The 72,089-nt window shown below is 37.6% G+C and overlaps 5 protein-coding genes across 12 annotated transcripts; 2 read left to right on the top strand and 3 right to left on the bottom strand.

The window, feature by feature from the left end:
- The first annotated feature begins 12,926 nt into the window (after positions 1 to 12,926).
- LOC140815042 (aspartate--tRNA ligase 2, cytoplasmic-like) lies at positions 12,927 to 22,963 on the top strand. Its single transcript, XM_073174147.1, has 7 exons — positions 12,927 to 13,088; positions 13,193 to 13,306; positions 13,745 to 14,035; positions 14,127 to 14,237; positions 14,486 to 14,539; positions 21,597 to 21,718; positions 21,949 to 22,963. The coding sequence occupies exons 2-7, from the start codon at positions 13,253 to 13,255 to the stop codon at positions 22,079 to 22,081; spliced, it is 765 nt and encodes a 254-aa protein (XP_073030248.1). The 5' UTR covers positions 12,927 to 13,088; positions 13,193 to 13,252; the 3' UTR covers positions 22,082 to 22,963.
- Positions 22,964 to 29,814: 6,851 nt separating this feature from the next.
- On the bottom strand, positions 29,815 to 30,267 carry LOC140814304 (uncharacterized). Its single transcript, XM_073173246.1, has one exon. It carries the CDS (start codon positions 30,265 to 30,267, stop codon positions 29,815 to 29,817), a length of 453 nt encoding a protein of 150 aa, XP_073029347.1.
- A 7,433-nt stretch (positions 30,268 to 37,700) lies between these two features.
- Positions 37,701 to 38,153, bottom strand: LOC140814298 (uncharacterized). The gene has a single exon (XM_073173239.1). The coding sequence runs from the start codon at positions 38,151 to 38,153 to the stop codon at positions 37,701 to 37,703; it is 453 nt and encodes a 150-aa protein (XP_073029340.1).
- Positions 38,154 to 43,131: 4,978 nt separating this feature from the next.
- LOC140814001 (putative disease resistance protein At1g50180) lies at positions 43,132 to 71,646 on the bottom strand. 3 transcript variants are annotated; one of them, XM_073172845.1, is made up of 3 exons: positions 71,251 to 71,646; positions 45,578 to 46,654; positions 43,132 to 45,033 (listed from the first exon to the last, which is right to left on the bottom strand). In XM_073172845.1, exons 2-3 carry the CDS (start codon positions 46,581 to 46,583, stop codon positions 43,352 to 43,354), a joined length of 2,688 nt encoding a protein of 895 aa, XP_073028946.1. In that variant the 5' UTR covers positions 46,584 to 46,654; positions 71,251 to 71,646; the 3' UTR covers positions 43,132 to 43,351. The 3 variants fall into 3 exon arrangements, with proteins under 3 accessions (XP_073028946.1, XP_073028947.1, XP_073028945.1); XM_073172846.1 differs by lacking the exon at positions 71,251 to 71,646 and having other exon boundaries at positions 43,132 to 44,533; positions 44,606 to 45,033; positions 45,578 to 46,765; XM_073172844.1 differs by lacking the exon at positions 71,251 to 71,646 and having other exon boundaries at positions 45,578 to 46,764.
- LOC140813901 (uncharacterized) lies at positions 57,447 to 67,923 on the top strand. Of its 6 annotated transcripts, none has more exons than XR_012114035.1 (5): positions 65,959 to 66,262; positions 66,356 to 66,458; positions 66,596 to 66,619; positions 66,822 to 66,869; positions 67,587 to 67,923. XR_012114035.1 is itself a non-coding variant. In XM_073172700.1 (2 exons), the coding sequence occupies exons 1-2, from the start codon at positions 58,237 to 58,239 to the stop codon at positions 67,643 to 67,645; spliced, it is 1,182 nt and encodes a 393-aa protein (XP_073028801.1). In that variant the 5' UTR covers positions 57,447 to 58,236; the 3' UTR covers positions 67,646 to 67,923. The 6 variants fall into 6 exon arrangements, 1 of the variants encoding a protein (XP_073028801.1); XR_012114036.1 differs by having other exon boundaries at positions 67,553 to 67,923; XR_012114038.1 differs by having other exon boundaries at positions 66,356 to 66,513.
- Positions 71,647 to 72,089: the final 443 nt, after the last annotated feature.

Raw genomic sequence — 72,089 nt, 5'->3', positions numbered from 1 at the left:
ACAAAATCATCCTAATACTCCAGCAATTATTTTCAAAATTGTTTGATATAAGGTAAGTGAAGTCACAAAAAATCGTGAAGAAAATAAATCAATTGAGAAGCATAAAAAAAAGGGCATAAGATCAGTCAAATTAACTCAATCCAAAAAAAAAAACTCATAATCAATAAAATCATTATAGTGACCACTACAAACTGTGACTAAATTTTTTGTGATTACTCGAAAATCCAGTATTTTCATACATTTTGAGTATTTAAAGAACAAAAGCAAGTATCTGAAAACTCAAATTATGTGTTTTGTAGGTCAAATAAGTATTTACTCGAAACAAACTCATAACGATAAAGCACATATTGGTTTATTTGCTTGTTACAACTAAAACAAATTATCAAACACATAAAATGCATGACATGTGACCACCAATAGACTCGTATTATTGAAAATATAACTCTTCTATTTTCTTGAGAAGGCTTATAAATAAGTAGGAAAGTTCAACAACAACAACCTCACATTCATGAATCACATATAAAAATGATAAATGTGGGAAAAAAAATCAGAATTTCATTTTTCTATAAATTGAAATTTCATATACATTTAAACTTCACTTTCAAAATTACTAAAACATATGGGCAACAATTGACTTACACTACTGAGCTTGATCTTGAATCGTCTTTTTTAAAGCCAAAAGGGAGGATGATAGGTCAGGCAGATGGATTTGTTTGGGAGAGGGGCTGATGAATTTGGTTGATGAGAAGAGAAAATTATTTGGACAAATGGATTTCGTTGAAGGGAAATAAATTTATATATTTATGTAAATACTTTTAAATGGTAAAAATGTAAATTTTATTTTTTTGGGAGTTAAAACTGTTAGGTGAGGTGTGGGGCCCACAATATTAAATAAAATAATATGAATCTCTTATCCCACATCGAAAGTTTTTTAAAGTTGAAGGAAGGAATTTGTTATAAATTGAGCCTTCATTGTTTGCTTTTAGTATCCCAAAATCAAAAGCTTTTCAGCTTTGATAAAAAAGAGAGTGCATAGAAAAAAAAAGTGTATTTTTTCTTGAGTGCGGGAATTCTCTTGTGTGAGTTAAAGAAAATATTTTTCTCGGTATACTCGGGTTGGGATCGTGAGATATTGAGTATATTGGTGTATACACTTGTTGTAATATTTCTTCCGGTTATAAAAGTTGCAGTGCTCCGTGGACCTAGCCTATATTGGGTGAACCACGTAAATCTTTGTGTTCTTGTTGATTATTTTATTCCGCAAGTTTGGGTACTATTATCATCGTGGTAGGCATCGCTTCGGGGTAATTTCCCCAACAACTGGTATCAGAGCCTTGTTGTGAAAATTCTTTCAAATTCTGAGTATGCTCTGTGGTTGCAGCTCTGTCTGATCTTTCACATCAGAAAAGATTTTTTAGATTTTTTGTTAAGGCTAGAGAAGTGATAGCCGGAGATGATGGATCGGGACCGGGAATCAACAAGTTCGACGGTACAGATTATACGTTCTGGCGACTACAGATTATTGATTATCTGTACAGTAAGAAGTTGCATCAACCTCTATCTGGAAAAAAGCCTGAAAAGATGGAGGATGATGACTGGAAGCTTCTTGATCGACAAGTGTTAGGTGTAATACGATTGACCCTAACGAAGAACGTGGCACATAACGTGGCGGAGGCAAAAACAACGGAGGAAATGATGTCCATTTTGTCGGACATGTACGAAAAGCCATCGGCAAATAACAAAGTACATCTCATGAAGAAGTTATTCAACTTGAAGATGGGAGAAGGTGCTTTGGTGGCTAAACACATCAATGAATTCAACACGATTGTTTCACAGATAACATCGGTTGAAATTAAATTTGATGATGAGATTCGGGCACTTATTCTTTTGGCGTCTTTACCAGACATTTGGGAACCGATGCGGGCAGCGGTTAGCAACTCTGTTGGAAAAAGAAAGCTACAATTCAATGATGTCAGAGATCAAATTCTTGCTGAAGAAGTTCGCAGGATGGATTCGGGTGAAGAAACATCATTGAGATCTGCTCTAAATCTCGAGAACAGAGGAAGGGGCAGGAGTGGCGAAAGGAGTTTTAACCAATGGCATGGTAGATCCAAGTCAAGAAATGAAAAAGACAATAACACATTTGAAAAGAATGTAAAGTGCTGGAGCTGTGGTGAGACTGGTCACTTGAAAAGGAATTGCAAATCAACAAAGAACAACACTAATGTTGTTACTGAGGAAGTACATGATTGTAAGGACCGTGTATCGTATTATCGTAAATCCTATGTGATTATCGATAATTAATGAATTTGATATGTGATTATGTATATGATGTGCATTTTGACCATGAGTATTGGATATGAATTGACGTTGTAAGAGCTCGATTGGAAAGGCCGGACGCCAAATTAGTACAAATTTTATATTTTGTACAGAATGTGCGGCGCCCGGGCGGTAGAAAATGACCGCCCGAGCGCCAGGGTTGAGTTCGAGAGTATTCGGGCAGAATACTTCGCGCCCGAGCGGTAGTTTGTTACCGCCCGAGCGCGATGTAAATCATGTTCTCGGACAGAACATGCCGCGCCCGAGCGGTAATTTCCTACCGCCCGAGCGCGGTGCAATTGTACTCGGGGGCAGAGTGTCTCGCGCTCGGGCGCGAGAATTCTACCGCCCGAGCGTGAGAGGCGGTGAGATAAGCTTAAATTCTTCTGTTTCGTTTCTTTCTTCATTTCTCACCATAGCTTCGAGAAAGCACGAGAGATTTCGAAATTCTTTCTTCCGATTTGACTTCGAGACGTTGTCTAAACGCGAGACAAATTATATATTTGTGATCGTCGCGTCGAGGGCTTCAGACTGAGGTAATTTTCTTCTAGTTTCAGCAGCTTTAAATATCAAGGTGCTGGAATAGCATGTATTTGAAGTTGAATTTCTGATATGTAGTAGAATATCCGACAATAAACTCGTAATCGAAGTCGGAATTGAATTATGATATGATTATGATTTGATATGAATTTTTGAAGTTTCAAATGATATTTGAAACTCATATTAATGATTTTGGAGTATGTTATTGATGTAGATCAAGTATTATATCAGTATCTTCAGGCTACATCAATTGGAACGAAGAATTGAGGTATGTTGCGACCGGGTAACATACGACAGGTATCTGTATTATATGATATATGATTGGATTGGATTGATTGGATTGGAATACGTGTCTATGTGCCTACTTGATGATTTGATGTGGCATACATGACATTGAGATTTGAGTATCGATGTATAAAATAAATGTTTTGTTAACACACATCATTTTATGCATACATCGATACATGACATGCACGTTGAGCTATGATCCTTGGATACCCTGATATGATTTGATTGGATTCCGGGGTTTGTGAACACAATCGCTATGCCGGTATTATATGACCCGTAAAGCATAGACAATTGTGGCCCCATATGATTGGATATGAGATGTGGGATTGATGGCGCTTCGTCGACGCTATCATATGTGTATTCTCATATCGGCCGGTGTGCCAGCTCGAGCATTGATTTGATTTGATAGCGATTCGATTGATTCTGACATGTGCTCAGTGGATGGGCATTTGACCCTATACCTCCACGACATACATGCATTGCATACCATGTATCATTGTTTAGATACTTGTGGTATATATTGTGGTTGTTCCATACGGAGCTTTGCTCACCCCCAAGAGGGGCTGTTGTTGTCTTTGTGTGTGGACAATGGCAGACACTCCAGGATATCAGGAGACCAGAGAGGGTACTTCTGGTGGGAGCCACAGCTTGGGCTGAGGTTTATGTTTATGTCTTGTTCCCAGTATATATATATATATATATATATATATATATATATATATATATATATATATATATATATATATATATATATATCTATATACCGGGGTATGTCCCGAGGATATGAGATGTTTGTATGTGATTGATTACGTGTGGGCGTGTTTATGATTTGAATTTAGATACTATTTTTAGTATTTAAATATCAGAAGAGATATTTTGGGCTCATTGTAAAGAAATTTTAAACCCGTTTTCCGCTGTGATTAATTAAACCCTAATCAGATTGCATTGTAATAACGATTAGGAGTTAAGGGCCCCACACTAGATGGTATCAGAGCCTAGCTGGGAATGCTCTATTGAGTCTTGTGTACACTTGAATAGGCACAAATGAATTGTGCGTATGTGTTTGATTTATTTGTATTACTTGATCTTATGTGATTTGATTTGAGTAAGTATCTGATGAGATTGATGATATGAGATGATGAGATTATGAATTGATATGAAATTGTGATATTCATCTTTTGATTTGTAGATGGATCACACAAATGAAACTGCGAGTAGCAGTACTGAGAGGATTGTTGGGCAATTTGAAGGATTGTCCATGGATGTTGTGATGGCTCGATTCCAGGATCTGAAACCACCGAAGTTCTTTGGCACTGAGAGTGCTGAAAGAGCTGAGGCCTGGCTGAAGGATATCGAGCACTTGTTTAATATTGTTGAGTATTCCAAGGCTCGGAGACTGAAACTTGCTTTATATCAGTTGAAAGACCGAGCTAAATCTTGGTGGGAAGCCGCTGAGATTGGATTGAAAGAGGCCGGGACTGAAGTCACATGGGATGTCTTCAAGGCCCAGTTTTTGGAGCAGTATTCCCCTCCTTCTTATTATACTGCTCAGGAGAATGAATTTAATAATCTGCAGCAAGGAACGATGTCTGTTGCAGAGTATGCTTCGAAATTTTCTACGTTATTGAAGTATGCACCTCACGTGGCTGGGAATGCGAGGGCAAAATATAACAGGTTTGTAAATGGTTTACATCCTGTCTTGTATACCTATGTTGTTTCTGGATTGCCTACCAGCTACGCAGAGGCAGTTGAACGAGCCAAAGCAGCCGAGGCTGGACTTAGGCGGGGAGGTCCACAGTATACTCCTCCACCACCGGTGTCAGCTCAGCAGCCTACTTTGCGACCGAGGGGTAAGAAGTTCAAGAAGACTGGATCTGCTTCTTCGTCTTCTTCGAGCTCTAGTGGATCACAGCGAGGGAGTCCTGTGATAGCTCCCTATTGTAGTCATTGTGGAGGCAAACATACTATCGAGCAGTGTCGAGGTATGTTTGGTACTTGTTATCAATGTGGGCAGGAAGGCCATTTCTCTCGAGTATGTCCGAACAGGGGTACGACTTCTGCTCAACCCCAGCCAGGATTTAGAGGTGGCCCTAGTATGATGAGACCTGCTGTTCCTGTTCCATCTTTTCAGCAGTCGAGTGTCCCACGATATCGAGGACCGTGTGGTCAGAGTGCCCAAGTTCCTCCTCAAGTGAGAGTGTACGCCATGACTGAGGATCAGGCAAGAGAAGCTCCTGGAGGTGTGATTGCAGGTATTTGCACACTTTGTGATTATCCTGCACGTGTTTTATTTGATACAGGAGCATCTCATTCATTCATATCTCATGCATTTGTTGCATCTCACGATATTGAGTGTACCCCGTTGTATGATACCTTGTCGATAGCCACGCCAGCAGGGAAGATTATTTTGTCTGAGAAAGTTGTGCATAATTTTGTATTGATATATGAGGATAATGTGATATTTCTGAATCTGATTGTCCTCCCTATGCACGACTTTGATTGTATTGTTGGCATGGATATCTTGAGGACGAATCGAGCTACTGTTGATTGTTGTCATGGAGTAGTTCGATTTCGACCGATTGATGGACCCAAGTGGAATTTTTATGGCAAGGGTTCCCAAGCCAAAATTCCATTGGTATCTTCCTTGGAGATGTCTCGATTGTTGAATAGCGGAGATGAGGGTTATCTTATCTACGCTATTGATATTTCGAAGAAGGAGTCTTCTTTATCTGAGATTCCTGTTGCGAAAGAGTTTCCAGATGTATTTCCCGATGAGATTCCTGATTTTCCTCCTCATCGAGAAGTTGAGTTTAGTATTGATCTTGTGCCGGGGACTGCGCCTATTTCTAAAGCTCCCTATCGCATGTCACTATTGGAACTGAAAGAATTGAAAGAACAATTATAGGATCTTCTCGATAAGGGATATATTCGACCGAGTGTATCACCTTGGGGAGCTCCAGTTTTATTTGTTCGGAAGAAAGATGGTACGATGCGAATGTGTATCGACTATAGGCAGCTGAATCGGGCTACTGTGAAAAATAAGTACCCACTTCCTCGTATTGATGACTTGTTTGATCAGCTTCAGGGTACTTCTGTATACTCGAAGATTGATCTTCGTTCTGGGTATCATCAAGTACGAGTTCGAGACGAAGATGTACCCAAGACTGCTTTTCGTACGAGGTATGGCCACTATGAATTCTTGGTTATGCCTTTTGGTCTTACGAATACTCCTGCTATCTTTATGGATTTAATGAATCGTGTCTTTCGAGATTATCTTGACCGATTCGTTATTGTGTTTATCGATGATATTCTTGTGTACTCAAAATCGAAAAAGGAGCATGCTGAACATCTGAGACTGGTACTTCAAACTCTTCGCACTAGTCATTTGTATGCCAAATTGTCCAAATGCGAATTCTGGATGGACAAAGTGGTATTTCTGGGCCACGTCATTTCGGGACATGGCATATCTGTTGATCCTGCGAAGGTCGAAGCTGTATTGAATTGGCCGAGACCTACGAATGTTCCTGAGATCCGTAGCTTCATGGGTTTAGCTGGATATTATCGCCGTTTTATTGAAGGATTTTCGCAAATAGCTAAACCGATTACTCAACTGACACAGAAGAATCAGCGATTCATTTGGTCAGATGAATGTGAAGCTAGTTTTCTTGAATTGAAGACGAGATTAACCACAGCACCTGTGCTTACTATTCCCTCAGGTACCGGAGGATTTGTGGTGTGTACAGATGCGTCTGGTAAAGGTTTGGGCTGTGTTCTGATGCAACATGGCAAGGTGGTTGCTTATGCGTCTCGTCAATTGAAATCTCATGAAACTCGTTATCCTGTTCATGATCTCGAATTGGCCGCCATTGTGTTCGCTTTGAAGATTTGGCGCCATTACTTGTATGGAGAAAAGTTTGTTATCTATTCGGACCATAAGAGTCTGAAATATCTCTTTTCTCAATCTGATTTGAATATGAGGCAACGCAGGTGGATGGATCTCCTGAAAGATTTTGATTGTGAGATTCAATATCACCCTGGATCGGTGAATGTTACTGCGGATGCCCTGAGCCGGAAAGTTCATGATTCTGTTCTAGCTTCTGTCAGTGTCGCCAAGGTACATGAAGATATATGTACTTCTGGTTGGACTTTTCACTCGAATTGGAATTCTGTCACTGTCTCAGCATTGCAAATTGAGCCGAGTTTGATATCGAAGATACGAAAGGCCCAACGAAGCGATGCTCAGATTCAAAAGTCGAAAGAACTTATATCTGCTGGACATCAGTCTGGATTTCAGATTTCTTCTGATGGTTCTTTACGACTTAATGATCGGCTGGTAGTTCCTGATGACTCTGATTTGAGATCTACCCTTCTTCGAGAAGCACATTGTAGCAAATATAGTATTCACCCTGGAGGTCGGAAGATGTATTTGACATTGAGACCTCAATTTTGGTGGAAACGTATGAAGAAGGACATTGCTGAATTTATTTCTAAATGTCTTGTCTGCCAGCAAGTGAAAGCCGAGAGAATGAAACCTGGAGGACTACTCCATAGTCTTGAAATCCCGAAATGGAATTGGGAGCATATCGCTATGGATTTTGTAACTCATTTACCTCGTTCGCCCAAGGGCTGTGATGCTATTTGGGTGATTATTGATCGGCTTTCGAAATCTTCACATTTTATTCCGTATGAACGGACTTATTCTTATAAGAGAATGGCCCGTTTATACATTGAGAATGTTGTGAGACTGCACGGGGTGCCAGTCTCAATTGTATCTGATCGTGATCCCAGGTTTGCTTCTAAATTCTGGGGTAGTTTCCAGGAAGCGATGGGTACGCGTTTGGCTATGAGTACTGCTTATCATCCTCAAACTGATGGCCAAACCGAGCGTACGATTCAAACGTTAGAAGATATGTTGCGTGCTGTGGTGATGGACTTTAGAATGGGATGGCAAGATGCCTTACCATTGGTTGAATTTTCTTATAACAATAGCTTTCAGACGAGTATCGGTATGGCTCCGTTTGAAGCTCTATATGGGAGACGATGTAGATCACCGTTATTCTGGGATGAGATTGGTGAGAAACAATTGACTGGACCTGAAATGATACAGGAAATGAACGATAAGGTTCAGTTAATTCGGCAGCGGATGAAAGCTGCTCAGGATCGTCAAACGAGTTATGCGAATAAACGAAGACGACCCTTGGAATTCCAGAAAGGTGACAGAGTGTTTTTGAAGATATCTCCCTTTAGAGGCACTGTTCGATTCGGCATGCGAGGGAAGTTATCTCCTCGATATGTTGGTCCATACGAGATTCTAGATCGAGTTGGTGATCTTGCGTATCGATTGGCATTGCCACCAGCTCTATCTGCTATTCACGATGTGTTTCATGTTTCTATGTTGAGGAAATATGAACCTGATCCATCACATGTACTTGCACCTGATGAGGTTGAGCTGGATCCTTCTCTTTCCTATGTTGAACAACCTGTTCGCATTATGGATCGAAAGGAAAAGATATTGAGAAATAAATCGATTCCTCTGGTACGAGTGCAATGGACACGACATGGTGTTGAAGAATCAACGTGGGAATTGGAGAGCAAAATGCGAGAATCATATCCGCATTTATTTGATGCTGATCCATCGGTTCCATTGTATTCGATGTATTCTGATCCTTATTCTGATTTTAGTTTTGATATGTACTATAACTGGTGACATATGTATGTTTACCAATGTTATGTATATAGTGATGTTTGAGATTTCGAGGACGAAATCTTTTAAGAGGGGGAGAAATGTAAGGACCGTGTATCGTATTATCGTAAATCCTATGTGATTATCGATAATTAATGAATTTGATATGTGATTATGTATATGATGTGCATTTTGACCATGAGTATTGGATATGAATTGACGTTGTAAGAGCTCGATTGGAAAGGCCGGACGCCAAATTAGTACAAATTTTATATTTTGTACAGAATGTGCGGCGCCCGGGCGGTAGAAAATTACCGCCCGAGCGCCAGGGTTGAGTTGGAGAGTATTCGGGCAGAATACTTCGCGCCCGAGCGGTAGTTTGTTACCGCCCGAGCGCGATGTAAATCATGTTCTCGGACAGAACATGCCGCGCCCGAGCGGTAATTTCCTACCGCCCGAGCGCGGTGCAATTGTACTCGGGGGCAGAGTGTCTCGCGCTCGGGCGCGAGAATTCTACCGCCCGAGCGCGAGAGGCGGTGAGATAAGCTTAAATTCTTCTGTTTCGTTTCTTTCTTCATTTCTCACCATAGCTTCGAGAAAGCACGAGAGATTTCGAAATTCTTTCTTCCGATTTGACTTCGAGACGTTGTCTAAATGCGAGACAAATTATATATTTGTGATCGTCGCGTCGAGGGCTTCAGACTGAGGAAATTTTCTTCTGGTTTCAGCAGATTTAAATATCAAGGTGCTGGAATAGCATGTATTTGAAGTTGAATTTCTGATATGTAGTAGAATATCCGACAATAAACTCGTAATCGAAGTCGGAATTGAATTATGATATGATTATGATTTGATATGAATTTTTGAAGTTTCAAATGATATTTGAAACTCATATTAATGATTTTGGAGTATGTTATTGATGTAGATCAAGTATTATATCAGTATCTTCAGGCTACATCAATTGGAACGAAGAATTGAGGTATGTTGCGACCGGGTAACATACGACAGGTATCTGTATTATATGATATATGATTGGATTGGATTGATTGGATTGGAATACGTGTCTATGTGCCTACTTGATGATTTGATGTGGCATACATGACATTGAGATTTGAGTATCGATGTATAAAATAAATGTTTTGTTAACACACATCATTTTATGCATACATCGATACATGACATGCACGTTGAGCTAAGATCCTTGGATACCTTGATATGATTTGATTGGATTCCGGGGTTTGTGAACACAATCGCTATGCCGGTATTATATGACCCGTAAAGCATAGACAATTGTGGCCCCATATGATTGGATATGAGATGTGGGATTGATGACGCTTCGTCGACGCTATCATATGTGTATTCCCATATCGGCCGGTGTGCCAGCTCGAGCATTGATTTGATTTGATAGCGATTCGATTGATTCTGACATGTGCTCAGTGGATGGGCATTTGACCCTATACCTCCACGACATACATGCATTGCATACCATATATCATTGTTTAGATACTTGTGGTATATATTGTGGTTGTTCCATACGGAGCTTTGCTCACCCCCAAGGGGGGCTGTTGTTGTCTTTGTGTGTGGACAATGGCAGGTACTCCAGGATATCAGGAGACCAGAGAGGGTACTTCTGGTGGGAGCCACAGCTTAGGCTGAGGTTTATGTTTATGTCTTGTTCCCAGTATATATATGTATATATATCTATATACCGGGGCATGTCCCGAGGATATGAGATGTTTGTATGTGATTGATTACGTGTGGGCGTGTTTATGATTTGAATTTAGATACTATTTTTAGTATTTAAATATCAGAAGAGATATTTTGGGCTCATTGTAAAGAAATTTTAAACCCGTTTTCCGCTGTGATTAATTAAACCCTAATCAGATTGCATTGTAATAACGATTAGGAGTTAAGGGCCCCACAATGATGCTCTGCTATTATCCATGGAAAGCCCTGTTGATTCTTGGGTTATGGACTCGGGAGCTTCGTTTCATACCACTGGTAATCGTGATGTATTCGATAATTACATTGCGGGAGATTATGGAAAAGTTTTCCTAGCTGATGGAAAACCTTTGGAATAATTGGTATGGGTGATATCCGGATGAAGATGACAAATGGATCTGTCTGGAAAATCAACAAAGTAAGGCATGTACCAAAGTTGACACACAATCTGATTTCAGTGAGACAGCTTGACGATGAAGGTCATAAGGTGACCTTTGGTGATGGTTCCTGGAAAGTGAAAAAGGGAGCCATGATTGTTGCTCGAGGAAAGAAAACTGGAACACTTTACATGACTTCCAGTTTGAGGAATAAATTAGCGGCTGCGGATGCTGGAGCTAATTCAAGTCTATGGCATTGTAGGCTTGGGGATACGAGTGAGAAGGGAATGAAGATGCTTGTTTCAAACGGAAAGCTACTGAAATTAAAGATCGTTGAACACAAGCTGTGTGAAGCTGTATTTGTTGGAAAGCAGAAAAAAGTGAGCTTTTCAAAAGAGGTCAGAGAACCGATATCGGCTGATTTGGAGCTGGTACATACTGATGTATGTGGACCATCTCCTGTGACATCCCTTGGAGATCACTCAAGATATTATGGCACTACTGTTGACGATTCGAGCAGGAAATTTTGGGTTTATTTTGCGAAAAATAAATCGGATGTTTATGAGATCTTTAAACAGTGGGAGTTTGCCATGGAAGATGTGATGGATTCACTGTCATCCAATCACATGTGGGAGTTATCAGAACTTCCTGAAGGTAAAAATGTTTTACATAGCAAGTGGGAGTACCGGTTAAAACATGATGGTAGCAAGTGGTACACATAAATACTTGTTGTAAAAGGTGAAAAGGAAGTCATTGGTTACACTGATATTTTCTCTCTGGTGGTAAATTTAACTACTATCAGGACTGTACTTGAATTGATGGTAAAAGAAGATTTACATCTGGAGCAGTTAGATGCAAAGAAGACGTTTCTTCATGGTAAGCTAGATGAAGAAATGAATCAATCACAGGGATTTGAAGTACAAGGGAAAGATAAAATGGTTTGCAAACTTCAGAAGAGCTTGTGTGGTCTCAAACAAGCTCCTAAACAGTGGTACAAGAAGTTTGATGGTGTAATGAATAATGATGGTTTTCTGAGGTATCAGGCTGATCACTGTTGTTATGTGAAGCTTGATGGTTATTATATCATACTACTGATATATGTAGATGATATGTTGATAGCATGAGCTTGTCTGGAGGAGATTGATAAACTCGAGAAAGAGTTATCAAAGGAATTTGCTTTGAAGGATTTGGGTGCTGCAAAACAAATCCTTGGAATGAGGATCCTTAGAGATCGAGTGAATTGAGTCTTGAAGCTTGAAAAGATTGCTGAAAGCAAGAATCCAGCTGAAATGCTCACGAAGGATGTTATCATTGAAAAGCTGAAGTTGTGTTTGACTTCAGTTGGTCTCCTGGACTAACAAAGGAGGTATGAGCTGCTGCACTGATGGTGTAAAGACATGATTGAAATCAAGTCTTCAAGTGGGAGAATTGTTAGGTGAGGTGTGGGGCCCACAATATAAAATAAAATAATATGAATCTCTTATCCCACATCGAAAGTTTTTTAAAGTTGAAGGAAGGGATTTGTTATAAATTGAGCCTTCCTTGTTTGCTTTTAGTATCCCAAAATCAAAAGCTTTTTAGCTTTGATAAAAAGAGAGTGCATAGAAAAAAAGAGTGTATTTTTTTTTGAGTGCGGGAATTCTCTTGTGTGAGTTAGAGAAAATATTTTTCTCGGTATACTCGGGTTGAGATCGTGAGATATTGAGTGTATTGGTGTATACATTTGTTGTAATATTTCTTCCGGTTATAAAAGTTTCAGCTCCATGGACGTAGCCTATATTGGGTGAACCACGTAAATCTTTGTGTTCTTATTGATTATTTTATTCCGCAAGTTTGAGTACTATTATCATCGTGGTAGGCATCGCTTCAGGGTAATTTCCCCAACAAAAACTATATTGTGGTGATTGTCAGGTAGTAAATCCCAAATTATATTTCACAGGCCTGAATTCTAAAGAAAAGAGTGACAGAGGGATTTTTCTTTCATTTGCCCTTTATAATAATCTATTTTATTTTCATTTAAATTTTGTTGAATTATTTGACTTCTGTAGGTGGAAATTCAAGTGAAGAAGCTTTATTGCGTCAACAAGGCGGTACCCACACTGCCTATTAATATTGAGGAAGCAGCAAGAAGTGAGATTGACATAGAAAACGCATTGCAGGTATTCTGGCTACTGTTCTTGATTTTACTTATGTAAGATCGTATTGATACTTAAATTTTGCTGCCTTTTTGTATGAATATTCTGAGTATCTTTTCTAAATGCAGGCAGGTGAACAGCTTGTTCGAGTTAATCAAGATACTCATTTGAATTTCAGAGTTCTTGACATGCGCACACCGGCCAATCAAGGAATTTTCCGTGTCCAATGCCAAGTTGAAAATGTATGTCTCGTTCTATTTGATTTTGTGCTCGTTTCTTCCCCCTGATTTTAGAAATTTTTTTTTTGCTGGACTTTGTTGCTAGGTCCTTAGAAAAAAAAGCTATTTGGTACTTTAAGTCCAGATTTGGAAATTGTATGCCTTTTGATTGGTTTTCCGTTTGGAAGGTTGCACCTATTCTGTTTCAGTGAGCTGGTCCAATTTGTTCCAGTTGTGTATATTGAGATTATCTGTTTTTGTAGTTTTTCCTTTTTGTATGATCTATTATATAAGTGTGTAGTGGTATGTCTAGATGGTCATTTTAATCTCGGGGAAGCCTTTTTTTTCTAACATTTTTCCTCATCATTTATGTTTTTGTCGACATTTGATGCATGATTGCTAAATTGAACACTACAATCCTATTGCTAACTGGCTAATAATGTTGTCCATGGGTTTGTGCAGATATTTAGACAGTTCCTATTATCTGAAGGTTTTGTTGGGATCCACACGCCTAAGTTGATTGCAGGTTCTAGTGAAGGTGGTTCGGCTGTTTTTAGATTGAATTACAAAGGAACACCTGCATGTCTGGCACAATCACCCCAGCTTCATAAACAAATGTCCATTTGTGGTGATTTTGGCAGAGTATTTGAGATCGGTCCAGTATTCAGAGCAGAGGACTCTTTTACACACAGACATTTGTGTGAATTTACAGGTCTTGATGTTGAAATGGAGATTAAGGAGCACTATTCAGAAGTATGTATTGTATTCTATTGTAGTGTATTATAGAGTGTTAGAACTTTTTGAATGTGACTTTGTGGATGATGGCCTGAGTTTATTTCTGCAGGTAATGGATATTGTTGATCGTTTATTTGTGGCGATGTTTGATTGTTTGAACGAGCATTGTTCAAAAGAGCTCGAAGCCATTAATAAACAATACCCTTTTGAGAAGCTGAAGGTACACTTTATTGATTATACACTGTTGTAATGTTGTTTGATCCCAACAATGACTGTGTTAATTACATGCTGTTGTAATATTGTTTGATCCCAACAATTTTATCATGTTATGACATAGTGCACAATAATTTTAGAGGAATAAAATAGTTGTTACACCCAAACAATGATTTAGACATATATTTCTCTTCTGACAAGCATATTTTCCAAGTTTTGTGTTAATACTTATTGTTAAATTTATTGAACATGCAGTACTTGCGAAATACTTTATGTCTCACCTTTGAAGAGGGGGTCCAAATGCTGAAGGTAAGAGGAGAAACCGACATTTATCTTGTTCCAAAGAGATTGTGCCCACATTTGTGGATTCATTATTAATGAAAGGTAACTTGTGTCTGGTAGTAGGAAAACATCGAGTCAAATGATTTTTCGAGAAAATAGTTTTCTGTGTTTTAGTTTCTTGAATACCTAATATGGATTGCAATCTTATGGTTCAAATCTTGAAATTTTACCATCACTTGATGATTCCAAATCTTAAATTTGATGCTGGAATAACTGTTGAATTTTGTTGCGAGCAAATCGTTGCCATTATTTCTATATTCATGGCAAAATAACTATATTGTGCAAGAGCTTATGTTTGGTCACAACTCACATGGGTTTTGATATCTTTTTCACTGATTGTAAAGGTTGTGCATTGTATTCATAATTTTGGACTACCATTTATGTTGATTGTACCAACACGTACTTGCGTAAATGTACTGTTTACTAGTGTCTTGTTCTTCTGGTTTCTGTTCTGTAGGATTTATTTTGTATGACAGACGCTAAAAATAATGAGAATAGCAGAATATGATGTAAAAATAGTAGATTTGTGTTTTATCAGAATTGGATGTTGTGCCAGATGTTACAACATCTCGGACAACATCTACATGCAGCGGAAAAATTAACTTTTATAACACAAATTCACTTGAAATAAATCGATAGACAAGATTAAATATGCACAAGTATAAATACTTGTGCGGTGCCTTATGGCAAAAATTAATCACTAGAAAACCACAATGTTTACACAAAAACCTATCACTAGTGATTGTACCAAAAATCAATTTCCTCAACACTTTGAGAAAATAAAGCTTTCTAAAAACTACCAACAATATTAAAACGTAAATAAGAAAGCAAAACTTGATCCCGGAAAACACGATCAATTAGATGTAATCTTCAGTCAACATCGTTACGGATGTTGTCTGTAGATGTTGGCAACATTCAGAGCAACGCGGGATCAACACTCTTCAAAACACAGCACGTCTCTTGAATAGGATTTTCTCTGAAATTCTGAACGTGCAAAAGTACATCAGTTATGCATTCATGAAAACCTCCAAGCGAAGTGTGAAAAACAAAACGTACGACTCCTCTTCAAAACAGCAACGCCTTTGTAGGATGTTTTTCTATGAGAACCATGACGTGCACAGTGCGTGTATATTGATTGAGAAGAGAGAGCAGCCGCATCAATGTCCTTGATCTCTTATATATAGACATAGACTTTATCTTCACAAAGGAAACCTATTTCACAAGGAAAGTGAGAGTTTGATAAGAAATAAACTCCTTTTAAACATTGATACCATATCTCCAAGATCTTTATCATAAATATAATATCTAGAAAATCTTTATCATAAAAATAATATCTAGAAAGGTAAAACCCAATATTCCACATAATATTATCAATATGAAATTAAATTCAAGGAAGATATTATATCACAATAAAATCTTAACTATCTAGAAAGGCAAAACCATAATTAAATATTATTCTCAATCAAATCTACAAGGAAAAGATAATATTAGGGAAATCAATTTACTATGGAAATTATATTTCCCTTCAATCTCCCCCTTTTTGCCTTTCTAGACAAAATCAAATCAAACTCAATTTTTCAGTTAATCTTCAGTGAACTCCCCCTTAATATGAGAATTTTTCTCCCCCTGAATAAAATCAAGTTAGTACGGATGTTGTTCGTTGTGTTGGCAACACCTGAGATAACACCTGCGAAAATCATTAACAGTTCATTAAAACAGTAAAAATCAGGGAAGCAGAACCTTAACAGAGTAGAACATTAAAAATGAAATCAAGCAAAGGCATCAGATAGATGGTATCATTTGATCCTTTCAATTCACAGTCCCCTGAGTCCTTTCAATTCACAGTCCCTTGAGTTTGAGTCACATCTTCTCCCCCTTTTTGTCTAGAATGGACATCTACCTCTATATCCAGATGATAGTCAGAAACTAAGTTCTCATAGGAGACAAGATCAGCTTTAGCCTGTAATCACTATCCAAAGTTACTGAGATAATTGCGCCAAAAATCATTTCAAAAAAAATTCCAGAATTGAAACCCACATCGAATTAACACCACTGAAACATCAAAGATCACAGATATTCAATTTTTCGTAAAATCTGGATTTTCATCGAACCTTCTTTGTCGAAATACCCATGTCCTCATGACACAACAATATTCACAATGACATGTTTATGCATGACCTATTTATGCCTAAGACAGAATGTAACAGAAATAGAAACATGAAAACAAATATGAGATATGTTCAGAAAAGAAATGTTGGCACAAATGTTGGCAACATCTTCTGACAACACGCACAATTCCAGAAAAACAATTTTGATTTTTTTTTTCTTCACACTTAAAGACTTGTCAACTTTCTGATCATAGAAGTGGTAGCTCCCACACTAGAAGAACGGTCTTCTTTAGGACTCCTCTAGGTAGCTTTTTCCATTTTCTTCTATTTTTGCCCTTTGTATTAAATTCAGAAGAGGTAGCTCCCACACTAAAAGCACAGTCTTCATTGGACTCTTTTAGGTAGCTTTTTCCCATCTTTTCTTCTGATACAGAGCATATGCATAATTGATTTTTCTTTTTACTCAATCTTTTCAAGTCACTTTTCGTATGGGACAATGTCATGGAGTACATGATCATCCTTCAACTATTTTGTGATTTAATCAGATTGTTAAGCATCTTCAAGTGTGCTAAGTTTAGATAGAACAAGAAATTGTAAGTGCACCAGAAGATTTATGCAACATTGTGATAACACATCATATAACAGTATGAATGCAAATGCAGTATGTCTAAGTCCTAGAAATGCACATGCATGTTGGGTGTTGTCCGAGATGTTGTAACATCTGAGACAACATCTATGAATGATCAGGCAGAACACATGCTGAAAGATTTCCTAAGGTTGGAGAACCTCTCAAAGTCTAATGCTTTTGTGAATATATCGGTCAATTGGTTATTTGTATCAACAAATTCCATCCGAATCAATCCTTTCTCTACTAGATCTCGAATAAAGTGATGAAGAAGGTCAATGTGTTTGGTTCGAGAGTGTTGTACTGGGTTTTTGAAATGTTTATTGCACTAGAATTATCACAGTATACAACTAAAGTTTCACTTGAAAGTCCATAGTATTCAATCATTTGATTCATCAACAAAAGATGAGTGCAACCACTTCCTGCTGCCACATATTTGGATTCAGCAGTTGAAAGTGACACAGAAAGAAACAAAATTATCAGCATGCTTTTGAGATGAGGAACCAAAGATTATATCATCAACATAGACTTGACAAATAAGAATCTCACCTTTAGATTTTTGAATAAAAAGAGTTTTGTCTACCTCACCTCGTTTGAAGCCAATTACCAGTAGATATTCACTCAATCTGTGAGTATAAGGAGCTCATGCAAATAAGTCCAGCCATTTTTCGATAATCCACTTTTTCTTTCTTTCGAGTTTGGACACCTTCATGCATACTTCCAATTATTTGAGATGATGGATGATTTTTCTGAATTTTACTTGGAATATTCTGTCCATCATCGTTATTCGTTCTGTCCTCAGCTTCAGTGACTTCAGTGTCAAGTGTTGTGTCAGATGTTGCAACATCTGGGGCAACATCTGCATTTTTCAGTATGATTGGAATTTCCAGTAGGTCTTCCACATTATCTTCAGCTGTTTTCTTTTTCAAATCTGCACAGTCATCAAAAACAACATTAATGGATTCCATAATAGTCCTAGTTCGTAAATTAAACATGCGGTAAGCTCGACTATTAGTTGCATATCCCAAAAACAAACACTTATCACTCTTTGAATCAAATTTTGCAAGTTTATTCTTGTCATTCAAAACATAGCACACACAACCAAAAACATGAAAATATTTCAGGTTAGGCTTCTTTCCCATAATTATCTCATACGATGTTATAGTCGAACCACTTCTCAAATACACCCTATTTGAAATGTGGCAAGCGGTGTTAAGGGCTTCTGCCCAAAAATGCTTTGAAATACACTTTGAAGTCAACATCACCCTTGCCATTTCTTGAAGTGTTCTATTCTTACATTCGGCTATCCTATTTTGGTGTGGTTTCTTTGGAGCATAAAATTCATGTGAAATACCTTTCTTGTCACAAAAAGATGAGAATGAGGAGTTTTCAAATTCCTTACCATGGTCGGTCCTTAGCCTTGTCACCTTCAAATTATGAAAGTTTGTAATCCTTGTGACCAATTTTTTAAATACATTGAAAGTGTCTGATTTCTCCCTAATGAAACTTATCCATGAAAACTGTGAGAAATCATCAACACAAACAAATGAATACTTCTTACCTCCAAAACTTTCCACTTCCACAGGACCCATAAGATTCATGTGTAGCAATTCGAGGCAACATGTTGTCTCAAAGTGGGGCAACATGTGATGTGACACGCGAGTTTGCTTACCCTTTTGACAGTCTCCACAAACATATGGTGTACTAGATGATAGGTTAGGCATACCTCGTACAGCATCGTACTTACTCAAATTCTTCAGGGTTTTGAAACTAGCATGTCCAAGTTTTTGATGCCATAGGTCGAGTTCGGTGATTTGCACATGTTTGCATGAAAGATCTTCACCTATTTGGTAGAAATTATCCGAAGACCTTGTACCTATCATAATGCACATATTAGTTTCATCAAAAACTTCACAAGTATGTCTATCAAACTTAACAAGCAAATTATCATCACACAATTGGCTTATGCTTATCAAATTCGAATTTAGTCCTTCAACATGAAGCACATTGTGGAGCTTTGGTAGTCCTTCCACATTCAAAGTTCCCTTTCCCACAATCTTTCCTTTAGCTCCCCCTCCATAGGTCACTCTACCACATTTTTGCTCAACATAATCGGTGAGATATTCTCGTGATCCCGTCATGTGGCGTGAGCTTCCACTATCAAAGTACCAATGACCTGCAGTATTAGTTTTCAACGAAGTATAGACAACTTTACAGTGAGTTTTTACCTTTGGGACCCAAATTTGTCTTACTGTAGGTCGATGGTAGGAGGTGTTGCGGAAAGTGTTGGACAACATTCGGGGCAACATCTGGCTCGACTTTCGATTCAAGCAGTCATCCCGGAGTTTAAAGCAATAGGGCCTGATATGTCCATGTTTAAAGCAGTAATGACATACGTACCTGCGTTTTCGTTTCTTAGAAATTGGTGCAGCAGTTTCTCTTTTTGATGAAAAGCTTTCGATTGGTGAATTGTATTGTGGTTGTGGAGAGGTATCAGCTTTTCCCTTCACGAAAACAGTAGACTTGGAGGATTCACCTATCTCAAACACACTGTCTTTGAACCCTAAGCCTTTCTTGTCATCTCCTCCCATCAAAAGTATGGATTCAAGCTTGGATGAGCTTGAGTTAAATTTGGACAAAGTTTCTGTTGCCTTTTGAAGCTCTTCTTTGGTCTTACCAAGTTCCAAATCCTTTTTGCTCAAAAGTACTTCAAGTTTGGCAACTACGACTTTTAGTTCAACGTTCTCCTTCATGAGACTTGAGTTCAACTTGTTTCTCTTGGTCCAATCTTCAAACAGCTCTTCATATAGCTTTTGCACACTCTCAAGAGTGAGTTCTTCATAATCAGCCTCTGATCCATCATCTCCACTCAAATTTCCAGAAGTTGTGGAGTTCAAACATACTGAATTTTTGCAGATGTTGCGGCCAGGTGTGGCAATACCTAGGGCAACACCTAAAGGATTCACTTGCAACCAGCGTTTTTCTTCATTCTTTGGTCGAAACTGTTGTTGGACAGGAGGTTTAGGAGCTGGTGGTCGAAGTGCTCTGTTTGCAAGTGATGTGTCCATTAAATATTTCTGTCAAAACAAAATAAAAACCAGAATCAGCACTTAGTATATCAAGAGTTGGCTCTGATACCACTTGTTAGGATTTATTTTGTATGACAGACGCTAAAAATAATGAGAATAGCAGAATATGATGTAAAAATAGTAGATTTGTGTTTTATCAGAATTGGATGTTGTGCCAGATGTTACAACATCTCGGACAACATCTACATGCAGCGGAAAAATTAACTTTTATAACACAAATTCACTTGAAATAAATCGATAGACAAGATTAAATATGCACAAGTATTTATACTTGTGCAGTGCCTTATGGCAAAAATTAATCACTAGAAAACCACAATGTTTACACAAAAACCTATCACTAGTGATTGTACCAAAAATCAATTTCCTCAACACTTTGAGAAAATAAAGCTTTCTAAAAACTACCAACAATATTAAAACGTAAATAAGAAAGCAAAACTTGATCCCGGAAAACACGATCAATTAGATGTAATCTTCAGTCAACATCGTTACGGATGTTGTCTGTAGATGTTGGCAACATTCAGAGCAACACGGGATCAACACTCTTCAAAACACAGCACGTCTCTTGAATAGGATTTTCTCTGAAATTCTGAACGTGCAAAAGTGCATCAGTTATGCATTCATGAAAACCTCCAAGCGAAGTGTGAAAAACAAAACGGACGACTCCTCTTCAAAACAGCAACGCCTTTGTAGGATGTTTTTCTATGAGAACCATGACGTGCACAGTGCGTGTATATTGATTGAGAAGAGATAGCAGCCGCATCAATGTCCTTGATCTCTTATATATAGACATAGACTTTATCTTCACAAAGGAAACCTATTTCACAAGGAAAGTGAGAGTTTGATAAGAAATAAACTCCTTTTTAACATTGATATCATATCTCCAAGATCTTTATCATAAATATAATATCTAGAAAATCTTTATCATAAAAATAATATCTAGAAAGGTAAAACCCAATATTCCACATAATATTATCAATATGAAATTAAATTCAAGGAAGATATTATATCACAATAAAATCTTAACTATCTAGAAAGGCAAAACCATAATTAAATATTATTCTCAATCAAATCTACAAGGAAAAGATAATATTAGGGAAATCAATTTACTGTGGAAATTATATTTCCCTTCATGTTCTATGCTGGCTACTGCCTTTGAGGCTTTGAATCTTTGCCTCACATTTTACAGATTTTGAATTAATTAGGAAGCAGGTTCTTATAATTTTCACGTGTTTTCGCTTATGCAAGAGGCTGGAGTCGAAATTGATCCTCTTGGTGATCTTAACACAGAATCAGAGAGAAAACTTGGCCAGCTTGTTCTGGAGAATTATGCTGGTTTTTGCTTGTTTTTTCTCTTCATTTTACTTCTTCGTTCTGATCTGACCATACAGAACGTGCTGCTGATAGATAAAGATTCACGAAAGTGGAAAATTCTACAGATACTATAATCATCGCAGGCTGTGAAACCATTTTGTTTTCATTTCATCTCGCATGTTCCTCTTATATTCTTTGACCATTTCTTCCTCGTTTCACTTTTGTTTACCCTTCTGACTGTAGGTATGGCACTGAGTTCTACATGCTTCATCGTTATCCTCTGGCTGTTCGACCATTCTATACGATGCCATGTTATGATAATCCGAGTAATATTTACTCATTCGAGGTAAATCTAGTTACATTTCAAGTACTTTAGTGAAGGGAAATCGTATCAAAACTGCTAAACGATTGAAATGCTGAAATACTGCTGATAAATTTGTCAGTTGCTTCCAAAATTAAATTTTCAGTATCTCTCAACTGTTTCCATGATATTTTGTTTAAAAGAAGTTGCCATAAATGCTGAATTTGTGGATAGAAGCACAATACCCCGCCAACCTCTCGGGAGAAGCTGCTCATACTCCATGCTATGGTCTATGTTCTTCGTTGTTGAGATGTGGTCTCTTTCCAATGTCTCACACTCATTTTACCCTCTCAGGCGAAGAAATAATATCAGGAGCTCAGCGTGTCCATGTGCCCGAGTATTTGTCTGAACGCGCGCGCAAGCATGTGGAATTGATGTCAAGACGATATCAACATACATCGACTCCTTCAGGAACTTAAAAAAACTGAAGTTATATGCTATGAATGGAATAAGCTAATGGCTAATGATCGAGTCCAAGTCATATTGGCTGTGTGCGGGGTAGGACTTTCTCAGGGGGGCAAAGTTTACTATTTTATAAAAAGCATATATAGAATTTGAAATGTTTTTATATTAGGGGGCGAATAGCCCCTGCTTCTCTCCTACTGGATCACCTCTCTAGACGAGTCTTAATTTATTTTTATTTTCAAAAATTGAGATGGTTTTCATCATGTCATATTCATCGTAGTTATGGAGCACCTCCTCATGGTGGATTTGGAGTCGGTTTGGAGCGTGTGGTGATGTTGTTCTGTGCACTTAACAACATCCAAAAGACGTCACTTTTCCCTCGCGACCCTCAAAGGATTGCTCCGTGATTCTTGTATGTTAATCTATTGGTTTCATATTCATCTTCCATGTTTCCTCGTTTTCCCATTGCTAATACATTTATGGAAATTAACATTGTCTGGCTACTCTCAAGGTCGGCGTCTCCCTTGAACACTGGGCAACGGTTCTTACGAAGGGACTCATAATGATACTTGATCTCATTCTGTGCCGGTGGTGGTTGTGGCTGCTGATTACCGTTACCATTGGGGTTTCCCAAACCCTGGATAGTTGTTGCCACTATGGTGGCTATAGCCATTAAATCTACTTGGCTCAGGCCCACTCTGGGTGGTGGATTGCCGTCAGCATTTGGATCTTCATCATTGTTGTTGCGGTTGTTAACGTTTGCGTATCGCGGGTTGCGATTGTTTCGGGGAGGTCTTCCGGCCATCTCCTACAAGCGTACAAGTTTCAAAGATATTTGTTGCACAAACTGATAGAATTCATTGAATAATTTGTGCGAAAATAAATTGACGCCAACAAGTAATCGAAATAACAACTTTTATTGATTTCTCAAATAAACATAAACAACTGAATGAGAATTTACTGTAATGGAAAATAGCAAAAACGGAAATAAATTAAAAATGGTTCACTAAAATATTCTAATCTGCTATCTCTCCATTCCCCACGGCTACGTCAGGTGGGGCTTCTTCCTCCTCGGGATCTTCCTCCGTCACATCCGGGTCTAAAAACTCTGCCAGCTGCACCTGCAGGCCTTGATTCTCCGATTCTAATTCAGCAATCTGTTCCCTATGAGTCAGAATCTTCCCTATCGCGTTGTCCAACTCATTCTTTGCACGCGCGTAGTTTGCTTGATCCTTCTGGATGAGTGCCTTCTCCCTTGCCTTCCTTTCGTCTATCTCCTTTGATAGCCTTTGGTTATTTTCTGACAATTGCATGACCACCTTCCAGGACTCTTCCATTCTCTCCTTATCTCTTACCCGTGCGTGACGAGCTTCAGCCAATTCTACGGTACGTCGGTCCAATTCATCCATAGCTTGTTTAGTTTGGCCCCTCGTCAGTTGTAATGACTCTCGTAGTTCGCCGTTATCTTCATTAACGAGTTGGAACATCTCATATACCTGATCGATCCTCTTTTCTGCTGCCAATAGCTTGGTAGTCAGATCCTCCAGTTGCTTCCTCCTCTCCAGATTGCTAGCTCTCAGCCTCCTAACCTTCCTATCGTGGCGTGCTAGAGCCAAATCATCTAAACGTATAAGAGACTGAGCGCGCGTGCGAGGTCGGGGACTGTCTAGCTGAAACGTCTCTCTATGAGTAATCGAAGCTACACTCTTACGGGCAGTTAAACGTATGCGAGCCATTTCCTGGAAAAAAGAAATGCTCAGAATATCAAAAATAGGACAGAATAAAATATCAGAGTCATATAGAGTCAAATAAAGGAAAATAAATAAAACCTTTCGAAAATTTCCAAAAATGGAAAGTTTCGAGATAGACATATGGATTCGAAGCATATGTCGAGAGGATTCCAGAACAGTTGACGGAATCGAATTCGGAGTTTCCTACGAAAAGTTATAGGAGTTACGAAACTTTCCTAAAACGGCAAAATCGAGGTTTCGGAGGCCTAAACGAAGGAATTTCGCGATTTTGCGCTGTAGCTCCCAATTAGGGTGGGGAGTCTTGATCGTTGGGCCGTTTTGGAGGGGATAGCATTGGCCGATTTTTAAAATTCCATCGAAAGTTTTTCTGAACAATTTTCTTCCCAACCGGATTATGAACCTGGCGGCTCTGATACCACTTAAATGTCACGCCCCGAGACCGGGGTTAGTCGACACCGGCATTATCTTGCAATCACATAATTGCAAAACAACTAGCCTCGTAGTACAGCATATACCAAACCTGTTTATTATCATAAATTTCCCAAAATTTCAACGTCTTTACAACTCAGAAAGAAATAGAAACATGCGGAAGCGTAAATACGTAATACTGAAATCATAAGACTGAATAATTAATCGGTCACGAATTTGTGAGGCCCGGGGCCGAAGAGGGCGGGGGGTGAACGCCGGTGCCATCAGTTGCACGGAAAATGAGCGGCTCCTGGCAGGCTTCTAGGTGAAGGGAACATGAATGAACCGACCCACACGGGAATGAGAGGGATTCTGAGACTATGCAATGTAATTTACTGAACAGTTGAAGAGGGCTTAAAAGATTTGATTGGTACTACTCATATCACGAAGGTGCATCTTCTTTTCGGTAACTCATCACATAAGAACTCCAAAGTTAAGCGTGCTAGACTTGGTGCAATTTTGGGATGGGTGACCTCCTGGGAAGTTTCCCAGGGTGCGTGTGAGTGAGGACATAAGCACGCTGGAAAGACCCGTCTTGATACAGTGAGGACAGTCGTCGAATCTGGGGCGTTACAAGTGGTATCAGAGCCGACCTCTCTTAGTACGGTGTGGTTCGGGGACGAACCAAGCGGAAACTGGTGGGCATGTGAGGCCCGGGGCCGAAGAGGGCGGGGGGTGAACGCCGGTGCCATCAGTTGCACGGACAATGAGCGGCTCCTGGCAGGCTTCTAGGTGAAGGAAACATGAATGAACCGACCCACACGGGAATGAGAGGGATTCTGAGACTGGGCAATGTAATTGACTGAACAGTTGAAGAGGGCTTAAAAGATTTGATTGGTACTACTCATATCACGAAGGTGCATCTTCTTTTCGGTAGCTCATCACATAAGAACTCCAAAGTTAAGCGTGCTTGACTTGGTGCAATTTTGGGATGGGTGACCTCCTGGGAAGTTTCCCAGGGTGCGTGTGAGTGAGGACATAAGCACGCTGGAAAGACCCGTCTTGATACATTGAGGACAGTCGTCGAATCTGGGGCGTTACAGAATTAGACTGCTTCTTCACCATCCCCAAAAGTATTCTTGCTCCTCATCCTCAATTTGATTCTCATTCTTATCTGGGTGGGAAAGTAATAGGTGAGTATTTTGGGGAAAATACTCAGTAAATGGGACCAATCGTGCATGAAAAATATCGAGGTTATACATATAAACGAATTATCACAATTTCAATATTTAGCATGTCGAATCAGATACAAAAAAAAACGGATACAACACTGAAATCATCTCATTTTCTATGGTTTTTAACTGATCAGTCCACTATATGTTACTCCTCTAAGGGGCGAGGTCAAAGGAACGGTTATTATAACCCACCGCATCAGGGTCTAAACAAAGATTTCAAAGTTCGGAATTTCCTTTACCATTTCTAATTCGAATCATTACAGTGCTTTACAAATACTCAACATGCTTTCAATAAACGAAAATTCCAAAAGGGTTACATACGAAGCAGAACGAATATATCATGCCGATATAATTTTCAAAGTCATAGCTATTTTCGAAATATATTATGTCAATTGAAATAGTAGCAAAAACCCACTTACAGTATTCTGACTGCTCAAGGAAACGTAAACGTGAACGGTGAGATTGCGGCAGAGCTTTGTTACTAGAGGGCGAAGAGATTCGAGAATACGGTGCTGCTAGAGAGGATTTCGAGAATTTGGATGTGCAATTTTCGAATGAGGAGCCTTCCTTTTTAAAGGCACGAATAATCTTCTACAAGGTAAGCTCTGAAGTCGCTCCACGAATGACGCTGCGTTGATGGCTCCACGAATGACGCTGATGGCTTAATCAATGGGTGATTGCACTAACCTCTCCCGGATGAATGTGGCCACTTTTTGGTTCAAGGTGCTCACTCGAGATTTATGCTGAAATGGAGTATTTTGGCTGTATGAGTTCCTCCACAATTGGTGCACTTCCATAGTGCATGGTCTTCACATTCTCCCCTCCTTAATGTAAGTTTCGTCCTCGAAACTTGGATTATCTTGTCCTTCGAAAAGGTAAGGGTAATGGTTTCTCATTTTCTCTTCGAGTTCCCAAGTGGCTTCTCTTTCGGTGTGATTGGACCATTGTACTTTGACGTATGGAATCGTTCGTCGTCTTAGCACTTGGTCTTTGGCATCCACAATTCTGATCGGGACTTCCTTATAAGTAAGGCCTTCATTCAAGTCTCCCTCGATTAAGAGTGGTTCAGCTTCGAGGATGTGGCTTGGATCCGAAACATATCTTCTTAGTTGTGACACTTGGAAAACATTATGGATTCTAGACATACTCGGTGGGAGTGCCAATCTGTATGCAAGTGTCCCACTTTCCCTAGAATTTCAAAAGGTCCAACATATCTAGGGTTCAGTTTCCCGGGTTTGTTGAATCGAACCACACCTTTCATTGGTGATACTTTCAAGTATGCTTTATCTCCCGCTATGAATTCCACTGGTCTTCTTTTCAAATCAGCCCAACTTTTCTGTCGGTCTTGTGCCACTTTAAGTCTCTCCTTGATTATAGCGATTTTATCCACTTTTTCTTGGATCAATTCGGGTCCAGTGATGGCCTTTTCTCCTACTTCATCCCAATCCAGTGGTGACCGACATTTTCGCCCATACAGAGCTTCATACGACGCCATTCCGATGCTGCTGTGAAAACTGTTATTGTAAGCAAACTCAATCAAAGGTAAATGTTCACTCCAATTACCGCTAAAGTCTAGGGCACATGCTCTCAGCATATCTTCTAAAGTTTGAATTGTCCTCTCTGTTTGACCATCGGTCTGAGGGTGGTTGGCCGTACTAAGGGTGACCTTAGTTCCCATGGCTTGTTGAAAACTCTTCCAAAAAAGAGATACAAACCTCGGGTCTCTGTCTGACAAGATGCTGGCTGGAACCCCATGTAATCGTACGATGTTATTCATGTACAATGTGGCTAGCTTGTCCAAATTATAGTTCATGCGGACTGGTAAGAAATGCGCAGATTTTGTGAGTCTATCTACGATTACCCAGATGCCATCATGGCTTTCTCTAGACTTTGGTAACCCAACCACAAAGTCCATGGAGATATGTTCCCATTTCCATTCTGGAATTTCTAGACGTTGAAGAAGTCCTCCCGGTCTTTGGTGCTCTGCTTTGACCTGTTGGCACACAAGACATTTGGAAACAAATATCGCAACATCCTTTTTCATTCCACTCCACCAGAAATTCTTCTTTAGGTCTGTGTACATCTTTGTACTGCCAGGATGGACTGAAAATTTCGACTTATGTGCTTCTGACATTACTTCTTGTCGAAGGTTATCTATGTCTGGTACGCACAATCGTCCTTTCATCCAAAGGACTCTTTTGTCGTCGATCTGAGTATCTTGAGACTTTGCTTCCATAGCTTGTTCCTTAAGTTTTACTAGAACTGGGTCTCGATCCTGGTTCAACTTGACGATTTCTCACAGACATGGTTGAGCGGAGAGTGCAGCTAAGGCAACCTTACTCATATTCCTCCGACTCAAAGCATCAGCTACTTTGTTTGCCTTACCTGGATGGTAGCTTATAGTCAAGTCGTAATCCTTCACAGCTCAATCCATCGTCTTTGCCTCATATTTAATTCCTTTTGGGTGAACAAGTATTTGAGGCTCTGGTGGTCCGTGAAGATTTCGCACTTGGAGCCATAGAGATAATGTCTCCATACCTTCAAAGCAAAGACGACTGCTGCCAGTTCGAGGTCGTGGGTGGGATAATTTCGTTCGTGCGGCTTCAACTGCCTTGATGCATAGGCAATCACTCTTCCTTCTTGCATGAGTACACATCCCAACCCTTCCTTCGATGCGTCACTGTAGATGGTGAAATCCTTATCTTCAATGGGCAAGACTAACACTGATGTAGACGCGAGCTTTTCTTTCAATGTCTGAAAACTTTTCTCGCAGTTGTCATCCCAAATGAATTTAGAATTCTTTTGAGTAAGCCTTGTTAATGGTACGGCTATGGAAGAGAATCCTTCAACGAATTTCCTGTAATAGCCTGCCAATCCAAGAAAGCTTCTAATGTCTGTGGCGTTTCTCGGTTTCGGCCAATCTTGAATTGACTCCACTTTCTTTGGATCCACTGATACTCCTACTTCCGATATCACATGCCCTAAAAAGGACACACTGTTTAGCCAGAATTCGCATTTCTTGAACTTGGCATAGAGTTCTTTCTCCCTTAAAGTTTGTAGAGTGAGGCGGAGATGCTCTTCGTGATCTTCTTTGCTAGGAGAGTAGACAAGGATGTCATCAATGAATACCACTATGAACCGATCCAGGAACGGCTTGAATACTCTGTTCATTAGGTCCATAAAGGCTGCTGGTGCGTTTGTCAGACCAAAAGGCATCACTGTGAATTCGTAGTGTCCATACCTTGTCCGAAAGGCCGTCTTTGGGATGTCTTCAGCCCTGACCTTCAATTGGTGGTAGCTCGTTCTCAAATCCAATTTGGAAAATACTGTGGCTCCCTTAAGCTGATCAAACAGGTCATCTATTCTCGGAAGAGGGTACTTGTTCTTGATATTGATCTTATTCAATTCCCTATAGTCAATGCACAGTCTCCTGCTCCCGTCTTTCTTCTTGACAAAAAGTACTGGAGCTCCCCATGGAGACGCACTTGGTCGAATCTGCTTTTTGTCTAGCAATTCTTGAAGTTGCTCCTTTAGCTCCTTAAGTTCAGCTGGTGCCATTCTGTACGGTGCCTTGGAGATGGGTGCCGCTTCGGGCACTAAATTGATTTCGAACCCAATTTCTCGATCCGGGACTGTCCCTGGTAGTTCCTCTGGAAAGACGTCTGGGAAATCTCGCACGATAGGGATGTCCCCCGGTTTAAGTTCAATATCTTCCTTTACTACGTTAACCGTTGCTAGATAGATATGTGCTCCAGATTTCATGGCTTTCCATGCTTGGGATGCGGAAAGAAGTGACTTCCGTTCCTTGGATTTGCCATGATACACGACCTCTTTTTGGTTCGGGGTTTTCGGAGCCTAACACTCTTTCCCTTGCAATCTACCATCGCATTGTTTCTTGCTAACCAATCCATTCCTAAGATGATATCGAACTCCACCATGTTCAGTTGTATCAATTCTGCTTGGAATATGTGCTCATTGATACAGATTTTACACTTTCGGTGCATTCTGTGTGTTCGACTGTCTTACTAGTAGGAGTCGCTACTCTAAATGGTTCAACTAGTAATTCAGGCGTAAGCCCTAATTTCTTAGTGAACCTCTTAGATATAAATGAATGAGTAGCACCACTATCAAATAACACATAAGCTGGAATTTCATTGACAAAAATGGTACCTGCCACGACATCGTTTGCATCATCTGCTTCTTCTTGGGTTATTGCAAACACACGAGCGTTGGGCTTATTCTCCCTTGGCTTGTTGGGGTTAGCATCAGCATTAGGCTTGGTACTTCTCTTCAATGGCTCGGGGCAATTAGCAATTCGATGCACTAATTTCCCACAATTGAAACATGCTCCCGTCTGTCGGTGGCATTCTCCAGAATGACGATTATTACATTTGGGGCACATCTTTGGTTCTTGGTAAGTTGGGTGGGACGAAGCACCTTTGAAGGATCCACTGGACTGATTCGGTCTCTTGAATGGTGGCTTCCCCTGAGATTACTGTCCAGTAAGAGGTCGCTTATTCTTGTTCTCGTTCTCCCGACGCTTGATATCCGTCTCAGCTCTTATCGCTGCTCCCATTAAATCAGCAAAGCTTGTAGGTTGGTAAACTGCTAAGGATGACTGGATACGGCTGATCAAACCCTTCTTGTATCTGTGCATCTTTAGAACTTCATCTGCCATGATTGTCGGGGCATAAGTTCCAAGGTCATTGAATTGGGAGGTTTAATCTACCACTGACATGTCTAGAGTTTGCGAGAAGTTCTCAAACTCGCTCAGTTTCTGAAGTCTGACTTCTGCTGGGAAATACTGTTTGAGAAAGACATCTCTGAATTGTTGCCAAGTGATTGCTCCGGCGGCTGTCGGGGTAGGTGAGACGGTTTCCCACCACTTGCTTGCCTTATCCTCCAGGAATGGCACTATCACCTCTACTTTAAGTGCCTCAGGTATCTCTAGCAGTCGTAGTTGAGTTTCCACGCTTTTCAACCAACTCTGGCTACTCTCAGGGTCGGCGTCTCCCTTGAACACTGGGCAACGGTTCTTACGAAGGGACTCATAATGATACTTGATCCCATTCTGTGCCGGTGGTGGTTGTGGCTGCTGATTACCGTTACCACTGGGGTTTTCCAAACCCTGGATAGTTGTTGCCACTATGGTGGCTATAGCCATTAAATCTACTTGGCTCAGGCCCACTCTGGGAGGTGGATTGCCGTCAGCATTCGGATCTTCATCATTGTTGTTGCGGTTGTTAACGTTTGCGTATCGCGGGTTGCGATTGTTTCGGGGAGGTCTTCTGGCCATCTCCTACAAGCGTACAAGTTTCTAAGATATTTGTTGCACAAACTGATAGAATTCATTGAATAATTTGTGCGAAAATAAATTGACGCCAACAAGTAATCGAAATAACAACTTTTATTGATTTCTCAAATAAACATAAACAACTGAATGAGAATTTACTGGAATGGAAAATAGCAAAAATGGAAATAAACTAAAAATGGTTCACTAAAATATTCTAATCTGCTATCTCTCCATTCCCCACGGCTACGTCAGGTGGGGCTTCTTCCTCCTCGGGATCTTCCTCCGTCACATCCGGGTCTAAAAACTCTGCCAGCTGCATCTGCAGGCCTTGATTCTCCGATTCTAATTCAGCAATATGTTCCCTATGAGTCAGAATCTTCCCTATCGCGTTGTCCAACTCATTCTTTGCACGCGGATAGTTTGCTTGATCCTTCTGGATGAGTGCCTTCTCCCTTGCCTTCCTTTCATCTATCTCCTTTGATAGCCTTTGGTTATTTTCTGACAATTGCATGACCACCTTCCAGGACTCTTCCATTCTCTCCTTATCTCTTACCCGTGCGTGACGAGCTTCAGCCAATTCTACGGTACGTCGGTCCAATTCATCCATAGCTTGTTTGGTTTGGCCCCTCGTCAGTTGTAATGACTCTCGTAGTTCGCCGTTATCTTCATTAACGAGTTGGAACATCTCATATACCTGATCGATCCTCTTTTCTGCTGCCAATAGCTTGGTAGTCAGATCCTCCAGTTGCTTCCTCCTCTCCAGATTGCTAGCTCTCAGCCTCCTAACCTTCCTATCGTGGCGTGCTAGAGCCAAATCATCTAAACGTATAAGAGACTGAGCGCGCGTGCGAGGTCGGGGACTGTCTAGCTGAAACGTCTCTCTATGAGTAATCGAAGCTACACTCTTACGGGCAGTTAAACGTATGCGAGCCATTTCCTGGAAAAAAGAAATGCTCAGAATATCAAAAATAGGACAGAATAAAATATCAGAGTCATATAGAGTCAAATAAAGGAAAATAAATAAAACCTTTCGAAAATTTCCAAAAATGGAAAGTTTCGAGATAGACATATGGATTCGAAGCATATGTCGAGAGGATTCCAGAACAGTTGACGGAATCGAATTCGGAGTTTCCTACGAAAAGTTATAGGAGTTACGAAACTTTCCTAAAACGGCAAAATCGAGGTTTCGGAGGCCTAAACGAAGGAATTTCGCGATTTTGCGCTGTAGCTCCCAATTAGGGTGGGGAGTCTTGATCGTTGGGCCGTTTTGGAGGGGATAGCATTGGCCGATTTTTAAAATTTCATCGAAAGTTTTTCTGAACAATTTTCTTCCCAACCGGATTATGAACCTGGCGGCTCTGATACCACTTAAATGTCACGCCCCGAGACCGGGGTTAGTCGACACCGGCATTATCTTGCAATCACATAATTGCAAAACAACTAGCCTCGTAGTACAGCATATACCAAACCTGTTTATTATCATAAATTTCCCAAAATTTCAACGTCTTTACAACTCAGAAAGAAATAGAAACATGCGGAAGCGTAAATACGTAATACTGAAATCATAAGACTGAATAATTAATCGGTCACGAATTTGTGAGGCCCGGGGCCGAAGAGGGCGGGGGGTGAACGCCGGTGCCATCAGTTGCACGGAAAATGAGCGGCTCCTGGCAGGCTTCTAGGTGAAGGGAACATGAATGAACCGACCCACACGGGAATGAGAGGGATTCTGAGACTATGCAATGTAATTTACTGAACAGTTGAAGAGGGCTTAAAAGATTTGATTGGTACTACTCATATCACGAAGGTGCATCTTCTTTTCGGTAGCTCATCACATAAGAACTCCAAAGTTAAGCGTGCTAGACTTGGTGCAATTTTGGGATGGGTGACCTCCTGGGAAGTTTCCCAGGGTGCGTGTGAGTGAGGACATAAGCACGCTGGAAAGACCCGTCTTGATACAGTGAGGACAGTCGTCGAATTTGGGGCGTTACAAGTGGTATCAGAGCCGACCTCTCTTAGTACGGTGTGGTTCGGGGACGAACCAAGCGGAAACTGGTGGGCATGTGAGGCCCGGGGCCGAAGAGGGCGGGGGGTGAACGCCGGTGCCATCAGTTGCACGGACAATGAGCGGCTCCTGGCAGGCTTCTAGGTGAAGGAAACATGAATGAACCGACCCACACGGGAATGAGAGGGATTCTGAGACTGGGCAATGTAATTGACTGAACAGTTGAAGAGGGCTTAAAAGATTTGATTGGTACTACTCATATCACGAAGGTGCATCTTCTTTTCGGTAGCTCATCACATAAGAACTCCAAAGTTAAGCGTGCTTGACTTGGTGCAATTTTGGGATGGGTGACCTCCTGGGAAGTTTCCCAGGGTGCGTGTGAGTGAGGACATAAGCACGCTGGAAAGACCCGTCTTGATACATTGAGGACAGTCGTCGAATCTGGGGCGTTACAGAATTAGACTGCTTCTTCACCATCCCCAAAAGTATTCTTGCTCCTCATCCTCAATTTGATTCTCATTCTTATCTGGGTGGGAAAGTAATGGGTGAGTATTTTGGGGAAAATACTCAGTAAATGGGACCAATCGTTCATGAAAAATATCGAGGTTATACATATAAACGAATTATCACAATTTCAATATTTAGCATGTCGAATCAGATACAAAAAAAAAACGGATACAACACTGAAATCATCTCATTTTCTATGGTTTTTAACTGATCAGTCCACTATATGTTACTCCTCTAAGGGGCGAGGCCAAAGGAACGGTTATTATAACCCACCGCATCAGGGTCTAAACAAAGATTTCAAAGTTCGGAATTTCCTTTACCATTTCTAATTCGAATCATTACAGTGCTTTACAAATACTCAACATGCTTTCAATAAACGAAAATTCCAAAAGGGTTACATACGAAGCAGAACGAATATATCATGCCGATATAATTTTCAAAGTCATAGCTATTTTCGAAATATATTATGTCAATTGAAATAGTAGCAAAAACCCACTTACAGTATTCTGACTGCTCAAGGAAACGTAAACGTGAACGGTGAGATTGCGGCAGAGCTTTGTTACTAGAGGGCGAAGAGATTCGAGAATACGGTGCTGCTAGAGAGGATTTCGAGAATTTGGATGTGCAATTTTCGAATGAGGAGCCTTCCTTTTTAAAGGCACGAATAATCTTCTACAAGGTAAGCTCTGAAGTCGCTCCACGAATGACGCTGCGTTGATGGCTCCACGAATGACGCTGATGGCTTAATCAATGGGTGATTGCACTAACCTCTCCCGGATGAATGTGGCCACTTTTTGGTTCAAGGTGCTCACTCGAGATTTATGCTGAAATGGAGTATTTTGGCTGTATGAGTTCCTCCACCATTGGTGCACTTCCATAGTGCATGGTCTTCACATTCTCCCCTCCTTAATGTAAGTTTCGTCCTCGAAACTTGGATTATCTTGTCCTTCGAAAAGGTAAGGGTAATGGTTTCTCATTTTCTCTTCGAGTTCCCAAGTGGCTTCTCTTTCGGTGTGATTGGACCATTGTACTTTGACGTATGGAATCGTTCGTCGTCTTAGCACTTGGTCTTTGGCATCCACAATTCTGATCGGGACTTCCTTATAAGTAAGGCCTTCATTCAAGTCTCCCTCGATTAAGAGTGGTTCAGCTTCGAGGATGTGGCTTGGATCCGAAACATATCTTCTTAGTTGTGACACATGGAAAACATTATGGATTCTAGACATACTCGGTGGGAGTGCCAATCTGTATGCAAGTGTCCCACTTTCCCTAGAATTTCAAAAGGTCCAACATATCTAGGGTTCAGTTTCCCGGGTTTGTTGAATCGAACCACACCTTTCATTGGTGATACTTTCAAGTATGCTTTATCTCCCGCTATGAATTCCACTGGTCTTCTTTTCAAATCAGTCCAACTTTTCTGTCGGTCTTGTGCCACTTTAAGTCTCTCCTTGATTATAGCGATTTTATCCACTTTTTCTTGGATCAATTCGGGTCCAGTGATGGCCTTTTCTCCTACTTCATCCCAATCCAGTGGTGACCGACATTTTCGCCCATACAGAGCTTCATACGACGCCATTCCGATGCTGCTGTGAAAACTGTTATTGTAAGCAAACTCAATCAAAGGTAAATGTTCACTCCAATTACCGCTAAAGTCTAGGGCACATGCTCTCAGCATATCTTCTAAAGTTTGAATTGTCCTCTCTGTTTGACCATCGATCTGAGGGTGGTTGGCCGTACTAAGGGTGACCTTAGTTCCCATGGCTTGTTGAAAACTCTTCCAAAAAAGAGATACAAACCTCGGGTCTCTGTCTGACAAGATGCTGGCTGGAACCCCATGTAATCGTACGATGTTATTCATGTACAATGTGGCTAGCTTGTCCAAATTATAGTTCATGCGGACTGGTAAGAAATGCGCAGATTTTGTGAGTCTATCTACGATTACCCAGATGCCATCATGGCTTTCTCTAGACTTTGGTAACCCAACCACAAAGTCCATGGAGATATGTTCCCATTTCCATTCTGGAATTTCTAGACGTTGAAGAAGTCCTCCCGGTCTTTGGTGCTCTGCTTTGACCTGTTGGCACACAAGACATTTGGAAACAAATATCGCAACATCCTTTTTCATTCCACTCCACCAGAAATTCTTCTTTAGGTCTGTGTACATCTTTGTACTGCCAGGATGGACTGAAAATTTCGACTTATGTGCTTCTGACATTACTTCTTGTCGAAGGTTATCTATGTCTGGTACGCACAATCGTCCTTTCATCCAAAGGACTCTTTTGTCGTCGATCTGAGTATCTTGAGACTTTGCTTCCATAGCTTGTTCCTTAAGTTTTACTAGAACTGGGTCTCGATCCTAGTTCAACTTGACGATTTCTCGCAGACATGGTTGAGCGGAGAGTGCAGCTAAGGCAACCTTACTCATATTCCTCCGACTCAAAGCATCAGCTACTTTGTTTGCCTTACCTGGATGGTAGCTTATAGTCAAGTCGTAATCCTTCACAGCTCAATCCATCGTCTTTGCCTCATATTTAATTCCTTTTGGGTGAACAAGTATTTGAGGCTCTGGTGGTCCGTGAAGATTTCGCACTTGGAGCCATAGAGATAATGTCTCCATATCTTCAAAGCAAAGACGACTGCTGCCAGTTCGAGGTCGTGGGTGGGATAATTTCGTTCGTGCGGCTTCAACTGCCTTGATGCATAGGCAATCACTCTTCCTTCTTGCATGAGTACACATCCCAACCCTTCCTTCGATGCGTCACTGTAGATGGTGAAATCCTTATCTTCAATGGGCAAGACTAACACTGATGTAGACGCGAGCTTTTCTTTCAATGTCTGAAAACTTTTCTCGCAGTTGTCATCCCAAATGAATTTAGAATTCTTTTGAGTAAGCCTTGTTAATGGTACGGCTATGGAAGAGAATCCTTCAACGAATTTCCTGTAATATCCTGCCAATCCAAGAAAGCTTCTAATGTCTGTGGCGTTTCTCGGTTTCGGCCAATCTTGAATTGACTCCACTTTCTTTGGATCCACTGATACTCCTGCTTCCGATATCACATGCCCTAAAAAGGACACACTGTTTAGCCAGAATTCGCATTTCTTGAACTTGGCATAGAGTTCTTTCTCCCTTAAAGTTTGTAGAGTGAGGCGGAGATGCTCTTCGTGATCTTCTTTGCTAGGAGAGTAGACAAGGATGTCATCAATGAATACCACTATGAACCGATCCAGGAACGGCTTGAATACTCTGTTCATTAGGTTCATAAAGGCTGCTGGTGCGTTTGTCAGACCAAAAGGCATCACTGTGAATTCGTAGTGTCCATACCTTGTCCGAAAGGCCGTCTTTGGGATGTCTTCAGCCCTGACCTTCAATTGGTGGTAGCTCGTTCTCAAATCCAATTTGGAAAATACTGTGGCTCCCTTAAGCTGATCAAACAGGTCATCTATTCTCGGAAGAGGGTACTTGTTCTTGATAGTGATCTTATTCAATTCCCTATAGTCAATGCACAGTCTCCTGCTCCCGTCTTTCTTCTTGACAAAAAGTACTGGAGCTCCCCATGGAGACGCACTTGGTCGAATCTGCTTTTTGTCTAGCAATTCTTGAAGTTGCTCCTTTAGCTCCTTAAGTTCAGCTGGTGCCATTCTGTACGGTGCCTTGGAGATGGGTGCCGCTTCGGGCACTAAATTGATTTCGAACCGAATTTCTCGATCCGGGACTGTCCCTGGTAGTTCCTCTGGAAAGACGTCTGGGAAATCTCGCACGATAGGGATGTCCCCCGGTTTAAGTTCAATATCTTCCTTTACTACGTTAACCGTTGCTAGATAGATATGTGCTCCAGATTTCATGGCTTTCCATGCTTGGGATGCGGAAAGAAGTGACTTCCGTTCCTTGGATTTGCCATGATACACGACCTCTTTTTGGTTCGGGGTTTTCGGAGCCTAACACTCTTTCCCTTGCAATCTACCATCGCATTGTTTCTTGCTAACCAATCCATTCCTAAGATGATATCGAACTCCACCATGTTCAGTTGTATCAATTCTGCTTGGAATATGTGCTCATTGATACAGATTTTACACTTTCGGTGCATTCTGTGTGTTCGACTGTCTTACTAGTAGGAGTCGCTACTCTAAATGGTTCAACTAGTAATTCAGGCGTAAGCCCTAATTTCTTAGTGAACCTCTTAGATATAAATGAATGAGTAGCACCACTATCAAATAACACATAAGCTGGAATTTCATTGACAAAAATGGTACCTGCCACGACATCGTTTGCATCATCTGCTTCTTCTTGGGTTATTGCAAACACACGAGCGTTGGGCTTATTCTCCCTTGGCTTGTTGGGGTTAGCATCAGCATTAGGCTTGGTACTTCTCTTCAATGGCTCGGGGCAATTAGCAATTCGATGCACTAATTTCCCACAATTGAAACATGCTCCCGTCTGTCGGTGGCATTCTCCAGAATGACGATTATTACATTTGGGGCACATCTTTGGTTCTTGGTAAGTTGGGTGGGACGAAGCACCTTTGAAGGATCCACTGGACTGATTCGGTCTCTTGAATGGTGGCTTCCCCTGAGATTACTGTCCAGTAAGAGGTCGCTTATTCTTGTTCTCGTTCTCCCGACGCTTGATATCCGTCTCAGCTCTTATCGCTGCTCCCATTAAATCAGCAAAGCTTGTAGGTTGGTAAACTGCTAAGGATGACTGGATACGGCTGATCAAACCCTTCTTGTATCTGTGCATCTTTAGAACTTCATCTGCCATGATTGTCGGGGCATAAGTTCCAAGGTCATTGAATTGGGAGGTTTAATCTACCACTGACATGTCTAGAGTTTGCGAGAAGTTCTCAAACTCGCTCAGTTTCTGAAGTCTGACTTCTGCTGGGAAATACTGTTTGAGAAAGACATCTCTGAATTGTTGCCAAGTGATTGCTCCGGCGGCTGTCGGGGTAGGTGAGACGGTTTCCCACCACTTGCTTGCCTTATCCTCCAGGAATGTCACTATCACCTCTACTTTAAGTGCCTCAGGTATCTCTAGCAGTCGTAGTTGAGTTTCCACGCTTTTCAACCAACTCTGGCTACTCTCAGGGTCGGCGTCTCCCTTGAACACTGGGCAACGGTTCTTACGAAGGGACTCATAATGATACTTGATCCCATTCTGTGCCGGTGGTGGTTGTGGCTGCTGATTACCGTTACCACTGGGGTTTTCCAAACCCTGGATAGTTGTTGCCACTATGGTGGCTATAGCCATTAAATCTACTTGGCTCAGGCCCACTCTGGGAGGTGGATTGCCGTCAGCATTCGGATCTTCATCATTGTTGTTGCGGTTGTTAACGTTTGCGTATCGCGGGTTGCGATTGTTTCGGGGAGGTCTTCTGGCCATCTCCTACAAGCGTACAAGTTTCTAAGATATTTGTTGCACAAACTGATAGAATTCATTGAATAATTTGTGCGAAAATAAATTGACGCCAACAAGTAATCGAAATAACAACTTTTATTGATTTCTCAAATAAACATAAACAACTGAATGAGAATTTACTGGAATGGAAAATAGCAAAAATGGAAATAAACTAAAAATGGTTCACTAAAATATTCTAATCTGCTATCTCTCCATTCCCCACGGCTACGTCAGGTGGGGCTTCTTCCTCCTCGGGATCTTCCTCCGTCACATCCGGGTCTAAAAACTCTGCCAGCTGCATCTGCAGGCCTTGATTCTCCGATTCTAATTCAGCAATATGTTCCCTATGAGTCAGAATCTTCCCTATCGCGTTGTCCAACTCATTCTTTGCACGCGGATAGTTTGCTTGATCCTTCTGGATGAGTGCCTTCTCCCTTGCCTTCCTTTCATCTATCTCCTTTGATAGCCTTTGGTTATTTTCTGACAATTGCATGACCACCTTCCAGGACTCTTCCATTCTCTCCTTATCTCTTACCCGTGCGTGACGAGCTTCAGCCAATTCTACGGTACGTCGGTCCAATTCATCCATAGCTTGTTTGGTTTGGCCCCTCGTCAGTTGTAATGACTCTCGCAGTTCGCCGTTATCTTCATTAACGAGTTGGAACATCTCATATACCTGATCGATCCTCTTTTCTGCTGCAAATAGCTTGGTAGTCAGATCCTCCACTTGCTTCCTCCTCTCCAGATTGCTAGCTCTCAGCCTCCTAACCGTCCTATCGTGGCGTGCTAGAGCCAAATCATCTAAACGTATAAGAGACTGAGCGCGCGTGCGAGGTCGGGGACTGTCTAGCTGAAACTTCTCTCTATGAGTAATCGAAGCTACACTCTTACGGGCAGTTAAACGTATGCGAGCCATTTCCTGGAAAAAAGAAATGCTCAGAATATCAAAAATAGGACAAAATAAAATATCAGAGTCATATAGAGTCAAATAAAGGAAAATAAAAAAAACCTTTCGAAAATTTCCAAAAATGGAAAGTTTCGAGATAGACATATGGATTCGAAGAATATGTCGAGAGGATTCCAGAACAGTTGACGGAATCGAATTCGGAGTTTCTTACGAAAAGTTATAGGAGTTACGAAACTTTCCTAAAACGGCAAAATCGAGGTTTCGGAGGCCTAAACGAAGGAATTTCGCGATTTTGCGCTGTAGCTCCCAATTAGGGTGGGGAGTCTTGATCGTTGGGCCGTTTCGGAGGGGATAGCATTGGCCGATTTTTAAAATTCCATCGAAAATTTTTCTGAACAATTTTCTTCCCAACCGGATTATGAACCTGGTGGCTCTGATACCACTTAAATGTCACGCCCCGAGACCGGGGTTAGTCGACACCGGCTTTATCTCGCAATCACATAATTGCAAAACAACTAGCCTCGTAGTACAGCATATACCAAACCTGTTTATTATCATAAATTTCCCAAAAGTTCAACGTCTTTACAACTCAGAAAGAAATAGAAACATGCGGAAGCGTAAATACGTAATACTGAAATCATAAGACTGAATAATTAATCGGTCACGAATTAGACTGCTTCTTCACCATCCCCAAAAGTATTCTTGCTCTTCATCCTCAATTTGATTCTCATTCTTATCTGGGTGGGAAAGTAAGGGGTGAGTATTTTGGGGAAAATACTCAGTAAATGGGACCAATCGTGCATGAAAAATATCGAGGTTATACATATAAACGAATTATCACAATTTCAATATTTAGCATGTCGAATCAGATACAAAAAAAAAACGGATACATCACTGAAATCATCTCATTTTCTATGGTTTTTAACTGATCAGTCCCCTATATGTTACTCCTCTAAGGGGCGAGGCCAAAGGAACGGTTATTATAACCTACCGCATCAGGGCCTAAACAAAGATTTCAAAGTTCGGAATTTCCTTTACCATTTCTAATTCGAATCATTACAGTGCTTTACAAATACTCAACATACTTTCAATAAACGAAAATTCCAAAAGGGTTACATACGAAGCAGAACGAATATATCATGCCGATATAATTTTCAAAGTCATAGCTATTTTCGAAATATATTATGTCAATTGAAATAGTAGCAAAAACCCACTTACAGTATTCTGACTGCTCAAGGAAACGTAAACGTGAACGGTGAGATTGCGGCAGAGCTTTGTTACCAGAGGGCGAAGAGCTTCGAGAATACGGTGCTGCTAGAGAGGATTTCGAGAATTTGGATGTGCAATTTTCGAATAAGGAGCCTTCCTTTTTATAGGCACGAATAACCTTCTACATGGTAAGCTCTGAAGTCGCTCCACGAATGACGCTGCGTTGATGGCTCCACGAATGACGCTGATGGCTTAATCAATGGGTGATTGCACTAACCTCTCCCGGATGAATGTGGCCACTTTTTGGTTCAAGGTGCTCACTCGAGATTTATGCTGAAATGGAGTGATTTTGGATGTATGAGTTCCTCCACAATTGGTGCACTTCCATAGTGCATGGTCTTCACAATAACAACAAAGATGATCTTTTCTCAAGGCAGTATGTTTTTAACTACAAATATAATTTTTATAGCATTTTCATCTCTTATACTACTGTCTAGAATAAGAATTTGATGAGATTTTGTGTGTTAATTTCAACCATGTTCATTGGCTAATTGGAGAAAGAGATATGCTAAAGAAACTCTGTTGCATCGGAAGTTTGAAATGTTTTTAATTTTTCTATGTATGAAAGTTCATTTTTTTTAATTTTTCTATGTAAAAAAAGTTACATTTTAATGTTGTGATTTCACCATTGAAGAAAAAATTAGCAGAATTTTAAAAAAATTGTTTGTGGTGAAAAACTAAACTAATTTATGTCCAATGTGGAAATAGATAACTATTTTTTTTTCATTTTTTATTTGTCAAAATTGGTTCGATAATTTCATTCATTTTCCTTTTTTTGGTGATGTTCTTGCATTTCCTCTGTCTTGCTTTCACTTTTTTTCCTTTGCCGCGTCAATAAAGATTAAATATTTAAATTATGAAAATGGAGTCATTTGATTATGGTGTTTTTCAGTCGAAATACCAGAAAATCTGGTATAAAATATTATGTTTAAGGCTAATTATTTGATTTATTTGTTATAGTTTATGAATTAGTTGAAATAATCAATTTATCCAATATTTACAAAATAAAATTTATGGTAGTCATGGTTTCTATATTTTTTTTGTTGGGAAAAAATTTTGAAAACAAAATTGTGTTAGAATGGTTAATTGGATGGGTTTAGGAAAATAAAACGATTTATTAGTATAAAAAAACGTTACAGTTCAAACATTTTTAGATTTTCAACCTCATTTAAAACTAACGCAAACTCAAACTCAAACTTCTTTAAATATTAACGCAATTTGATAAATATATTTTTAATCAATATTTTCTCACGTGTGTTGCATATGCACCTCTTCTAGTACGTACATACATACATATATATACATACATATATATATATAGTGTGTGTGTGTAAAAATGTTCAACTTTGATGGGATTAATTTAATTTTTTAAAAGAAAATTTCAAGTAGAATCATGTGCCACGTGTTGAAGAATTTATTGGGAGATTCGTTTCGATTTGCATTCACATGCAAATGTCGGCCATGCATGAACCAACAATCCACAAAAATAATACAACTAAACCGACAAGGCTAAAAACGAAAACAAAAACTAAATCCTAACAAACAACAACAGATCCAAATAATCATATTGATAATACACGATGCATTTTTCCGGTGGATAAAATCCGACCTAAGACTGGCCAATACTCCAACACATAAATATATTCTAGCTGGGAGACTCCAAACTAACTCCAATATATAAAGTATTAATGATAAACATCAATTTTACGCACAAACTAATTCCATATAAACTTCTCGCGTCGAAGAATTATATCTCAAAAGCGTTCAACGCTTGACCTACAACATATATTCGATTTATCCATAATTGGCAAAGAGTAAGATAACCGTATTTTGAGACTTAATAGATGACCTTGACTTGAACATGACATGATACTAATTAATAAATTTTGAACGCCAATAATTAAGGTAAATATCTGAAATTAAATATTCTCATCGGCACAAAATTATTTCCTAGTGAATGACACTCAGAACTCCATAGACAAGAAGAGGAAGTAACCTGAATGATGGAGATACAGTTCCCAGGATGTGATGTGTGCAATCTTATATTCAGCACCCAAAAGTAATGAATTTTGAAAATACATGTAATTTTCATGTATATTAAGGTTTTCCAAAATCAATTAATGGTATATGACTGATTTTGTGGTAATCTTTCTCCTTCTCTTCTCAACCGCTCCATGAAATTACTGGACATTCCCCCAATGGTCAGCTTTGTGATGGAAGTCATGAAAATTATTCCTTGTGGATTCATCTTCAATTTCGGACAACCAAAGATTGATAGATCCGAAAGATTTGGCATTGCCCCTTCTTCCACTCTCCATTCCTCTAAATTTCTCAATGCCAAAAGGTTAAGACTTTTGAGCTGAGGAAATCCTTTACTCCCACAAACCATGTTAGTTCCAGCAAATGCACCCCAGCACAACCAAAGACTTCGTAGCGCCGGAAGATGTTGCAGTGTTTCCATCGGATCATCCAGAATTCTACAATTAAAAAGTCTCAAAGTATGAAGATTCTGGTTTAACTGAGGGTCCCAAGTCGGCAATCTCCTCAATGGCCCATCAATTCTCAAATAATTAAGTGGGCAATGTGTTAATGAATCGATCACAAGTGAACCTTCCTCGGAACTCAAATCACTCACTTCAATATCTAATCTTGCCTCCCGAAGCTGATCCTTGAGTTTAGTGATGTGTTCAACAACCACAGACAAGCTTCCTATATCGTAAACATACCCAACAAAACATCGGAGATTGATTAACTTTCGGAGATGGTTAGTATCAAAGATCTCGCTACTGAACCCAATCAATGTCTCCAATTCCGTTAAGCCATCGAGTCTTAGGCTTATACCACCATCAGCCGTCGTTCTAGACAAATTACCCAAAAAGAGATGCCTCAGTCGTCCCATCTTATTAATTGAATTTGGTAACATCAGATCTCCTAGCGATCGCAGATCCATTGATTGTAAGCATGGTAGTTTGCAGACAAATTCTGGCAGCTCCGAGAACCAGCTATATCTTATACTCAAATGCTTGAGCAACACTAGTTTTCTCAGCGCATAAGGTAACTTATTATCCTCAAATTCGCATCTTTCCAATACCAAGACTTTGAGAGATCTGAGCAATGCGTCGCTGAATAGATTTTTAAAATCTATATATGTTATTTGGTTGTTTAGCAATAGAATAGATCGCAAGTTTGCATTTTTAAACCGTGCAACAATACATGCTGCATCGTCATCGACCAAATTGATTGCTAATCTTCGAATTTTTCCTTGAGAATCTTCGAAAAAATTCTCTTCTTTTCCCTTTGGCAAACATAGATCTCTCACCAAATCATGAAGGCGGCACAATTTATATCCCTGGGGACTCATTTTCACCTGAACCATGCATTTGCTTGCTAGCTCATTTAAATAACGTTCAGCAACATCCCAAAGAGTTTCCTTTCGCCCTTTATCGTCTGATGAAATCAATCCTTCTGCCATCCATATCAAATAAACGTCTTCCACATTTATATCCTCGTCCTCTGGAAAACATCCCAAGTACAGAAAACATAACTTTAGGTAGTAAGGCAATACGTCGTAACTCAAGTTTAGTACATGTACTACCCTTTGATGATTGGCGTCAACACCCTTCCCATGCTTCAGGTGTGAATCTATATTCTCGAGAACCTTTTTCCAGTCGCTTAAATATCGTTGTCCTCGCAAAATTCCACCAACAACGGATACCGCTAGGGGTAGACACCCACATTTGCGTACCAGCTCCCTTCCTATAGCTTCAAAATGTTCCGAGTTGGCTGTAGATGACCCTGTGTGCACATAAATCAATCTCCATCTTGATGACATTAGTATATACACAACAATAAACAAATAGATTCATTGGATTGGATCTCTTGAAATTATAATTGTAATAATTTGACAACATAAAATTAAGTTGACTTGATTGTCATAGATATCACCTTAATCTTGAGGTGATAATGAATTGTGATTACTAACTTCCCAACGGGTGATATCAGATTGTTGGTAAATATCTCGGTGCAGGTTTTGGGAATTTAAGTGAAATATTCTTAATATGTAATCTTGATGTGTTTACGTTTTCATATATTTGTTTGAGTTAATTAATTTTTTAAGATTAAGAGAAATTTAATAATTTAAATTATTATTTATAATTCCTAATCATGCTTTTTTACTTGCATATAGGTGAACAAGGAAATCGAATAAAAAATGTTGGAAAAGAGATAAATTCATGAGTTTAATTGCCACCAACTGTGGACACAAAGAGAGAAATTCACCCAATCTGCCTTTTATCGTATTTTATTGCAAGTATGGATCAGCCAATGGAATGAAACTAACCTTCATAATCATGGATGGGAAGAGCTATCTTTTGAAGCAGATCCCAGCTTTCATCCTCCGTCAAGCACTCTAGTTTGTAGACAAATTCTGTGTCTGCAATCGTTTGATTTCGAGTGGTGATCAAAATTTTGGAATTCGATTCTGCTAGAGGAAATGCATTTTTTAAGATATTCCAATGATCGGTTTCCCATATATCGTCAAGAACCACCAGACATTTTTTCGCTTTTTGTATATCGTATAGTTCTCTCACCAACTCAGCTTCCTCTCGTTCATTGTTTTCTCCTGGAAGAAGTTGCCTAAATATTTCCTGGAAAATAGATTTTGCTTGAAGTTTCTGTGTAATGCAAACCCAAGCATGAGCTTCAAAACCTAACTTGTGTTGGTAAATTTTTCTGGCAAGAGTCGTCTTCCCCAAACCACCCATCCCGCATATAGAAATCACTCGATATGTCCTATCATCGTTTTGCATACGCGAGACGAGAAGATCTATGTCGTTCTTCATACCAACGAAGTGCTCATCAATTCCATGACCGTATGTTTGTCTCAGTAATCGTTGATCGTCATTGCAATCGAAACTTGACGATCCCTCCCCAATACTTATAGACTCCAACTTTTTGGTGAGTTCAGCCATGCGAGACGTAATATATGCAGTCTCCTTCCCTATCTCGTGAAGAGTCAAACACTCACCCAATATGCAAGTAAATCTTTTGAGCCTTTGTTTCAAGTTCTTGGCTCCTCTTTTTGATGTAACTTCAACAGCATATTTTTCAAGAACATCCCCAGCCCTTGTTGCCAGATCTATAAGTTCTAAGACCCAACCACGCACGATGTCAGAGTTGTATCTGTCCCGCCGCTTGTCGGCATCCTTCAAGAAACGGCGCATCGCTTGTAACTCCCTTCCGACATCCTCAACCTGACCTTCGACACCTGATAAAAACTTCGCTTCTTCGATCAACAGGTCACGCAGCGTTTCCAAAGCCATTGTTGCAGCAGCAATATCACCCATCTTTTAGCCAAGAATTTTATGGAAGATGATGGTATATGGCGTCAACTAAATAAATGTTCCTGCCAATTGGCCTTTTAGAAATTCAAGTCAAATTAAAATAATCAGTCAATACACCACAGAACATGATCCAAAAGAATCTTTTGTATTAAATAAGATAAAAGACTAGCTGGCCCATCCATATAATTTCTTGTTCGAAGCTACAGCATGTAAAGCAGAGTCAATTGGTATATCGTGTGGGTTTGGAAGAAAAGTTTTAGTACTCTGAGAGTGAGTTTTAGCAAATATTTTTATTTTTTAAATAATTGTTTATTTAATTTAATAAATATATTTTAATTTTTTACAATTAGATTTTTAAATTTAAATCATATATGAGAGATATTTTGTTATTATGTGTTTAAATTAAAATATTATTATTATTATTTCGAATTTTATTTAAATTTTAAAAAATCAAAATCGAGTTGAATCGAATTGAGTTGTGACTTTTTGGGTTGGTTCGGTTTCGAGTTGAATTTGACTTGAACAATTTTTAAACGACACCATGCGTAAGCCCGACCAGACACCCCTAGTTTGTGTGTTAAAAAAACTATGACAGCTTCCCATGTGATAATTAATTAACGCATAGTCAACTAAATGTTCCTGCCAATTGGCCTATTAGAAATTCAAATCAAATTAAAATAATCAGTCAACACTACAGAGCATCTCCAAAAGAATCTTTTGTATAAAATACAAGAAAAGGCTAGCTGACTCATATTTCTTATTCGAAAACAACAAGCTCAGAAGTACAAAATTCAGAAACCAGACTTTTTATTCATAAATACTGAATATTTCAATGTCTGATACAAACTCAATGTCAAATGTTTAACAGCGAAAATGTAAAACCAAATATAACGTCTTAACAAATGCAGCAGAATAAACATAAAGTACAAGTCTTCTTCACCAGCCCCAGAATTGAATCTGCTCTTCTTCTTCTAACTTTTCTTCCTCGTTCTTATCTGAGATGGGTTTGGTGGATGAGTGATATGGTTGTCACTCAGTAAGCAGGGGTGGGAATAACTCCCAGTTTTCGAAAAGCCATTTTTACAGAAACAGTAATACAATAACATACAGAAAACTCTTATTTTCAGAATAGGAATCAAAATCCAGAAATCACACGTTTCAGAACAGAAATCAGAATTAGTAAGCACTAAACACGTTAGTGAATTTCATGGCTAAACTGATATCAGTCCCCTATATGTTCTCTCCTCTAAGGGGTGAGGCCAGAATCAGAAATCATAATTCAGAGATGTTCAGAATATATATTCCTACTATTAGTTCACTAGAGGGTTTCAGTGCTTAAAAAATCAGATATCAGAAATCAAACATACAGAAACTGTGCTTTAAAACAGAATTATCAAACTAATTACAAGATATTTATATATAAGCTCACTTACCGTAATTTGCTAAAAAATGTTTTGGTTGAAGTCTGAAAATCTGCTTGCCTCGCTACTGGATTTTACAGCTCGAAAATAGACACTCCCTTAGCTCTTATTTCAAGTGATAACTCAAGACTTGTGTAACTACAATTTCAGAAATCTGAGGGTGATATTTATAAGCCAAATTCTGACTGTTAGACTCCCTATTAATGGCATTATCTGCCATGATGTGCCATTAACAGCATTTACTCCATGTTAAATGTTTCAGTTACAAGTCATAAACAGAATCAGTAGCTATCTGTTGAAATCTCGCTACTGAATTCTTCTGTTGCTGGATTCTGTCTGCTGGAAAATATCATCTTCTGAAATATTAGCTGTTGCTGGAATTTTTAGATTCTGCTGGAATTTTCCTTTGCTACTGAATATTGCTAGCTGCTGAAAAATGCTAGTTGCTGCTGGAAATTAATGTTCTCACATCCCTCCCTCCTTATGAAAAGTTTCGTCCTCGAAACTTGGTTATGCATGATCCTCAAATAGATAAGGGTATTGCGCTCGCATCTTTTCTTCCAACTCCCAAGTAGCTTCTCTTTCGATGTGGTTGGACCATTGTACTTTGACTTATGGAATAGGCTGCCCTAGGGGATAAATACATGGTTAGAACATCTCCTTATTATGTCTAAGACGTGGCCAAGTCGCCCTTTCGAGGCTTGGTCCATGGTGTAATCGGTTTTTAAATCAAACAACAAGAACAGCCCCTTCGACCCTTTTAAATTCTGCATGTGTCCTCTCAGTTTTGGGTGTTGGTGCGGATCTTGGTTGGCTCTTTAGCCCTTAGCCATGGTTCAAACCGTACCCTAGGATGTTGGTAAGAGCCTCTGGTCAGTGGTTCAAGCCCCAATGTCCGGTAGACTCGAAAACGACGCAAGGAAACGAAGGCGCTGCTGCTGTATTTTGTGGACAACAAGTGGTGCGTCGGTTCAGAGGCTCGTTAGTTTAGCCCATGGCCTTCGACTGGACAGTACCTCATCATGTTAGGAAAGTCATGTTTTTGGCGATTTTTGATTTGGTCAATATAGAGGTCGTACGAGAATTTACGGTGCAAGGTGCCAAAGTGACTCTCGAAAGAGCGTTTCATGTTTTGGCCTCCATTCACCGAGATTTCGACTTGTACAATTTTAAGAGCATTATTTCATCATTTTAAGAGTATTTTAATCATGACTAAACTTTGGTTCGGTGTTGGTTCGGGTTGGCTCGGAGTCATGATTAAATACTAAGTCATTGGGCGTAATTGTCTCGTTTTTTGATTCAATTACAAAGTTTGGTCAAGTAAATCATTTGCATATTTTCATGACCTAATTAGGTCGCAGCGAGCCTGGGAACGATCCAACCCAATCCGTAAAATTAATACAGGATATTTAATTATGTTATTTAATTATATTACGTGCAAAATATTCATTTTGGGATTTATACGATATTGCTTGTGGTCACTTTACTACCATGGGATTATTACTTCACCCGGTCGCCAGTTACCGGTCAGTTAAGTTTTGTACCACCTAGTATACTGTGGTATTAGTCTGATCAAACGCTCATTATTTCATCCGGTCGTCAGTTACCGGTCAGTTCAGTTCAGTTCAGTTCAGGGGCCATTCGCGTAGAACATAATCTCAACAGAAAATTATTTCATGCTATTTTATGACAGGACTCTACGGAGCAAACATTTCACTTACGACTTTCAGTTCAGTTCAGTTAGGCACGTAGTATTAATTATTCATGATACGATTTTCAGTTCAGTTATGCAAGCATTATAATTACTCATGACATGATATTTTCACTTTGCATGCAATTTTATTATTATTACTTGTTATTTACAATATATGCATGTTGAGTCTTTAGACTCACTAGACTTGATGGTTGTAGGTACTGATGAGTTCGGGACCTAGGGCGGGGACCAGTGAGCCATCGTGGGTCGGCAGTAGTGGAACCCGAGGACCTCATTTTCAGCATTTACTATTTTTATGCTCAAACATTTTTCTCGTTGTTGGATTATTTTAAATTATTATTTTGCAAACAAACATTTACTTCCGCTGTTATTTTGGAACATTAAACTTCATTTATCAAGTTTATTTGTGAATGACGCATTTTAATTAATTAAAGAGAAAATTTTAAATTTTTCCGCAAATTTTAAAACACGAATTTACGGGCCTCTACAGTTGGTATCAGAGCAATGGTTTTGTAAAGGGTTGTACTACTACTGACCTCGAGAAGCTCACGAAGTCACGTCTGTGGTCTGTAAGTTTTACATTTATACATTTTATTTAAAGCATGAATTATTTTAACCGCATGTCCTCATGAATTATTTGTACGTTCAGATTTTAATTGTTCAGTATTATTTAAATTTAAATAAATTATGGAATTATGCATGTTGGTTACGTTTGGGTTATGTATGGAACAGTATGCCTCTTAGACGCATCCTTGAGCGCACGAGAGATGATGAGCGCCGACATGAGGACGGTGAGCATCAGAAGCAGGAGGGAAATGCACCTCTACCCCCACCAGACATAAATAAGAATTTCGCTATTGGGCATTAGGAGAGGTCGTAAATTATTTGACTATATTAATTTTTGGGTTAGTAGTACTGATGTTCTACTTATGGGCCATAAGTTAAACTTAAAAATTATGAATGCTTTCGGGACTTGTAGAATTTGTTAGAAATTAATGATGGTTCGTGGTTGCTAGTTGAATTAAATTTTTGAGGATTCCATGCAAGGATTAATGATTCGAAGACTACGACGATATTTGGAAGTATACAACGTAGAATTGATTTAGGATACATGCTCTACCTAGTTAGATTTAAGGATGGAATTGCATGAATTGAGAATTTTAGGGACCTAATAATAATTAATAATTTGAGGACCTAAGTGCAAAACAAAAATTCTAAGGGACTATTTTTGAATTTACCAAATTTTGGGATTAAATTTTGAGTTCGAGAATTTAAAAGTTTAATGAGGTAAAGATGAAAAATTTTATGGGGACAATGATGCAAATTTCGAAGAGTTGTAAAGTCAAAATGTAAATTTGGAGAACTGTAAGGGTCAGATTGCAAGTTTCAAAATTTTAAGGATTTAATGCGAACTTTTGAGGAACTTGGGATTTTAAGTATTTATAGAAATGTACGACGTGTTATGAAAATTAATTTTGGGTTTAATAAACTTAAGAGTATTGAACCTTATGATACGGGAAATCTATAAAATGAAATTGAGAATACTGAGGACTAATGGGTAATTGTGGAAATTTCGAGATTTAGGGAAATTTTTGATGATATTCGAGGAAAGTAAGAATTAATTCTACAATTTTATGAAACTTGAGAACTTATTTAGTAGTAAGTAAGAATTGAACGGTTTAAATGATATGAATTTTCGGTTATTTAGGCTCGAAGGAAATGTAGAATATTTAGATATTTGGGTTATAATGTTATAATGAATGGTAACCAAGGACATCGTAGGATGAATCAATCTTAGGCGTGAAAATTTAAGCGTTAGTGAAATAATGTTGTGGCAAATTAAGAATTTAAAGTGACGACGATTTAAGGAAAATTTGATCGGTTAGTTAAGTTATAAGGATAAACATTGAGTTAGTAAATTTTTGGGAACATAAGTTTGATATGTCACAAGTTTTAGTCATGATTTTAACAGTTAAGATTATACCTTGTGAGAATTTAAAATTTTTAGGAAAGTTGGGTACGATGATGGCTAGTTTAATTGGTAGACGCACGTAAGAGGTGAGGTAGACACCTTGTCTTGAGAAATTTTGGAAGTCATTAACAAACTTGTGACCAAACGGATATGTGTATTGGAATTATTTTATTCAAAACTATTTGGATTAGGTAAGTTTGAATTTCAAATTCATGGGATATTTGTTCATACGGAAATTTTAGGTGAAATAAAAAACAAAAGAGAATTAGTTGTGTTCAATATAAGTTATCAATTGATGAATATTAAGATTTTTTTTTTATCAAGTAAGAAATCTAAAAGTTTGATATGGGGATTCTAGAATTCTATGGGTTATAAGTGAAATTGATTTATTAAAGTTAGTCTAATGCTATCATGGGCTAACTTATTAAGTTTATACGATAGTATTAATTAAGCATTAAGGATATGTAAGATTGCGACATTCGCTTCATAAGATTGCGACATTCGCTTCAATAAGGAAAGTCCAAAGGTCTTAGGTCTCAACTTTATTCTAATTGAAAAGAAATAGTTTAAGCATGTAATTGGTGCCAGAATAATTTTATTATTTAGGTAGAAGATCGGTATCGTATATTTTGGTTTTTTTATAAATTAAGACTACTCGAACTTAAGATTTGCAACAACGTTATATTGGGATGTACTTCTAAATAGTTAGGTTATGTAATATTGGTGTGGTAAGATAAAGATTCGATTCAAGGATCTTAGTCTAATATTATTATGAGATTGAGATAATGTTTAACTTTTAAGTGTTTTACCCCAAGACAGAAGTCGATAAAAAAAATTTGGTGCTAAGATCTCCTAAGTCGAACGGCATGAATGCCAATACTTGGACTTAAAGCTTTAACGTATCTTGAGTTCAATAAAGTTAATAAAGGATGTTGTTAAGATTTCAATATTGGAATATAATACGTCAATGAACATCTTGGGTATATTATAAGGAAAGTAAAGTACGTTAAATTTGGACATCCATCTCTAGTATGAGGAATTGCGGGATAAGTCAAAATTCGGGGCTATCGTTGAATAGAACTAAGTCACCATAAGTTGTTTTAAGTTGCGATTCACAAACAAGGATTTTGATAGACAAATTTATTTAGGATTGAGGAGACGTAAGACAGCTTAATATTTATCTTATCAGAGTAGCGCATCGGAAGCGTGGATTATTAGGATTCTAGAATTAAGAGTCTAAACTTTTGTTTATCAAGGATAAGCGAATTTCGAGGACGAAATTTCTTTTAAGGAGGAAGGATTGTAGAACCGTAAATTTGACCGCGTATAAGGCATGCATAATTCTAGTATTTAAACTAAAATGATTTTATTTCATGAGTATTTAAATTATTTTCTTTAAAATCTATTTATTTAATGCAGTAGTTTAGTTGCTACCTTTTCAATTAAATAAGTGAGATCAGACTGGAGTTGGAGTAAAGAGATAACTTTTAATATTTAGAAAACATTCCAAAAATTTATTTAAGATAAATAACAAGTTGATTTATTGTAAAAGAATGTTTAAGGAAAGTTTAAGAATTTAATTAATTAATTAGAGATAGTAGTAAATAAATTCTTTTGGGTTCAATAATTAATTAAAAAGTCTAAATTAAAATATGTGACCAATTGAGATAAGTTAATATAGATTTATTTTAATTAAGAAATTTCAACTTAACATGTTAACAATTTAATTTAAGGATTTAGCCATGCATGCAAGATAATGTTATTCTTTAATTAATTAATTCACTAAAATATTTAAAGGGTAGATAAAACTTTAAAGAATTAAAATGCAAGATTTAAGAAATATTTTCCCTATCATTATCATTATTTTTCGGCCATTACACTTCAAAAGGTTTAAAAATATTTTAGCAACTCCATTTTTGATATCTTTCCTTAATCCTTTCGTGGCACAATTAATTCTCTCATTTTAAATCCTCAATAAATATTAATTAAGCAATTTTCCTACCCATTTTATCAAAAAAAAAAAAAAAATCGGTCATCACCTTTGAAGATTTGATTTAATTTTAGAAAATTCATTTTAATAACTTTCCTTATCCCTTCATGGTGGAATAGTCTCTTCATTTTATTTTAAATCCCCACTAATTAATACTTAAGCAATATTTCCACCATAATTATCTAGAATTTTCGGCCACCTCTTGATAAGCTCTAAATTGTTTGTTAAATATTTGACAACTCATTCCTTTGATTCTTTTTCTTACCCTTTTCTTGATAGATAATTCCATAAATTTTATTCACCACTAATTAATATTTAAGCAATATTTCTACCATGTTTATCTAGCAATATTTCATTCTCATTCATCTTTAAAATTTCGGCCATCACCATTTAAAAAGATTTGATATTTGTTTAACAACTCACCATTTTATTTCTTTCCTTAATCTATTTTTGGTAGATAATCCCTTCATTTTTAATCACCAATAATTAATTATTTAAGCAATATTTCATCCCATTTTAAAAGAAATTTTCGGCCACTCCTTGGATAAATTTAAAAATAGGTGGCAACCCCCATCTTTAATTATTTCCTTATATTTTCTTGGGAGATAATTCCCTCACATTTAATCATCAACAATTATTAATTAAGCAATTTTTTTACCCCATTTTGGAAGCAAGAATCGGCCACCTCCCTCCTAAATCAACCCTCAATCCCATAATATATTATATCATTCCTTATCTCACAAACTCAAAGGATAGCAAGATTTATTTTCTCCCTTTCTCTTGATAACTTTCCCATTCACTTCCTAAACTTCCTCCCACTCCATATTCTCAAAATTTCAGAGAGAGTTCAGTAGAAAATTCGTGAGCCATCAAGGAAAAATAAGAGAGAAAAATAAAAGAGAAAACAAGAGAAGAGAACTCAGTCTCCGTCGCGTCGTGTCGTCGTATTTATTCGTTTTCTTTTCAAACGAAATCCAGGCATGTATATATTTTTATTTGCTCTTCAATCAAGCCATATTAGTATTTTGAAACAACATACTCATGATTTTATTTAAGCAAAACCGAAATATAAGAACACTTTTTCAAAAAAATGAAATGCAGATTTTCTTCAGCCCTCTTGTTCTTCACGGTTTGCTTGTTTATTTGAGTACAGGTGGATGGCTCGTGTCCAGGCTCTCAAGGCTGCACCTAGACACGTACTAGGGTGTGTCAAGACCATGTTGGTCCATTAGTTCAAGCCCATGCATGCTGGAATTGAGAAAATACAGCAACACTCCATAAAGCCATATTTTTGTTCGAAAATTCTGTTCTTGTTGTCAAGTAAGATGAATCTGATCTTGGCTGCCCTAGGGGCTATAGCCATGGTTAGAACATCTCCTTATTATGTCTAAGACGTGGCCAAGTCGTCCTTTTGAGGCTTGGTCCATGGTGTAATCGGTTTTTAAATCAAACAACAAGAACAGCCCCTTCGACCCTTTTAAATTCTGCATGTGTCCTCTCGATTTTGGGTGTTGGTGCGGATATTGGTGGGCTCTTTATCCCTAAGCCATGGTTCAAACCATACCCTAGGATGTTGGTAAGAGCCTCTGGTCGGTGGCTCAAGCCCCAATGGCCGGTAGTCTCGAAAACGACGCAAGGAAATGAAGGCGCTGCTGCTGTATTTTGTGTACAGCAAGTGGTGCGTCGGTTCAGAGGCTCGTTCGGGTTCTCGGTTGGCTTTTAGCCCATGGCCTTAGACTGGACAGTACCTAATCATGTTAGGAAAGTCATGTTTTTGGCGGTTCGTGATTTGGTCAAGTTTAGAGGTCGTACGAGAATTTACGATGCAAGGTGCCAAAGTGACTCTCGAAAGAGCGTTTCATGTTTTGGCCTCCATTCACCGAGATTTAGACTTGTACAATTTTAGGAGCATTATTTCATCATTTTAAGAGTATTTTAATCATGACTAAACTTTGGTTCGGTGTTGGTTCGGGTTGGCTCGGAGTCGTGATTAAATACTAAGTCATTGGGCATAATTGTCTCGTTTTTGGATTCAATTACAAAGTTTGGTCAAGTAAATCATTTTCATATTTTCATGATATAATTATGTCGCAGCGAGCCTGGGAACGATCCAACCCAATCAGTAAAATTAATACAGGATATTTAATTATGTTATTTAATTATATTACGTGCAAAATATTCATTTTGAGATTTATGCGATATTGCTTGTGGTCACTTTACTACCATGGGATTATTACTTCACCCGGTCGCCAGTTACCGTTCAGTTCAGTTTTGTACCACCCAGTATACTGTGGCACTAGTCTGATCAGACGCTCATTATTTCTCCCGGTCGTCAGTTACCGGTTAGTTCAGCTCAGTTCAGGGGCCACTTGCGTAGAACATAATCTCAACAGAAAATTATTTCATGCTATTTTATGACAGGGCTCTACGGAGCAAACATTTCACTTACGACTTTCAGTTCAGTTCAATTCAGTTACGCACGTAGTATTAATTCTTCATGCTACGATTTTCAGTTTAGTTATGCAAGCATTATAATTACTCATGGCATGATATTTTCACTTTGCATGCGATTTTATTATTATTACTTGTTATTTACAATATATGCATGTTGAGTCTTTAGACTCACTAGACTTGATTGTTGTAGGTACTGATGTGTTCGGGACCGAGGGCGGGGACCAGTGAGCCATCGTGGGTCGGCAGTAGTGGAACCCGAGGACCTCATTTCAGCATTTACTATTTTTATGCTCAAAAATTTTTCTCGTTGTTGGATTATTTTAAATTATTATTTTGCAAACAAACATTTACTTCCGCTTTTGGAACATTAAACTTCATTTATCAAGTTTATTTGTGAATGAGGCATTTTAATTAATTAAAGAGAAAATTTAAATTTTTCCGCAAATTTTCAAACACGAATTTACGGGCCTCTACACAAATATTCCAAAGTTTTGGAATAAACCTCGTAAATAATTAATCTCGAACCTAGGTTCGTATCCATATTATTTGAGAAAATTCTCCTCCTCAAACAGTTAATTATTCAGTAATAATAATTTTGTATGTTTGAAATAATTTTACCTAAGCTCTGATATTTTTGACTCGGTAAAATCTATCATTAAAAACACATGTAAGGGTATTTTTGTCATTTTTATTATTTGAGGGAGTTGAAACAATGTTTTTTTGGTGTAAGAAGTTAGGATAAATTTAGATTTGAATTTTAGGGTTTATCTATAATTTACCTTTTTAATTATAAATTTTATTTTTAATGAATCATAATAATTGTTTTAAAAATAATATTTGAAGTACGAATAATATTCAATGCAGTAATTATATAATAAATGGTCTACACTGCCTTTTGTTTGGAAGCGGGTGAGAAATCGGTTTGGGTTATCTGACCTGAACCCAGACTCGATCCGGTGCATTTTTCGGATCAATCGGGTAATTTGAGTACCTGAACCCGACTATATTTAGTCGTGTTGGGTAGAAAATTTCTATCCGAAAAACCCGAGAACGCGATTTTTTTCTAAAGAAAATTATAGACTTGGTCTTAAATGAAACAGAAAGATAGCATGCCTACTTTTTCAAAAAAATAATCATAAGTGACATTGCAAGCCTATTAAACATAGATAACAGTTTTTGACTGTTGCAAGCCTACTTGTTCCTCATTCTCATATGGCGAAGGAGCGTAAGAGGTGAGTGTTTGAGACAATCGAGAACGTACACATCAGAATTTAATATATCATGATAACATATCAAATATCAAAATTTCCTCATACCTTCAAAAGATGACATATATACCTTCCAATGTGGTCGCTGATATGGAAGAAAATAACAAAAATATGAGAATGAAATATAGGGTAGTATGAAATATACAAATATATTAGTAGTCATTTTATTTTTAAAGGCTTTTGTTTGGAAGCACACAAATCCAAAATGTTGCCTATACAACATGTAGCAAACAGGCCCTACTAGTCGCTGGGTACTCCCAAATGGATGAATGGTATATGACTGATTTTGTGGTAATCTTCTCCTTCTCTTCTCAACCGCTCCATGAAATTACTGGGCATTTCCCAAATCTCCAGCTTTGTCATGGAAGCCATGAACATTATTCCTTGTGGAATCATCTTCAATTTCTTACAACTAATGATTGATAAATTCGAAAGATTTGGTATTGCCCCTTCTTCCCCTCTCCATCCCTCTAAATTCCTCAATCCCCAAAGTGTAAGACTCTTGAGCTGAGGAAATCCTTTACTCCCACAAACCATTTCAGTTCCATCAAATGCATCCCAGGACAACCAAAGACTTCGTAACGTCGGAAGATGTTGTAGTGTTTCCATCGGATCATCCAGAATTCTACTTCTAAAAAAGCTCAAAGTGTGAATATTCTGGATTAACAGAGGGTCCCAAGTCGGCAATCTCCTCAATCGCCCATCAATTCTCAAATAATTGAGTGGGCAATGTGTTAATGAATCGATGACAAGCGAACCTTCCTCGGAACTCAAATCCCGCACTTCAATTTCTAATCTTGCCTCCCGCACTTCAATTTTGGTGTTTTATCGTATAGAATGGAAGGAGGTGGAGAAATTCCTGTTGATGAGATTCCTTTAGCTCGAGGTCGAGGTCGTGGACGTGGTAGACCTCGTGTCCGTGTTGTTGATGATACTTTTGTTGAGCAAGCTGCTGATCATCTAGAGCAGCTTAGGATGGATGAGTTAGTTGCGCGTTTCCATTCTATGCATCCTCCTCGATTCAGTGGTTCAGAGGGAGCTGAGAAAGCTGAGTTATGGATTTCTGAGATTCAGGAATTGTTTGATTTGATTGAGTATCCTCCAGAGTGTCGATTGAGATTAGCTGTGCATCAGTTGAAGGATCGTGCCAAAATGTGGTGGTCTACTACATTAATGACTTTAAATGCTCAGAGGATCATTCCATCATGGGATATATTCAAGTTGAAGTTTAAGGAAAGTTATTGTCCTCCATCATTCTACAGTTCTAAGGCTTCTGAGTTTCATAACCTGAAACAAGGCGATATGTCAGTTGCGGATTATGCGGATACTTTTTATGCTATGCTGAGATATGCTCCTCATGTTGCGGCAAGTCAGATTGCTGTCGTCGAAAGTTTCATTGAAGGGTTGAACGATCGTCTGCACCCTTTTGTTTCTACCGGTAAGCCACTGAATTATCTTGAAGCAGTGGAAATAGCAAAAAGGGCTGAAGCTAGTCTTAAGAGGAGTGGCAATCGAGTTCCTACCCAACATCATCAGTCGGGGATGCAACAATTCAGTTCATCTGGTTCTGCATCTCTTCGTCCACGTGGGAAACAATTTAAGAAGCCTGGTTCTAGTTCTTCGAGTTCAGGGAGTTCGGGGAACCGTGGGGGATATCGCTATAGTGGACCTTACTGTGATCACTGTGGAGGCAAGCATTCCAGTAATCAGTGTGTTGGAGTTCAAGGGGTTTGTAATGTTTGTGGTCGGCCGGGCCATTTTGCTAGAGTTTGTCCTAGTAAGACGGGAAAATCAGCCCAGGCAGGTAGTGGAGCTCAAGGTAATAGAATTCCAGCTGCGTCCCAGTCTTCTCATCAGCCTAGTCGTCCTTCGCATCAGAGTAGAGGGCACGGTGGTCAACAAAATCAGTCATCTGCTCATGTATTTGCCTTGACTGAGGATGAGGCTCAGGCAGCTCCAGGTACTGTCATTACTGGTAACTGCACTCTATGTGGTTTTATAGCACGAGTGTTATTTGATACTGGAGCGTCTCATTCCTTTGTTTCTCATGCATTCGTTGTTTCGCATGATCTTCGCACCACTAGTATGAATTCCAATCTATCTGTTGCTACTCCGATGGGCAAAATGATTATCACTGATAATGTGGTGTTCAATGCGGTTTTGTTTCACGATGAAAATGTTCTGTATCTTAATCTCATAGTCCTACCTATGCATGACTTTGATTGTATCGTTGGTATGGATGTTTTGACTGCAAATCGTGCCACTGTTGACTGTTATCGAGGAATAGTTCGTTTCAGACCTAGCTTTGCTCCTAAATGGAATTTCTATGGTCGTGGTTTTCAAGCCAAGATTCCTCTAGTTTCTGCCATTGAGATGAATCGATTGTTAGATTCAGGTCATGAAGGTTTTCTGGTTTATGTTGTGGATCTATCGCAAGATGAGCGACAGATTTATGATATTCCTGTAGTCCGTGAGTTCCCTGATGTGTTTCCAGAAGAGATTCCTGGTTTTCCACCAGAACGAGAAGTTGAGTTCAGTATCGAATTAATGCCAGGAACTGAACCCATATCTCGAGCACCGTATCGTTTAGCTCCTGTTGAGCTAAAAGATCTGAAAGAACAATTACAAGATTTGTTGAGTAAAGGTTATATTCGTCCGAGTTCTTCACCGTGGGGTGCACCGATTCTATTTGTCAAGAAGAAAGATGGTACGATGCGGATGTGAATTGATTATCGACAACTGAATAAGTCTACTGTCAAGAATAAATATCCACTCCCTAGGATTGATGACTTATTTGATCAGTTGCAATGTACTTCGGTGTATTCTAAGATTGATCTCCGTTCTGGATACCATCAAGTGCGAGTTAGACAAGAAGATGTGCCGAAAACAGCTTTTCGCACGAGATACGGACACTTTGAATTTTTGGTTATGCCTTTTGGTTTGACCAATGCTCCTGCTGTGTTTATGGACTTGATGAATCGAGTATTTCGTAAATATCTCGATCGTTTTGTGATTGTATTCATCGATGATATTCTTGTCTATTCCAAGTCTGAGGAAGAGCATGCCAAACACTTGAGGATAGTTCTTCGAATTCTTCAAAAGAAGCAGTTGTACGCCAAGCTATCCAAGTGCGAGTTTTGGTTAGATAGAGTTGTGTTTCTGGGCCATGTCATATCTCAACATGGTATTTCAGTCAATCCAAGTAAAGTGGAAGCAGTTCTGAACTGGGCACGACCGACCAATGTGCCAGAGATTCGTAGTTTCATGGGTTTATCTGGTTATTACCGGAGATTTATCGAAAATTTCTCAAAGATTGCTAGACCTATCACTCAACTGACTCAGAAAAATCAGAGATTCATTTGGTCTGATGAATGTGAGTCAAGTTTTGTTGAGTTGAAGAAAAGACTGACTTCTGCACCAGTTCTTACCATTCCAAATGGTTCTGGAGGATTCGTTGTTTGTACCGACGCATCAAATAGAGGATTAGGTTGTGTTCTGATGCAGCATGGCAGAGTTGTGGCCTATGGTTCTCGTCAGTTGAAACCGCATGAGTCTAAGTATCCTGTTCATGACTTGGAGTTAGCTGCTATCGTTTTTGCTCTAAAGATTTGGAGGCATTATTTGTTTGGAGAACAATTTGTAATCTATTCTGATCACAAGAGTTTGAAGTATTTGTTCTCTCAGTCAGATCTGAATATGAGACAGAGACGTTGGATGGATCTTTTGAAAGATTATGATTGTGAGATCCATTATCATCCGGGAAAAGTGAATGTCATCGCCGATGCTTTGAGTCGTAAGGTTGTTGACGTTAATTTATCCTCGATTCATGTTTCTAAGTTACGAGAGGATATTTGCACCTCTGGGTTGGATTTTCAAATCCAAGGTAATGCTGTTTGTATATCACAGATTTCTGTTGAGCCAGAGTTGATTCAGATTGTAAAGTCAGCCCAGAAAACTGATGATCAAGTTCTGAAATCTTATGAGTTAGTATCTCAAGAACATCAATCTGGTTTCTCAATTTACTCAGATGATTCTCTTCGGTTGAATGGTAGATTGGTTGTCCCAGATATTCCTGAATTGCGTACAACCATCCTTAAAGAAGCTCATTGTACTCGATATAGTATCCACCCAGGGGGAAGGAAAATGTATCATATTCTACGGCCTCAGTTTTGGTGGAAGAATATGAAAAAGGATGTGGCTGAGTTTGTGTCTCGTTGTATAATCTGTCAGCAAGTCAAAGCAGAACGAATGAGACCGGGAGGATTACTGCATAGCCTTGAGGTTCCTCAGTGGAACTGGGAGCACGTGGCTATGGATTTTGTCATGCATTTGCCACGTACTTCTCGTCATTTCGATGCCATTTGGGTGATTGTCGATAGGTTATCTAAATCGGCACATTTTATTCCGTATGAGAGGACGTATTCGTACAAGAAGATGGCTCGTCTGTATATTGAAAATGTTGTGAGACTTCATGGAGTTCCAGTTGCAATAGTCTCAGATCGTGACCCTAGATTCACATCAAAGTTTTGGACTAGTTTCCAAAAAGAAATGGGTACACGACTTGCGATGAGTACTGCGTACCATCCTCAGACAGATGGTCAAACAGAGCGTACAATTCAGACACTCGAGGATCTGCTTCGAGCTGTAGTCATGGATTTTAAAGACAGTTGGCAGGAAGCTTTACCACTAGTAGAATTTTCATATAACAACAGTTTCCAGGTGACTATTGGTATGGCTCCTTTTGAAGCTTTGTACGGCAGACGATGTCGATCACCTCTTTGTTGGGATGAATTTGGTGAGAAGCAGTTGACTGGACCTGAGATTGTTCAGGAAATGCATGATAAAGTCCAGTTGATTCGTCAAAGAATGAAAGCTGCCCAAGATCGTCAAGCTAGTTATGCTAACAGACGTCGTCGACCTCTAGAGTTTCAAGTGGGAGATTTTGTGTTTCTGAGAATCTCTCCGTTTAGAGGTGTTGTTCGTTTTGGTATGAGAGGTAAGTTGTCACCTCGTTTCGTTGGCCCCTACGAGATTGTTAAGCGTATTGGGACTTGCGCTTATCGTTTGGATTTGCCCCAGTCATTGTCTGGCATCCACAATGTTTTCCATGTTTCTATGTTGCGTAAGTATGAGCCCGATCCGTCTCATATGATTCAGCCTGATGAGGTTGAACTCGACCCTTCTCTATCGTACACTGAGTATCCTATTTGTATCTTAAAGTTTTACGCAATAAAGTTATACCACTTGTACGCGTTCAGTGGTCGAGGCATGGGGTAGAAGAATCAACATGGGAAACAGAAGAGAAGATGAGAGCATCTTATCCATATCTGTTTGATTCTTAGTAATGTATTGTTGGTTTCGTATTGTATGTAAGAGGTATGTGTATAAACAGAAATTTCGAGGACGAAATTTGTTTTAAGGGGTGGAGAAGTGTAAGGCCCTGTAATTAATTATCTGGTAATTTTGGCATAATTAGAATAATTATTGAGTTGTAAATTAAAATAATTAATTATGCCAAATAAATTCAAGAAGTGTTTTAAAAATATGTATTTTAAAATATCGGAGAATTTAACGATATAAAATACATATAGAGTTTAAATAACACACGAGAGAAAAATAATTACAGACCGGGATAAATGGGCTTGAGTTACTATTTGAGTAACCAAATATACAATCTAATATACATATAAATATAGCACTTTCATTTGTTAATTTCCTTATATGTCCTTGTTCATTTATTTAATTTAAGTTAAGTTAGCAAACAAATTAATAGGTTATCTTAAATATTTTTTTTTTTTGTAATTCATTGTCATCTTAAATGAATTTGGACACTACACATTCCTCTTTCTTTCCTAACTTTTATGTCAAAAAAATTATTTATTTAAATTTTCTTGTTAATTTAAATTTAGATATTAATACACATTCCTCTTTCTTTCCTAACTTTTATGCCAAAAAAATTATTTATTTAAATTTTCTTGTAATTTAAATTTGGACATTAATACACAATTTTTTTTCTTTCCTAACTTTTATGCCAAAAAATTATTTATTTAAATTATCTTGTTAATTTAAGTTAGCAATTAAATTAATAGGTTTTCTAGGAGTTTTTTGTAATTCATTGCCCATCTTAAATGGATTTGGACATTAATACACATTCCTATTTCATTTAAAAATTTTATGCCAGAAAAATTATTTATTTACATTTCTTAGTAAAATCTAACATCTAACATACATATAAATATATGATTTTTAATTGTAAATTTTCTAATATATCCTTATTCATTTAATTTAGTAAATTCAATCAATAATTTTTTAATGGATTCTTTTATAATTTATTGTCTATCTTAAATGTCTTTGGATATTAATGCATGTTGAATTTATCAATTTATCCATGATTTTTCTTTATTGCTGCTAAAATTTGTTACTAAAATTAGTGTATTTCTTCATGGTTACTAATGAATAAATCACTTTTATAACAAATTGATTTTGAAATATGAACTAAGAAGCATCGTATATTTTGTAGATATTGAAATATGTTAAAAATTATTTGTAAGAATGTTTTACGTAAAATAATACTATGATTGCAATTTTGCAATACTTTTCTCAAATTATTTTTTTAATGAATTATTTTTTAATTGTGGTTTTACTACTTGTACATCTCATTGCGGGGTAGAAAACCTTGTCCCATATATGGGTGTAACTCGCTTTAATTTTTAAAATATAACTAACAAAATTTGTGAGTTCTACAACTATATTTTTCAATTTTTTTGTAATATTATAAACACGTTATATTATTTTTTTATAAATTTTATATATTTAATTTAAGTTATTTTTGCTAATTAATATCTATAAATTTGTGAAACTTTTGATATTTTTATATAGCTGATAAGAAATATGAAAACTTTAAAACTTCTAATAAAATGTTTAATATTTCAAATATTACTATAAAATAATTTTTTTAGGAACTTAAGAATTTTTTTATGTATTTAAATTAATTTTTTAAATTAATATCAATGAATTTATGAAGCTATTGATATTTTTATGTAGATGATAAGAAATGCTAAATTTTTGACAAATTCCAATACATTGATCTAAGTAATAATTAAATAAATAGTTAATCAATAATTTAGTGATTTCACTTATGATTCATTATTTATTATGATAATATTTTAGATAAAAAAATGTTTTTAAAATTAAAGTTTTTATTATTATATATTTTGTTATCAATTTTCAATTGCGTTCTAAACATAATACAAAGTATGATTATATTAGCATTATTCTATTACGAAATCATCATATATAATATATTATTTGTTATATTGTTTTTTCTTTTCAATATATTAATTAATTTGTAACTGTATATGATGAAATTACATACATAAAAAAAATATTTTTTTTCTCTTTTCTACATATTAATTAATTTAGCATTATATATGATGAATTTATATATAAAAGCTATTTTTCACATTTCAAAATAACAAAATTGTTATTTAATATAACTCATTTATTAAATTAACTAAGTTATGTTTACCAATTCATTGTGTATTATTATTATTATGATTGCAACTTAATGAAGCATAGGTGAGGACATATAGTGGTCACCCTAGCTAACAATTAATATTTGTGTTTAAATTATTATTAGTAATTAAAACTAATTTGTATTCTATGATATTATTTGATTAGTGAGAATAAATTTGATTTAGAAATATGATTTCTAGAATGTAAACTACAACTATATCATATTTGTTAGGTGCAATAATTGTTTAGGTAAGGTATAACAATCGAAATGTGACGTTTGAATTGTTTTACGATTTTAAAAGATTTAGTTAATGTTGTATCATTACCCTGGTTATAACTTTTGGTAAAACGGCAAATGCATGATCCTACAATTGCTATATATAAGAGTCAAAATCATGAGATCAATTCTCATATATTGCAATTACTGTAATTATTGATATTGTTGGAGTGCAATAATTGTCTTTGTTGGATACATCGATCGAATCATGACGATTGAGCTACTATATAGTTTAAAACATTTGAGTTGATGTGTAATATCTATTTTAAAAAAAGAAAAAGTTAAACAAAATTCGCAAGGAGTTAAAAGTTAGCAAAAACACAATTGATATTTAACTTAATAACAAGTTTAGGGGTTTTATTTTAACATCATTATGATAATTTAGTTAATTAAGAGAATCAGTCACTATATGCACTCCATTTAAATACATTGTAATTTTGGTTTTAGAAAAATTTACTATTCTCTTAATTTTATTTTTATTGTTTTCCATTGTGAATGATATTTGGATGAAAAATATCTTTGTTAATTTGAGAGAGCTGTCATTATGTTATAATAATGCAAATTGAAAAATGTTATATAAATAAGTGAATATATTTGATTTATCGTTATGATGTATTTTTATTTATTGTGTTTTGATATATTTAGATTAATAAATACTCATAAACAATTTGTTATTCAAACGATTTTAAAAATTATCTAAATCTTGTTAGTATATATTTCTTTATTAATCACCCACGTGCATCGCACGTGTTCATTCCTAGTATATATAAATATACATATACATACACACAAATTACCAAATAAAAGAAAAAAAAGAATCGGGTGAGAGAAGGAAAAAAAAGGGAAAGGAAAGAAAGAAGAAACCAGATTTTCGCAACCCTTGGAGCAGCTGTGGGAAAATCGCGATATCTCCTCCGTCCGGCGTCCAAATCACGAACGGTTTGAGGGGTTGTCTTCCTTACATCGGTAGCTTCGTTTTGAACCATGAATTGCCACTTTTGATGCTCGTTTCTGCCCCAATCGAGCCCTGTTTCGGGACTGCTCTTTTTCGAATTTCTTGTTCGATTTTAGGTGAGCTATTGTTTGGTTTTTCTTGGTTCTTTGGAGTATATTGAGCAAGGATTTGAAGCTTAAATCTTACCTTGCTGTTCCTGCATTTTCCAGCTAGTTTTCAGTTCGGTTTTTGGTCGTGAATAGTGTTTTCCGGTGTCTTTTCCGGCGAGTAGCAACATTGGACCGCTAGCGACTAGTTTATACTTCGATCTTGGTAATTTTGGATCCAATTCCAGGTTTTTCGGTGCATAAGTAGGCTGCCCCGAAGTGTAATTTGACTCGCTTCGATTTAATTTCGCCTTGTCGATTTTAATGCATTATATTGACGTATATATTGGGTTTATATTGTAGGTTCGATCGTTGGAGAGCTTTGAGGTATAAATCGAGGAGTTTGTGAATTAGTATCGAGTTAATCGTTTGATTATTTTGGAGAATTACGGTTATTTAGTTGAAATTTCAGAATTGTTGAAATTGATTTGGGAATTAAGTTTTGATAATTAAAAATCAATAAGTTGGATTAATTTAGTTTTATTGGCGAATTGTGAATTATTCGACCTATTCTTTTTATCATTTTTAGGTCGAGGAGATTAAAGTTGAGCTTGTTGTGATTTTAGAGTCAGTTTAGGTATGTTACAGTTCGGTAACATACGACGGTAAAACATAAATTATGTTTAATTGTCATTCTGTGTTACATCGATCGTGTTATGAATGGTTGACTGTTATAAATTGTTAAATGCCTTCGTTATGATCTATGTTTATTATTATGACATATTATTGGCATTTAGAATTGGGCATACAGTTATAACATTCATGTTGAGCCCTATCGTTTTTGTTAGCCCATTGTTGATATCCGTTGTTATCTGGCACTGTTGTTTATCTCGTGATCATTGTGTGGCTGATAGGCCTATACACATGATACTGTAGATGTGATTGAACAATCCCATGGTTAGTGCAGCCTTTTGAGGTGAGCGCTAGGATTGTGTCATCTAGTTCGTTCTGTTGTGCCATCCTGTTATATCGTATCAGCTGTATGGAGGCCGAGTCAGGGATGTTATTCAGCACAGCTTGGCATACCTCGCATACTTGGCAGGGCGGTTTAGCTGCATGACGATGTAGCTCCCCTGTGTTGCTCGAGCATTATTCCAGTTGTTATCGTACCGTTTGTTGGCTCCTGTTATCCCGATTATTCGTGGAGCCTTTCATGCATTGCATATTACATTTCATTATATGATTATGCATGATTTATGTTATTGTTGTTATTGTTGAACTGTTTCATACCAGAATCCTAACTTCAGTTGTTTACTGGAGGGGCTGGCGTGGTTGCTTTTGGGCACCATGGTAGATCTCCCGAGTCGTTTTGCAGCATCAGGCCGAGGTTCCGCCAGTGGAGCTCGGGATTGAGGTTGGATTGCTTGGTTCTGTTCAGTGGAGTCTCCCAGTTAGTCTATATGTATGTCTTGAGTTGTCTCAGTCTTGTATTGTAGTTTATTTGCCGGGGAGATGCCTCGTGTATTTGTATTAGTATTTGGTTGTCCTTGTTATGTGTTGAGGCGACTCTGTGATTTTCATTATCTGGTGAGTATTTGATAAGCTTTAAATTCTGTTTAGTCCTGGCCAGTGCGGCTATAGGTTGTTGACTCTAGTTGGAGTATATTTTGATATAAACTGTTGTTTGAGTTTTCGGGATGTCCTATTTACGGGGAGGTTATGCCGAAATTTTTCTAGGTCCTGAGGTCCGTTTTAAATTATTTTAAACCTTTTTCCGCTGCAGTTTTAAATCAAACCATTATTGTTTGATCATTAATTGTCGTTAGAGTAAATGGGCCTCACAACAACCGTCGCTATATGGCGGCCACAGCCCACCCAAAAAATTTTAAAAATTTTTTAGCGACGGTTATAAGAAACCGTCGCGGATTAGCGATGGTTTGACAAAAACCGTCGCAAAATCCGCGACGGTTTATTATAACCGTCGCCATATAGCGACGGTTTTTGAGAAAACCGTCGCAAAATAAACTAAGTTGCTCTCATTGCCAAAATCCTAGATCCGCCCCTGTCAAAGACAATGATTTTATAGAACCGTTGTCTTTGCTTAAAAAAACGATATACGACAACGGTTTTCACTAAAACCGTTGTTAAAAACTTTTTTAACAACAGTTTTAGTTAAAATTGTTGTCGTAAGTGTGTTGTTGATTATGAAATTTCTTGTAGTGTCAACTTTGATGGGAATAATTTAATTTTTAAAAAGAAAATTTCAAGTAGAATCATGTGCCACGTGTTGAAGAATTTATGGGGATGATTGGTAACAATAATGTAGTTGAGTGACTTGAGATCGTTTCGATATGAATTTATTGTGTTAAAACTTAAAAAACAATAATAAAGATAAAATGAGGTTTTTTTTTCTCATACTTAAATCCTAAGAACGTAGAAATTTAAAGTCTTTAACAAATAAACTAATAATGACAAGTTTGGTTATTAAAACACGATATTTATTGTATCTAGATTTTTTTATTTTATGTTATATTTATTTATATAATAAACATTATGTTATAGTGAAATAATTATCTATATCGGGAGTGCAATCGAATCGTGATGCTTGAGTTGTTGTACTATTTACAATATTTGAGTTGCACAATTATCAACAGCTATGCTTTTGATAAATCGAAAATCACTCGATCATATAATTGGTATAAGAACAAGGATACATGTTCGATTATCTTATAATTATTTAATATTTTATTAATATTATTAGTGTTAAGATTTATTTATTTATTATTGTTATTATTTATGATAGTATTAATAAAAAAATATTATTATTTATTTACTTAATATTATTATAAAAATTATTATTATTATTATTATTATTATTATTATTATTATTATTATTATTATTATTATTATTATTATTATTATTAAGATATAGGTTTAGATTAGTTAAAGTAAAATATCATATATTGTGAAGATCAGTTACTCTATATATTGTTAATTATCAATCAATCATTAATTAAATTAAATCTATAGCGGAAAATGATTTAAAAACACTTTAAAACAGATCTCAGACATATAAAAATCTCGGTATGTTCTTCTCATAAGTATGACATACCAAAAATTTAAAGTACCTATAAAAATAAAAAGAACTCAAGGACGACGATGTCATATTCATAAACATTCACATGCAAGTGTCGGCCATGCACGAACCAACTATCCACAAAAATCAGTACAAATAAGCCGACAAGGCTAAAAAAAACAAAAACTAAATCCAAACGAACAACAACAAATCCAAATAATCATTCTGATACACGATGCATTTTTCCAGTGAATAAAATCTGACCTAAGACTGACCAATATATACTCCGAGACATAAATATATTATAGCTGGGAGACTCCAAACTAACTCCAACATACAACGTATATATTAATGATAAACATCAATTTTATGCACAAACTAATTCGATATAAACTTCTCGCATCGAAGAATTATACTTCAAAAGCGTTCAACGCTTGACCTACAACATATATCCGATATATATCCATTATCGAGTAAGATAACCGTATTTTGAGACTTAATAGATGACCTTGACTTGAACATGACATTATCATAATCACAATTCCAGATCTACAACGTAAACTTGTATATTGTTGACAAATATCATACTTCATTTACCACATCAATGATTCATATTAGTTCAGGCACAATTGTCACATATGTTGCACAAAAATTATTTCCTGGTGCATGACACTAAGAACTCCATAGACGAGAAGAGGAAGTAACCTGAATGATGGAGATACAGTTCCCAGTTGAGATGTGTGCAATCTTATAATATTCAGCACCCAAAAGTAATGAATTTTGAAAATAACTTTCCTTTCATTATTTACCGTTACGTTTCTAGTGAACAAGGGCATGTAAGAATCATTTCATAGTGTATGTATGCACCACAAAAATTTAAACATTTTTGTTACATGACAAAATTCTAATTACAGACAATTTTTTTGGGGAAAAAAACATATATATATTTCAAGTAACATTCCTCATTATGCAGATATCATCATCTTGATGTGAACAATGATGATAATCCAACCATAACAGTCAATACATTTAATTTTCATGATTCCCAAGGTTCTCCCAAATGGATGAATGGAATATGACTGATTTTGTGGTAATCTTCTCCTTCTCTTCTCAACCGCTCCATGAAATTACTGGGCATTTCCCAAATCTCAAGCTTTGTCATGGAAGCCATGAAAATTATTCCTTGTGGAATCATCTTCAATTTCGGACAACTAATGATTGATAGATTCGAAAGATTTGGTATTGCCCCTGATTTGTGATACATATATCAAAAAAACATTATTTCAATTTATTTAGTGTTAATTCTGTCGTGACTTACATTTAAATAATTTTTTTAATAGGCGTGACATGATTTTAAATTTCAATAAAAAATATATTTCAATCCATGTCACACTTAAATAGGCGTGACATGATTTTAAATTTTAATAAAAATAATTATTTCAATTCATGTCACGCCTACTTCATTGGCATGACATGAATTGAAATTTTTTACTAAAAAGAATAAGTAGGCATGACTTATTTACTTTTAAAAAAATTTAAAAAAATAAGATGATTTTTTTTAAAAAAAAAAAAAAAGAGTCACACTAATTTAGTAAGCGCGATACATTAATTTTACAACTATTTTTTTCTTTACACTATTAAATTATTATAAATAATACATTAAACAGTGGAAAAGCCCCTAATATTAAAACAATCTCATATTAAAATAATATAATTACATTTAAAATAGGAACTTTGAAATTTTTTTCAAAGATCGAGAATTTATATTTTATTATTACTTTCTTATTTGTATTCCTATTAGTAATTTTATAATATGATTAATATTAAAATTTCAAAATACAACAAAATTATACTTAATAGTATAATGCAACTGAACAAAATTATAATTACATTAATACGGTATAAATAATACAATTAAAATATAAGAAATTAGTTAAATTACCTTTTGAAATGTGGTTGTATGGAATTTGTAATTGAATCAGAGAATGATGTTTAATATCTGCAATAAATTAAAAAAAAATTATCAGAATATTATACAAAAAAAATTCAATATAGAAAGAAAAAAAACAAGGATTCGACTTAGACTCGGCGCAATTCTCCCAAATTCTGATACTCAGCACAATTCTCCAAAATCAAATTCTGAATTACTAGACTCGGTGCAATTGTCTCGAATTTTTATATTCGACATAATTCTCTCAAATCAAATTATGAATTATGATACTCAGACGCTCGCGCAATTTATAAGGGGAGGAGAGTCACAGATTGTAAGAATTATAGCTAACAAAAAAAGTCGCGGAGCGAAGGAAAATAAAAATGGTTGTGAAGGAGGAATGCCTAATATTTGCGCAAAAGGAATGCTCAAGACTCGGTGAGACTATGTGCAATTTTATAGCAGGAGGATGGGTCACGGATTTTAAGAATCTGTGACCCACTGTCACGGATTCAATGAATCTGTGATATATCTTCTTTTTTTTTTGTTATATTTGAATTCGGATTTTTATTACACGGATTGTTATATTTTCATAACATTTTCAAATCTGCAATATTTTATTACATAATTTTTAAAAATATATTATTTAAAAAAACCTAAACTTTGAAAGGCTATTTATTTAAGTATTTTTTATTCGATGGAGACGATTGATGGGTTTTCTAAAAATAATATAAATTAAAAATTTATTTATTAAAATATTGCGAAATTGAGAGCGTTATAAAAGTAGTACAATTCGGTGAAGACTCACCCGGATTCTAAATTTTTTTTCAAAAATAAAGTCACGGACCTGT

This window comes from Primulina eburnea, chromosome 15, assembly GCF_022965805.1.
Source record: "Primulina eburnea isolate SZY01 chromosome 15, ASM2296580v1, whole genome shotgun sequence".
Classification (NCBI taxonomy): domain Eukaryota; kingdom Viridiplantae; phylum Streptophyta; class Magnoliopsida; order Lamiales; family Gesneriaceae; genus Primulina; species Primulina eburnea.
Note: the sequence above shows the minus strand (reverse complement) of the source record. Positions and strands in the feature narration are given on the sequence as shown.

What these genes read in the sequence shown, in the direction of transcription:
- LOC140814298 (XM_073173239.1), bottom strand. Translation starts at nt 38,153, where the DNA reads ATGTGCCCCAAATGTAATAATCGTCATTCTGGAGAATGCCACCGACAG.
- LOC140814304 (XM_073173246.1), bottom strand. Translation starts at nt 30,267, where the DNA reads ATGTGCCCCAAATGTAATAATCGTCATTCTGGAGAATGCCACCGACAG.
- LOC140814001 (XM_073172845.1), bottom strand. Translation starts at nt 46,583, where the DNA reads ATGGGTGATATTGCTGCTGCAACAATGGCTTTGGAAACGCTGCGTGAC. An exon ending in TCCCATCCATGATTATGAAG is followed by an intron (nt 45,034 to 45,577) that starts GTTAGTTTCATT and finishes ATGTGCACACAG; the next exon opens with GGTCATCTACAGCCAACTCG.
- LOC140815042 (XM_073174147.1), top strand. Translation starts at nt 13,253, where the DNA reads ATGCGCACACCGGCCAATCAAGGAATTTTCCGTGTCCAATGCCAAGTT. An exon ending in ACCCTTTTGAGAAGCTGAAG is followed by an intron (nt 14,238 to 14,485) that starts GTACACTTTATT and finishes TTGAACATGCAG; the next exon opens with TACTTGCGAAATACTTTATG. An exon ending in GGCCAGCTTGTTCTGGAGAA is followed by an intron (nt 21,719 to 21,948) that starts TTATGCTGGTTT and finishes TTCTGACTGTAG; the next exon opens with GTATGGCACTGAGTTCTACA.
- LOC140813901 (XM_073172700.1), top strand. Translation starts at nt 58,237, where the DNA reads ATGGAAGGAGGTGGAGAAATTCCTGTTGATGAGATTCCTTTAGCTCGA. An exon ending in TGAGGCTCAGGCAGCTCCAG is followed by an intron (nt 59,360 to 67,586) that starts GTACTGTCATTA and finishes GCACCATGGTAG; the next exon opens with ATCTCCCGAGTCGTTTTGCA.